We start from the raw sequence: 72,089 nt of genomic DNA on the forward strand, positions 1-72,089 counted from the left end.
GCGACGATCCATTCGGATGTCTGCCCTATCAACTTTCGATGTTATTTTCAGCACAAACCACGGTGATCACGGGTAAGGGGGAATCAGTGTTAGATTCCAGAGAGGGAGCCTGAGAAACGGCTACGGCTACCACATTCAAGCAAGGCAGCATGCGCGTAAATAACCTATTAGGTAAAATTAGGCGAGGGCCTGCAGGTGTGCTGACCCTGTAAAAGATTGTAGGTGAGGGCCTGCTGGTGAGCTGACCCTCTAAAAGATTGTAGGTGAGGTCCTACAGGTGAGCTGACCCTCTAAAACATTATATGCGAGGGCCTGCAGGTGATCTGACCCTCTAAAAAATTATATACGAGGGTCTGCAGCTGAGCTGACCCTCTTAAACATTATGGTTGAGGGCCCGCTGCTGAGCTGTCCATTAAAAAAATTATGGGAGAGTGCCTGCTGCTTAGCTGACCATTGAAAAAATGTACAGTGTTCAAAGCAGGCCGGGTCGCCTGAATACTTCAGCTAGGAATAATGAAATAGGACTCCAGTTCTTGTTTGTTGGTTTTTGGAACTGGGGCCATGATTGAGAGGGACGGCCGGGGGCATCCGTATTGCGCCGCTAGAGGTGAAATTCTTGGACCGGCACAAGACGAACCAAAGCAAAAGCATATGCCAAGAATGTTTTTTTTAATCAAATACAAAAGTCGAAAGCTCGAAGACGATCAGGTACCATCATAGTTCTGACCATAAACGATGGCGACCGGCGATCCGACCAGCGTTATTCCCATGACCCGCCGAGCTGCTTCCGGGAAACCAAAGTCTTTGGATTCCGGGGGGAGTATGGCTTCAAAGATTACAAAGTACACTGTATGTCACAGATACATTTTTGAAGCGCACACGTTACGCTGCAGATGTGGCCCTGGTATGCTCACTGTCAGAAGTGGACACCGTCTACGGAAAAATTACAATGTATGTCACAGAAATTTTTTTGAAGCGCACACGTTACACTGCAGATGTGGCCCTAGTAAGGTCACTGTCAGAAGCGGACATCAACGGAAAAAAGTTCACTGGATGTCACTGATATTTTAGGGATGCGCACACTTTACACTGGGGATGTGGCGCAGCTAATCTCACTGTCCACAGCGGACACCATCTATTGAAAAAGTACACTGGATGTCAGATATTTTTTGGATGCGTACAATTTACACTGTTGATGTGGCACGGATAATTTAACTATCTGCAGAGGACACCGTCTACATGTCACTGATATTTTAGGGATGCGCACACTTTACACAGGAGATGTGGCGCAGCTAATCTCACTGTCGGCAGCGGACACAGTTTATTGAAAAAGTACACTTAATGTCACAGATATTTTTTGAATGCGCACACTTTACACAGTAGATGTGGCACGGATAATTTAACTGTCTGCAGTGGACACCGTCTACGGAAAAAGTACACTGGATGTCACAGATATTTTAGGGATGCGCACACTTTACACTGGAGATGTGGAGTGTTCAGCCGAGCATGCTCCATCATCACTAGTCAATATCCAAAAAGAATGTGTCACGTAGGGGTAGGAAGAGTGCAGCCCTGATCTCCACCCGCACCTCTGTCCCTACCTACTCGCACGGCCCGTCCTAACTGACGCCGTACAACTTGGCGGCGGTCCCTAGCTTAGATACGTGCAGGGTCCTAAAGAGTGCTAGAGTAACATGTAACAGAGTCAGGGAAGCAAAGGTCAAAGCCAGGAGGTCACGCAGGTACACAAGGTAAAACACAATAGCAAGGTCAACACAAACCGAAGTCATAAGCCGAGAGGTCACGTCAATTCCAAGGAGGTAACAAGGTCGAGGTCAGAAACAAAGCCGAGGCCCAAACAATAGCAAGGTAACGATACGAACGCTGGTGAAGGTAGAAAGACCAATCACAGGCAACCTGTGGCCAGCAGGCTGCCTGTTTAAATAGCCCAGACTGGTGAGTCACATGACGTGGCCAGCGTCACATGACTCTCATAACACAGCCCAACATAGCCGAGCGCTGATCATCATTATCGGCGCTCAGCTCTCCTGCTGCTTGTTGTCTAGGGGATGGAGGACGCCAGCCACGCAGAGGAGGCATGCGCGGCCGATTCCTCCCTGCCCCCTGGTCCCCATGGAGACGAGGACTCCGCCCCCGTCCTCGCTCCGCTATGCGCGTGGAATGCTGGTGGCGCTGCGAAGGTAGAGTGCGCTGTCGGCTCCCCGTGACAGCACCCCCCTTCTACGAGGGGCCACCGGACCCATGATCGCTGGAGTGGGTTTCTCCGGGTGAGCCAGATGGAATTTTCTCACCAACCTCTCAGCATGCATATTCTTAACCGGCACCCAAGACCTCTCCTCAGGACCAAAACCTCTCCAATGGACCAAATACTGAAAATAATTCCGGACCCTTCTGACATCAATAATCTTAGAGATCTTAAATTCAGGTTGACCGGCAACCTTCACTGGGGCGGAGATTCCTGTGTAGAGGATACAGGGGAAACATACTTCTTGAGTAAAGACTTGTGAAAAACATTGTGAATATGAAAAGAGTCAGGCAAACGTAACTTAAAAGACACAGAATTAATAATGTCAACAATCTCATAAGGCCCAATAAACCGTGGTGCAAACTTATTGGAAGGTACCTTCAAGGCCAAATTCTTGGTGGATAACCATACTTTATCGCCTAACCCAAAGTCTACTCCTCGAGAGCGTTTTTTATCCGCATTGGTTTCATGAACCTCTTGTTTTTTTTTTTAGATTCGACTGAACCTTGGCCCAAACTGTGCACAGTTCTTTAGCTAACAGATCAGCTTCCGGAATTTGTGAGAAAGACGGCAAAAACGAACTAAAACGCGGATGGAAACCAAGATTACAAAAAAAAGGAGACATACCAATAGATGAGTTCACCTGATGCTTCACCCACAGCTGTTGGTTGTCGGAGAAATAACACCTCAAATACTGCTCCAGAGACTGGTTCAAACTTTCAGTTTGACCATTGGTTTCCGGATGAAAGGCTGAAGAAAAAGACAAAGAGATGCTACATTTGTGACAAAAGGCCCTCCAAAACCTAGAAACAAATTGCACACCTCTATCCGAAACCACATTCTCTGGAATTCCATGTAACCGAATAAGATGATCAACAAACAGAGAAGCTAAAGTCTTGGCATTAGGCAGTTTTGACTAAGGGATGAAGTGCACCATTTTACTATGTCCACAACTACCCATATCACGACTTACCCTCAGACACCGGCAAGTCAGTGATAAAGTCCATGGAGATATGCGACCAAGGTCTACTAGGGACAGGCAGTGATCGTAACTCCGCCACCAGACGAGACCTAGGAGTCTTGGACCTGGCACAAACCTCACATGAAGACACATATGAGTGGACATCTCTAGACAAAGTTGGCCACCAATAAAACCTGGTGGCAATACCCGGATGTCCACTAAACACGGAATTATGGCGACCCAACAGTCGGAGACGTAATTGAACCAGGACAAATAATTTATCAGTAGGAGATTGTACCGGAGCCAAGTGTTGCCCCGCAGTTATTTCAGTCGTCAGATCAGAGGAGATCGAAGCCACAATGATACCTGCCGGTAATATTAGCTCTGGTGGAGTATCGGGAGATTGAAAAGCACAAAAACTGTGGGATAAGGCATCTGCTTTAATACTTTTACTTGCTGGCCTCAAAGTAATACAAAAATTAAAACGTGTTAAGAACAATTCCCACCTAGCCATCTTGGATTCAAACGTTTAGCAGATTCAGAAAATTTTTATTCTTATGATCCGTAATTACTGTAACCTGATGTTTAGCCCCCTCCAGAAAATGGCGTCATTCCTCAAAAGCCCATTTAATAGCAAGTAACTCTCGATTACCAATGTCATAATTTCTCTCGGTTGAAGAGAATTTACAAGAAAAGAAAGCACAAGGTCTCAAGTTAGTGAGAGTTGATGATCCCTGGGAGAGTACTGCCCCAACTCCATCCTCGGAAGCATCAACCTCCACCACAAAAGGCTGCTCTTGGTCAGGTTGAACTAATACTGGGGCGTTAACGAAACACCTCGAGGGTTTCAAAAGCCTTTATGGCCTTTGGTAACCAATTGACTAGATCAGCTCCCTTCTTAGTTAGATCCATGAGATGCTTGGCAATAATAGAAAAATTCTTAATACATTTTCGATAATAATTTGCGAAAACCAAGAAGCGTTGTAACGCTTTAAGAGAGGAAGGTCTTACCCACTCCAAAATAGCCTGTACCTTCCCTGGATCCATCTTGAAGGATTGGGGTTTAAGAATATATCCTAAAAACAAAGTTTCCTGTTCTGCAAACATACACTTCTCACCCTTCATGAACAGTCGGTTCTCCCGAAGAACTTCCAGTACATGTGAATAACGTGAATATCCCAGTCAGGCGAATAAATCATGATGTCATCTAAATACACAATTATGAATTTTCTAATAAATTGTCTAAAGATGTCATTGACAAAATTTTGGAAAGCTGCCGGAGCATTACTTAACGCAAACAGCATCACTAAATATTCATAATGACCCTCTGGGGAATTAAAGACCGTCTTCCACTCATTCCCTTCCTTAATTCGGATCAGATTATAGGCCCCCCTGAGAGCAAGTTTAGTGAACCAGTGAGCTCCAAGAATTTGATTAAACAGGTCTGGAATCAATGGCAAGTGGTACTGATTCTTAACAGTAATCTTATTCAACTCACTATAATCAATACACGGTCTTAATCCACCGTCCTTCTTAGCAACAAAGAAAAACCCTGCCCCCATAGGAGACACTGAGGGCCTAATATGTCCTTTTTGTAGACTCTCCTTCAAGTAGTCCCTCATAGACTTCCGTTCCAGACCTGACAAATTATAAATAGGACCCCCAGGGTACTTAGATCCTGGAACAAGGTCTATGGCACAGTCATAAGGTCTATGAGGGGGAAGGAAATCAGCCTCGGACATAGAAAAAACATCAGCAAAATCACTAATGTATATGGGAAGAGATTTTGACTCCGCAGAGACTCCAGCCTGAATAACAGGTAGACAACATGAATCACATTTCACCCCCCATTTCTCTAAATTCACCCGTGGACCAGTTGATGACTGGATTTTGAACCTGGAGCCAAGGTTTACCCAGAACTACCTCCACGGGTAAATTATTTAGAATAAAAAAAGAAGTACACTCCATATGACAGACCCGCACAGTCAAGGTTACTTCTGGAGTATAATATTCTACTGTCCCGCCCACCAACAACGTGGAATCAATAGCAATGATATGACTAGGGTTAGCAAAGGACAACATGGGCACAACAAGGGAAAGAGCAAAGTTACGGTCAATAAAATTAGCGGCAGACCCAGACTCAACAAATGCCCTCCCAGAGCCCTTACTGGAGCCAAAAGAAACAACCACTGGCAACAACACTTTTTCTTTAACCACCTTGCGAAGTACCTTATCCTTCTGGGTGTCAGGATGTGGAGATCTCCCGGAAGGAGGAACTTTAGGACATTGCTGTACCCAGTGATCCGATTCTCCGCAGTAGAAGCAGAAACCCTTTTGATGTCTCAGATCCCTCCTGGTCATTCCGAGCTGCATGGGCTCTTTTGGAGGATTCTCCAATTGGACTCTTGAGGGTGAGGGATCGGATGTAAGCACCAGCAGTGGAGACGTCAGTTTTTCTCTTTGTCTTTCCCTAATTCGTCGGTCCAGTCTAACAGCTAGAGTCATAGTCTGTTCTAAAGTGTCAGGGAGGGGGTAACTGACCAACATATCTTCCAAGTCTTCTGAGAGCCCCAACCGAAACTGACATCTAAGCGCTGGATCATTCCAACCAGAGGAGACACACTGTTTCCGGAATTTGGTGCAATATTCCTCCACGGGTCTGTCTCCCTGACTAAGAGACCTTATTGACTCTCAGCTACGGCCGACTTATCAGGTTCATCGTACAATATACTTAAGGCCTAAAAAAACGATTCAACATTAGCTAGACAAGGGGAATCCGTGGGGAGAGAGTAAGCCCATTCTTGCGGGTCTCCCTGCAACAAAGAGATAACAATGCCTACCCTTTGTTGTTCAGAGCCCGAAGAATGTGGACGTAAATGAAAATAAAGCTTACAGCTTTCTTTAAATGTCAGGAAATTCTTCTTATCCCCTGAAAAATGGTCAGGCAGTTTTACAATCAGGTTCAAGATTTTGAGCGAAAAAAATGCCGCTATAGGTGGGGTTTGATGCAATTCTGGCTGCTATAGCCTCTCTGCCAAATCCTGCACCATTTGAGCGAGACTATGTACCTGATCCGTAAGGACTCGCATAGGGTCCATGGTTTTAGGTAAGGCCTGTGATTCACATAGGGGTGGGGAGAGTGCAGCCCTGATCTCCACCCGCACCTTTGTCCCTACCTACTTGCTACCATCCTAACTGACGGCGTACAACTTGGCGGCGGTCCCTAGCTTAGATACATGCAGGGGCCTAAAGAGTACTAGAGTAACACGTAAAAGAGTCAGGGAAGCAAAGGTCAAAGCCAGGAGGTCACGCAGGTACACAAGGGAAAACACAATAGCAAGGTCAACACAAACCGAAGTCATAAGCCGAGAGGTCACGTCAATTCCAAGGAGGTAACAAGGTCGAGGTCAGAAACAAAGCCGAGGTCCAAACACAATAGCAAGCTAACGATACAAACGCTGGTGAAGGTAGAAAGACCAATCACAGGCAACCTGTGGCCAGCAGGCTGCCTGTTTAAATAGCCCAGACTGGTGAGTCACATAACGTAGCCAGCATCACGTGACTCGCAAAACACAGCCTAACTCATTATCGGCGCTTAGCTCTCCTGCTTGTTGTCTAGGGGACGGAGGATGCCAGCCACGCAGGGGAGGCATGCGCGGCCGGATCCTCCCCGCCCCCTGGTCCCCATGGAGACGAGGACGCCGCCCGCGTCCTCGCTCCGCTATGCGCGTAATGCTGGCGGCGCTGCAAAGGGAGAGTGCGCCGCCGGCTCCCCGTGACAGAATGATCACATAAAAACATACAGTTAGCAGCAGCAGGTAGACACCCCAAGAGAGGAATTAGAGGCCACTGCAGAGCTAGTCAGCCACAAAGTAAATGCATATAAGAGCATGGACGGTCCCAATAGTAATAACAATAATATAAGGAAGCAAAAAGGCACAGTATTAACAATTATATGATAGAGGACCATACCAGCAATAGGTAAATTGTAACATAAGTGACAAACCGGCCCTACAGCGTCCTCCTCCCAACGCCGTTTCGCCACACCAGGCTTCTTCCGGGGATAAAGAGAACACATAGCCACCTCCTTTATATACCCATATGTGCCACTAATTAAAATACAGCTGTTACCTATTATAGATCATGGAGCTGATGCGAGTGGAGACAGACGAGAGGGGGAGGCGCGAGGCGGGCACATCACAGGCCTCGTTTTGGTTTGGCGCGCCTCGTGCCCCCCCTCGTCCGTCTCCAGAAGCGGCACTGCTCCAAAGTCCACAAAGTACAACTTAAAGGGGTATTCCCATCACAGACAATGGGGGCATATCGCTAGGAGTGAGAATGGAGCAGGGAAATTAACGGAGGGCGCACTGCGCAAGCGCACCACCCCTCCATTCATTTCTCTGGGGCTGCCGAAAATAGCCGAGCTATTTCTGTCTGCCCCATAGAAATGAATGGGAGCAGGGGCTGTGGGGTGCGCTCCCATTCACTTCTATGGGAGCAGCGGGGAGTAGCACTTTTTGGTGGACGCACTCTGGGAAATCCGGGGTCCTCCAGCCACAGCTCCCCCCACTCCGTTCTCGTTGTAGGTGCCAGTGGCGGATTACAATACGGACGTTCGGGTCGGCAGCCCCGGGCCCAGCACCGATGGGGGGCCCAACGCTGACCCGAACGCCCACATACTGCGGCGGGGCACGGGAGCGCATAGCTCCCTGTCCCATCGCTGATCACCGCCATAGGCTTCAGGCCTTGTAGGCCTGAGGCCTATGCGGTAGTGAAATCCCGGCGCAGGCGTGCGTGATGACGTCATTGCGCGCCTGTGCCAAGACGCAGCACTGTGACGCGCCTGACTCATTCCGCCTTCCTCTGCGAGCAAGCGCCTGGCCCTGGACATAGGTGAGTATTTATCTTTTCATTTTTTGTTAATTTTTTATTTTTTTATTTCATGTGCCTACTTTGGAGGGGGGGGGGGGACACACAGGAGGACATATTAGGGAAGATAAATCGAGTACATGGGGGGGGGGGATGTGGGGGCTGTATGGGGGCAAATTATTATGGGAGGGAATACTATGTGGGGGCAAATTACTAGTTGGGGCAGTGTGGGGGCAAATTGCTATGTGGGGGCAGTGTGGGGGCAAATTATTATGGGAGGGACTACTATGTGGGGGCAAATTACTAGTTGGGGCAGTGTGGGGGCAAATTGCTATGTGGGGGCAGTGTGGGGGCAAATTGCTATGTGGGGGCAGTGTGGGGGCAAATTATTATGAGAGGGACTACTATGTGGGGGCAAATTACTATGTGGGCGCAAATTATTATGAGAGGGACTACTATGTGGGGGCAAATTACTAGATGGGGCAGTGTGGGGGCAAATTGCTGTGTGGGGGCAGTGTGGGGGGCAAATTATTATGGGAGGGACTACTATGTGGGGGCAAATTTCTATATGGGGCAGTGTGGGGGAAACTATTGTGTGGGGGTAATTGCTATGTGGGGACAGTGTGGGGAAATTGCTATGTGGGGACAAATTACTATATGGGGCAGTGTGGGGGCAAATTACTATGTGGGAACAGTGTGGGGAAATTGCTATGTGGGGGCAAATTACTATGTGGGGGCAGTGTGGGGCAAATTACTGTGTGGGGGCAAACTACTATATGGGGGCAGTTTGGAGGAAATTACTGTGTGGGGGCAAATTACTATGGGGGATTACTATGTGGGGGCAGTGTGGTGGAAATTACTATATGGGGGTGTTGCTATTGGGGAGGCACTGTAGGGGCAATTCTATTATTTCTGGGGACACTATACAGGGATTATTACCTGGAGCACAATATAGGGTGGTATTATTACTCGGGGCACTCTAGGGGACATTATAGCTGCTGTGGACACTATAGGAACACTTGGGGTAATTTATCAAACTGGTGTAACGCAGAACTGGCTTAGTTGCCCATAGCAGCCAATCAGATTCCACCTTTCATATTTGACAGCTCTTTTGGAAATCCAGTTCTACTTTACACCAGTTTGATAAATTACCCCAATTATGTCTATTAGGGTCACTATTTTTTCAGCAGTATAGTTCCTTGGGCATTGGGGAGCACAACGGGCACAGTATTGGGGGTGGCAGGATGAAGAGGTTGATGGAAAAATTGAGAAATCTAACATGTCTGTGTTACAAAACTGTAGAGACGAGATGCGGCTGAAAGAATTTTCCATGGTGGTCTGGGTCAAATGGAGGAGAAGAGGAAAGAGAAGGTCTACATGACAGGAGATGTCACTGGATGTAAGAGGTATGTGGTGCAGTATTCTCCTCCATGTCTTTTTTATTACAATTATATGTATTTTAAATTTGGCGACCAAATTTTTCAATTTAGAACCCAATTTGGGGTATTTTTTTTTAGTCTGAAGATGTCATATGGCCTAAGAAGAGACTCTGGCGCCCATGAAGCACCGCAGCCTCTTCATACAAAAAAAAAAAACTAAACTAAAATGGAGGGGGAGGGGGCGGGGGCCCAAGTTGGGTAGACAGCCCCGGGCCTATCATGCACTTAATCCGCCCCTGGTAGGTGCTGGTCCCAGAGGTGGGACACGCACCTATCAGACAATGGAGGTATATCCTAGCGATATGCCCCCATTGCCTGTGATGGGAATATCCCTTTAATTACTGAAGCCTGTATTTGAGTCAAGTTGCACACTAGGGGTGCATATGACATTTTTAAAAACTGCAGAATCAGAGTAATAAACATTGATCCTTGTTTTTCTTTTAAAACCTGGTATGTTACACAAAACATGCACTGAAATGAAAAATCTGCAAAAACAAGGGTTAGGCCTCATGCACACGACCGTTGTGTGCATCCGTGGCCGTTGTTCCGTTTTCCGTGATTTTTTGCGGACCTATTGACTTTCAATGGGTCCGTTGAAAACTCGGAAAATGCACCGTTGTTCATCTGCGGCCGTGATCCGTGTTTCCTGTCCGTCCAAAAAATATGACCTGTCCTATTTTTTTGACGGACAATGGTTCGCGGACCCATTCAAGTCAATGGGTCCGTGAAAAAACACGGATGCACACAAGATTGGCATCCGCGTCCGTGATCCGTGGCCGTAGGCTGCTTTCACACAGACGGATCACAGCTTTTTCAGAGCTGAGTTTTCACTTCGTGTATTTGTCACGACCATGGTCATGGTCGTGACTCAGGATCCGCATGCAGTTGCCTGCGGTTTGGTTTTATTGTCAACCACATGGTGAGGGCTGCTGGTATGTTGCCTCATGTGTGGTTGCCGCTGGTAACATGGTTGTACTTGGCAGTATAGCAGCTTGAGCTGTTGCTGGGCAGCTTGCTGTCAAGTGCATGCGGTAACTCCTGGTTGTGTGTGTGTGTGTGTATGTATGCACTTTGTATGTCTGGTGTGCACGAGGTTTATGTAGGTGTGCACCGTGACACTTCCTTTTTTTTTTTTCAGCTGTTACCGCAGGCAACAACATGCGTGGCAACCATGTCCTGGAAGTCAGCCAGAAGGCCGGGACACTGCCACGACATGTACACCATACCAAACGTTGCCACGGGCAGCCACAGTGAAAGGAAGTGTCACAGTGCACACCTACATAAACCTCGTGCACACCAGACATACAAAGTGCATACATACACACACACACAACCAGGAGTTACCGCATGCACTTGACAGCAAGCTGCCCAGCAACAGCTCAAGCTGCTATACTGCCAAGTACAACCATGTTACCAGCGGCAACCACACATGAGGCAACATACCAGCAGCCCTCACCATGTGGTTGACAATAAAACCAAACCGCAGGCAACTGCCTGCGGATCCTGAGTCACGACCATGACCATGGTCGTGACAATATTGTAACACAGAGGCGTTCCCATAGTGATGGGGACGCTTCAAGTTAGAATATCCTACGAACTGTGTACATGACTGCCCCCTGTTGCCTGGCAGCACCCGATCTCTTACAGGGGGCTGTGATCCGCACAATTAACCCCTCAGGTGCCGGACCTGAGGGGTTAATTGTGCGTATCATAGCCCCCTGTAAGAGATCAGGTGCTGCCAGGCAGGAGGGGGCACCCCCCGCCTCCCTCCCCAGTTTTAAATTCATTGGTGGCCAGTGGCCCCCCCCTCACCTGTATTACTGCCCATTCATTGGTGGCCAGTGGGCCCCCCTCCCTCCCCCTCCTAATTAAAATCCCCCCTCCCCCACATCATTGGTGGCAGCGGAGAGTTCCGATTGGAGTCCCTCTGTTAGAATATACTGTCGGATCTGAGTTTCACGATCTAACTCAAATCCGATGGTATATTCTAACATAGAGGCGTTCCCATGGTGATGGGGACGCTTCAAGTTAAAATATACCATCGGATTGGAGAAAACTCCGATCCGATGGTATAATAGGGACTCCTGACTTTACATTGAAAGTCAATGGGGGACGGATCCGTTTGCAATTGCACCATATTGTGTCAACGTCAAACGGATCCGTCCCCATTGACTTGCATTGTAAGTCAGGACGGATCCGTTTGGCTCCGCACAGCCAGGCGGACACCGAAACGACTTTTTTTTCATGTCCGTGGATCCTCCAAAAATCAAGGAAGACCCACGGACGAAAAAACGGTCACGGAACCACGGAAATCCGTTTTGCGGACCGCAAAAAAACGTCTGTGTGCATGAGGCCTAAACAGGATTAATTATACTGTATATGCCTCTAAAATGCCGCTTCATAACTGAATTGGTCCCAAAAAAAATTGCTTTTTTGAAATTTGAAATACTGCTGCATCTAATATGCTAAAAATAATAAAAGTTAGAAAAATGATGTCTACATAATATTTAACATATGTCTAACTTAGGCCTCATGCACACGACCGTTGTTTGGGTCCGCATCCGAGCCGCCGTTTTGAGGGCTCGGATGCGGACCCATTCACTTCAATGGAGCCGCAAAAGATGCAGACAGCACTCAGTGTGCTGTCCGCATCCGTGCCTCCGTTCCCCAGCCCCGCTAAAAAAATATATTGCGGACAAGAATAGGCATTTATATTGCCGGCGCCGGTTCCGTTCTGCAAATTGCGGAAAGCAACACGGGCGGTTTGCGGACCACAAAAAACGGCACGGTCGTAGCCTTTAACTTTTTTTTGTGTGGTAAGACAGACTTAAAAGGGAGTCACATGAAAATCTTTTTTTTTTTTAAAGCATATTGGAATGTAGGGATGGTTCCTCGAAAACTACACTTATCTTTCCTGCACAAACTCAGTCCTCTAAACCAGCAAAAAGCGTATTTAAAAAAATAATAATAATGAGGTTTTAAGTCCACGATGGGAAGGGTCAGCTCAGTTGTGTGCACCATAGCATTTGACAAACCCTGACCCTGTCTCATTACTGGCAGAGCTATGGGGCACCAAACTGAGCAGGACATTTTATATGTGTGTGGACGATTTTTATCCTTGTTATATTCTATAACAATAATATGTATTGATGCTGACTACTGGTGTGTGGCCCTCAGTGTTCATTCTGGCATCCGATAAGCGTATCTGATTGTTAGCTTTTGGCTCAGCAGTGGATGTGCTACACCCAGGGCTGGTCATACTCACTGCTCTGGCACTCAGCCAAAGAAAGGAAGCAGCAGCAAGTTCTGGAAGAAATATTTACAGCAAGTCAAGGGACGGAAGTGTACAGTGCAGAGTATCCTGAGCTAGAAGAACTGCTCTCAGTGTCCTCATAACCAGGGGCTGTGTTATACTTGCTCACTGTCTTCACTTGTTGAGGGGGAAAATCCTTTGGAGAAAAAGAGGATAAACTAGTAAGTAACTTTTTAAGTCATCTGCTGGCATCTGGCTTCTCTCTCTACTGTCTTTCCATCTACTGCTGTGCAATACTTCAGATCTCTTCTCTGTCCACCTCAGACACCTAGGATGATGAGCACTAACTATAAACATTCATGATACTTTCAGTAATTACCAGAAATATCATCTCCATTCATCTGCTCGTATTACATACCCCGCACATACCTTTCAGATTAGATACACCCCACATACCAGAGTACAACTTTCAGCGTTCGCTACATCCCAAAATACCAGACGAGGGCTCTCAAGTTTGATACACCCCTATAACAGAGAAACACCCCATATACCATAGCAGAGCTTTCTGATTAGATACACCCTAAATGCCACAACTGAGCTATCAGGTTATATACACCCCAGATATAGAAGGAAAGATTTTGGATTAGATGCACGTCCCACATCTTAGAGGAGAGCCTTCAGACTGGATACATCCCACATTCCAGAGGAGTTTTTAGATGAAATACACCCTACAGATCCAAGGAGAGCTTTCTGGGTAAATACACCCCAGTTATCAGTTAACTGTGAACAAAAGTTTATCTATCTGAGCTTAGGGTTTGTGTTGACTCCGCTTTAACAAATGTGGGTGTGTGCTTTTAAAGTGACACGTGTATGGCATTTCACAACAGATATACACGAAATAGAAAACCGCCACCCAGTCTTCTAAAACACATCTGAAGCAATTATCAGCGCCATGTTCAGATGTCTATATGTGACCCGATGATTTTGCATTTGTTACCCACTTGAATTCATTTATGTATGTTTGTTTTCTTGAATGCAACCTTAGACAAAATCCATGAGACTCGTAAAGAGGAACAGATGTGCTATGTTTCCAATAAGATTTGTTAGAATCACTGACGTGGTAGTGCAGGGCGTGTGCACATCCCTACCACCATCAAGTCACTCATACCTGTAGGATGAGGGCGTTTGGTACACAGTCAATAGCTAGTTTTATTATCTTTTTTGTTAGTTCACTTTTTTTATACCGTATTTAATATCAAGCTAATAAAAGTTATATTTTAACATAGCCAAATATATCTGGGACAAGCTGGGTAGTTGGCCTATTTAGGCTGTTTTGTGAGTAAAGTTTTTTGTGAGTAAAGTTTTTTGTGAGTAAAGCTTCCAATAATAGGGAATAGCTGCAAAAACTGTGTTCACTTGCCTGATTGAGTTGGGAAGGATTTTTTTCCCCTAAAATGAGGAAAATAGGCTTCGACTTCATGAGTTTATTTTTGCCTTTCTCTGGATCAATTTAGCAGCTTATGGGCTCATTTACACAACCGTATGTATATGTCCACAATTTTGCTGAACGGATGCAGACCCGTTCATTTCAATGGGCCGCAAAAGATGCAGACAGCAACTGCGGACAAGAATAGGCATTTCTATCATAGGGCTGGCCATGTGCGTTCCGCAAAATGCGAAAAGCACACGGCCGGTATCCGTGTTTTGTGGATCCCCAATTTGCGGACTGCAAAACACATACGGTTGTCTGAATGAGCCCTAACAGGCTGAACTGCATGGACTTATGCCTTTTTTCAGCCTTATAAACTATGTTACTGACTTAAATCAAAAGGACTCCTTAAAAGCTCATTTTATTTCATTATCTAAAGGATCTAAAGTTATAATTGTGAACTTAACTCAATACAAGATACAATACACATATACATAAAACGGTGGAATAATTGTCCAGAACGAGTGGATGGGGGTATAGAGGGTACTAAGCAGGGAAAGTTTTCCCTACAAAGGCCCTATCTACCCCTCAGCCCGGGGGTATCCCCTAGTGGTGGGGACCCTCCGTCCTCGTTCTTGGCCTGTATTCCCCTAGTTCACCCTGAACAAATAAAGATACTTATATCTTTATTTGTTCAGGGTGAACTAGGGGAATACAGGCCAAGAACGAGGACGGATAGATAACAGATCTATTATCCTTGTTTTTCATACATACACTTGGTCCCTTGGACATACGTATTTCTCTTTTTGCCCTTTTCAAGCACATTCCAGGACTCCCCCACAGCTCGACACGCCCCGAGAGCTCCACAGGCCAGGAATCCATTTAAAAAAAAGACATACGGCTACGTATTCTTAGTGCATTTTATAGCAAAGTCAAACATTTCCTTGGTTCCCTCACAGTTGTGATTATATGAAGATCCATCTTAGGATCACATTATAAGGACTATGAATGCAATAGAATATAAACCATTATTTTCATAAAACTTTAGCCTTACAATAGGAGGCCAGCGATTACTATGCCGATGAGAAGGTGAAATAGGCAGCAGTCACCACCAGTGGTGTAACTACCAGGGTATTAGATGGGGGCCATCAGCTGAGGGTCCCACCGTCCCTAGTAAAGGATCCTGAAGCTGTGTGAACACTCTGTTTACCTGCCAGGATGGCAAAATAGTCAGGGTGGTTTTATCTTTAACCACTTCCAGACTGGGCCATTTACCCCCTTCCTGACCAGGCCTAATTTTGCAAATTTGACGTGTCACTTTATGTGGTAATAACTTTGGAAGGCTTTTACTTATCCAGGCCATTCAGAGACTGTTTTCTTGTGACACATTGTACTTCATGTTAATGGTAAATTTGAGTCAATATGTTTTACCTTTATTTATAAAAAAATTGAAAAGTTAACAAAAATTTGAAAAAAAAATCAGTTTTCTAAATTTTAATCTCTCTGCTTTTGAAACAGATAGTGATGCCTCATAAAATATTCATTCATTAACATTACCCATATGTTTACTTTATGTTGGCATCATTTTAGTAATGTAGTTTTATTTTTTTAGGACGTTAGAAGGTTTAGAATTTTAGAAGCAATTTTTGAAATTTTTAAGAGAAATTTCAGTCAGCTTTTTTAAGGACCAGTTCAGTTCTGAGGTCACTTTGTGGGGCTTACATAATTGAACCAACCCATAAATGACCCCATTTTAGAAACGACACCCCTCAAACTATTCAAAACTGGTTTTAGAAATGTTGTTAACTCTTTAGGTATTCCATAGGAATTAAAGCAAAATATAGGTGAAATTTCATAATGTAACTTTTTTTGCAGATTTTCCATTTTAATCAACATTTTCCTTGAACACATCAAGGGTTAGCAACAAAACAAACCTCAATATGTATTACCCTGATTTAGCAGTTTACAGAAATACCCCATATGTGGTTGTATACCCCTGCATGGGCACACCACAGGGCACAGAAGGCAAGGAGAGCCATGTGGTTTTTGCAGGGCAGATTTTGCTAGAATGGTCTTTGGGCGCCATGTTGCATTTGAAGAGACCCTGACGTAACCCCACAGTGAAAACCCCCAAAAAGTGACATTTTGTAAACTACACGACCCAAGGAATTTTTAAGGTGTGTAGCGAGCACTTCACTCAACAGGTGTTTTATCGAATTTTTAATACTTGGGTGTGAAAATGAAAAATAATTTATAAATTTTTTTACAGGAAAATTGTGCTTTTTGGGCGATATTTTCTTTTTCACAAAAGATAACAGGAGAATATCCACCCACAATTTGCTACCTAATTTCTCCTGAATACAGTAAGACCCCAATTGTGGACGTAAACTGTTATTTGGGGATACGCAAGGGCTCAGCAGGGAAGGAGCGCCATCTGGATTTTCTAACATGGAATTTTCTGTCATGGTTTTTAAGAGCGATAACTTTTTTTTTTTTGTTCAATGAGATTCGTGAGGGCTTATTTTGTGCAGTACAAGCTGTAGTTTTTATTGGCTCCATTTTGGGGTACATTTGGCTTTCTGATTGCTTTTTATCTGGTGTTATTTTTCAAATTTTTTTTTACACCGAGGTGATATTATAGATCCGGTCATTACGGATGCAACGGCACCAAATATGTCTAATTTTTTTTTTTTTTACGTTTTACACAATAAAAACATTCTTAGAAAAGAAAAAAAATCATATTTTTGTGTTGCCATTTTCTAAGAGCCATATTTTTTTCATTTTTCTGGCTATAGTCTTGTGTCAGGGCTTGTTTTTTTGCGGAACGAGGTGACGTTTTTATTGCTGCCATTTTGTGATACATACGAATTTTTTATTAATTGATATTATGTTTTTTTTTAGGTGAGGTGACTAAAAAAACTTGGCATAATTTTTATTTGTTTTTTTTTACACCGTTCACTCGATGGGGTAGATCATGTGATTTTTTTTGTAGAGCCAATTGTTACGGATGCGGCGATACCAAATATGACTATTTTTTATTTATTTTTTTACATTTTAGAAGAAAAATCATGTATTTTCATAGAGCCATATTTTTTTATTTTTCTGGTTATGGTATTGTGTGGGGGATCATTTTTTGCAGGATGAGGTGACGTTTTTAATGCTACAATTTTGGGATACGTACAACTTTTTGATTGATTAACATTATGTTTTTTGGGAGGTGAGCTAACTAAAAAATCTGTTTTGGTGTAATGTTTATTATTATTTTTTTTAATCTACTGATGTAGTAGATCATATGATATTATTATTATTATTATTTTAGAGCTGGTTGTTGCGGACTTGGTGATACCAAATATGTCTATTTTATCTTTTTTCTTCTATTTTTAACATCTTTTATATAACGGATTTGTAAAATGTCAAAACACTTTATTTTTTTATTTTTTTATACACTACACTTTGTGTCCCCCAAAAGGTCATACAAGACCTCTGGGGGACATTTAACTTCATTTTTTAAAATTTTTTTAAACTATTGATTTCTCCTGTAACTGGGGATGACATTCCCGAGTTACAGGGGAAATACACCCACCAGAGAGGCTGTACAGCAAAATACAGCACTGTACAGCCTCAGTGCAGGGATGATCGAGGTCTGTGGAAGACCTGACAGCTTCTTCACTCCCCCGACCCTGGCTGTCACGTGACCACCGGGACAGGAAGCAGCAGATCGCTTCCTCAGCTGTATACACAGGGCCCCTTGAGCGTTGTGTATACAGCGATCTAGAACGCAGGGACACACAGGAACGGTCCCTGCCTTCTCTCTGCAGTGCCCTGCTGTCACGATTAGCGTTTAACTAGGTTCTGTGAGGAAAAATTGTTGAACTTGATGTACTTGTATTATGTTTATTATCATGGGCCATATTTCTCTAAGATTTTGTTTTATCAAAATAAAATGAAGAAACATCATACACTGGCATGAGAAGACAATATGTGTGTTTTGGCATGTTAGTAGTTGTGATTTACAGAGTGGCCTGGTATTCACCCTTTAACCTTTATACAGGGATCTAAACTTCGCAGCAGGGGAACTACCAGGCCGCTACCTCCTGGAATAGTCTCTGAGTGATGGCTGACCCATGGGGGTCAAGAGAGACTGATGAGGAGCACTTACAGATCAGGCAAAACTGTAGTCAGGGAAAGGCAGAGGTCAGGGCAGGCAGAGTACATAAAATCCAATACATAGTTTGTGGCAGCTCAGGATCAAAATGGAGATCAAGCAGAGGTCTTATCAGGCAGTGAAGGGTCCAATCATGAAAACAAGCAGGAGTCAGTACAAGGGTAGATGAATGTAGATACAGCAGACCTTTGCAGGACATTAGCCAACTAGAACCTATTGCTCAGGCAACCTTCCCACAGGAGAAGATACCTTAAAGGGGTTATCCCACTTTGCATTTTCATACTTACCTGCTGCCTGCGCGCCGTTCACTTCCTGGATTCTTGAAGTCCTCTCCCGGCCGCGCCGCGCGCTGGACTGAACGCGCACGCCGCCGCGCATGCACCATGGTGACTTATTCCTGGCCATGTATAGTACAGAGCCGGCATGCACGTTTGCGGCTCTGTACTATTCTGGCCAGGAAGAAGTCACCATCGCGCATGTGCGGCGGCGTGCGCGTTCAGGACAGCGAGCGGCCCGGCCGGGAGAATAGAAGGAGTCTTCTGCGCAAGCGCGGCCACAGGGATTCCGAAGAAGAGCGGTGGCCGTAACCAGGGGAGACTGAATGACAACAATGAGGTAAGTGGGGATGAATTTTCTCGTAAACGGTCGGAATGGGTTAATCAAATATATTTACAAAAATAATCACTGTCAAATCATTAACAGATTTAACAGTGATCATTATGATGGGATAACCCCTTTAAGTACCCAAAGGTGGCCATCCAAAGGAACATGCATGCAGTAAGCAGACTGCAGCCTCAGCCTGGTGTCCTGGCTTGCTGGAGACTGGAGTGCCGAAGTGGTTGAACAGAATAGTGTCAGCTATGGGCAGCTGTAACACATAACCAGATTCTACCCTCACTGTCTCCTTCCCATCGTGGGCAGGGTCCTTTCATCCTCTGTACCAGTCTGATAAATTCATGCATGTTTTATGCTATGTATCTATACCACTTTTTTGGATGTGCAGGATCTTGGAATTAATGGTGCTTAAAGGGTTTCTGTCACTAGAATTTTCAGTATTAAACTGGCTGACCTTAGCGATGTGCTAATGTCAGCGGCACCTAACTCTGCTATTCGAATGATTACCTGTGCCCCCATTACTGTAGAATTCTTACTTTTATAGTATGTAAATAAGCCTCTAGGAGCAGGGGGGGTGGGTTGCTTGTGTTGATTGACAGGGCCAGGCATCGTTCGGATCCTTTTGCCTGCCCTGTGCCCTGGGGAAATCTCCCGCCGTTCGGAATTCTGCGTAGGTGCGGTGAGGGAAGGACGCTCGCAGGCTGCCAGCTTCCTCACCGCGCCTGCGCAGAATACCGAATTTAGTGATCCATTTATTTCCGTTTTGATTTCACACAACCACATCCTAATGCATCCTGATGTGCAAAATCAAAACAGATGCGTTTAACTCATGTTGCAGGTGGGTCCAGATTGACAGAAGGAGCAGCCACACAAGTAGGCAGGTCCAGCAGAAGTAGACGGGGTCAGCAATACCCTAGTGCAGTGATGGCTAACCTCTGGCACTCCAGCTGTGGTGAAACTACGACTCCCAGCATGCATCATTCATTTATACAGCCAAGCAAGTGTGCATCTTGGGAGTTGTAGTTATACCACAGCTGGAGTTCCGGAGCCATCACAGCCCTAGTGCAGTACATAATACTGTCCCAGCAGAGCCATATTGTTGTAGGGGCCAGCTATTATGATGGGACAACCATTTTAAATGGTGATGGCAGCCTGAGATCATTTACTCATATCACTAGATGTAAGAAACAAACTAAAGGCACTGCATGAAAATCAAGTGTGAACACCCAGCCTCAGGCAGTTCTGCAAATAGTTTATCTATTGGCATACAAATATTAAAATATCGTGAGTCATATTAATAACGTGAACTGAAATGAGCACTTCACACGGTTGTATGTGATGTCTGATATAGAAGCGCCATATCAAGGAATCCCGAGTAAGGGCTCATGCACACCAACGTATTTTCTTTCCGTGTCGGTTCCGTTTTCTTGCGCACCATATACGCAACGATTCATTTCAATGGGTCCGCAAAAAAAAAACGGAAGGTACTCCGTGTGCATTCCGTTTCCGTATGCCCGTATTTCCGTTCCGCAAAAAAATAGAACATGTCCTATTATTGTCTGCATTACGGACAAGGATAGGACTGTTCTATTAGGTGCCAGCTGTTCCGTTCCGGAATGCACACGGACGTCATCCGTATTTTTGCGGATCCATTTTTTTCAGACCGCAAAATACATACGGTAGTGTACATGAGGCCTTAATAGAGCTTTTCCCCCAAATTTCAAAATCTCCAGCAAGAAACAATACAACACTGCCGCAGCAGCCTGCACAGAACAGCACTGACCGTTTTGGTCCCCCCCCCCACTCTTCCTCTTGTGCTGTTTTCCTAAAACAATGTCAGTGTGAACCCGGACTGCACAATCTATACTGATTGGAGACATCTCTGTACAATGTACCATTACATTTTCACATACTATCAGGGAAAGTTATCAAACTGGTATAAAGGAAAACACAGCAACCAATCAGAATCCACCTTTCATTTTTCAAAGGAGCTCTGAAAAATAAAAGGTGGAATCTGGTTGGTTGCTGTGGGCAACTAAGCCAGTTTTTTTTTACACCCCTTTTGATAAATCTCCCCCTATAACTGAACCCGATGGACCCCAGTCAATCGGTTTCGCCCTGTTTTCCGTCACTGCCCTGAATTGTATCTCTCTGATCCTATTACAGAACAGATAGCTGTAATTTTGCTAAACCCTGCTGTATTATATATAGAAGTGATTGTCTGCTATATGTCATTGAAGAGGTGCTTTTTACAATTGTTACTGAACTTCCTTCCCTGTTCCTTGGAAACCTTATCATGTGTTTGCTCCCCAAGGTCACAGAGACCTTAACATTACAAACGTGACCAATCACGGCACCGCCATGGTACAGAAAGTGGTTAGTGCACAGAAAGTCATTCCTTTACATCAGTTACAGCCCCCGAATAAATAGAAATTACACCCTTGTAATGTGAACACTTTGCCTGGGCATGAGGCAGTGTAACATGGCTCCTCAGATTCAGATAAACCGTGGAGCTTTTGCTCCCTTCATTTTCTATAATTGAACCCCATAATTTTTTATTAGGTACTAGCAGAAGGACCCGGCTTCGCACGGGTATATTTCATCTATTTAATTTTATGTTTCCATGTGTCGTAAAAAGATATCAACAAAATTCCCCATAACAGTGACTTCTACGGTACCCGCCCCTTTGACAATGACCGCATCTTTAACAGTGACCTGCACAGTGCCTGCCCCTTTAACAGTGACCTCCACAGTGCACGCCCCTTTAACAATAACCGCATCTTTAACAGTGACCTGCCCCTTTAACAGTAACCTCCACAGTGCCCGCCCCTTTAACTGTGACCTCCACAATGCCCGCCCCTTTAACACTGACCACCCCTTTAACAGTGACCTTTATAGTGCCCGCTCCTTTAACAGTGACTTCCACAGTGCCCAGCCTTTTAACAGTAACCTCCACAATGCCCGCCCCTTTAACACTGACCACTGCTTTAACAGTGACTTCCACAGTGCCCGCCCCTTTAACAGTGACTTCACAGTGCCCGCCTCTAACAGTGACCTCCACAGTGCCCACCCCTTTAACAGTAACCTCCACAGTGCCTGCCCTTTTAACAGTGCCCGCCCCTTTAACAGTGACCTCCACAGTGCCCACCTCTTTAACAGTAACCTCCACAGTGCCTGTCCTTTTACCAGTGCCCGCCCCTTTAACAGTGACCTCCACAGTGCCCACCTCTTTAACAATAACCGCATCTTTAGCAGTGAACTGCACAGTGCCTGCCCCTTTAACAGTGACCTCCACAATGCCCGCCCCTTTAACAGTAACCTCCACAATGCCCGCCCCTTGAACACTGATCTTTATATTGTTTTATATTGTCCACCCCTTTAACAGTGACTTCCACAGTGCCCACCCCTTTAACAGTGACTTCCACAGTACCCGCCTCTTTAACAGTGACCTCCACAATGCCCACCCCTTTAACAGTGACCGCCCCTTTAACAGTGACCTCCAAAGTTCCCGCCCCTTTAACAGTGACCTCCACAGTGCCTGCCCCTTTAACAGTGACCTCCACATTGCCCTCCCCTTTAACAGTGACCTCCGCAGTGCCTGACCCTTTAAAAGTGACCTGCACAGTGCCCACCCCTTTAACAGTGACCTCCACGGTGCTCGCCCCTTTAACAGTGACCTCCACATTGCCCGCCGCTTTAACATTTACCACCCCTTTACCAGTGACCTCCAAAGTGCCCGCCTCTTTAACATTGATCACTCTTTAACAGTGACCTTCATAGTGGCCACCCCTTTAACAGTGACCTCCACAGTGCCCGCCCCTTTAACAATGACCTCCACAGTGCCCGCCCCTTTAACATTGACCACCACAGTATCCGCTCCTTTAATACCAGTGACCTCCACAGTGCCCGCCCATTTAATAACAGTGACCTCCACAGTGCCTGCCCCTTTAATATGACTGACCTCCACTGTGCCCGCCCCTTTAAGCAGTAAAGAAAAATGGCTGGGTTGTTATGGAAACCTGGAGTAAAACTGTGTTTATGGCAGTTGGGATTTGAAGAGAAAGACTTGCAGGCTTTCATTGGCTAATGTGGGTAATTTTTGGGAATATCTCAGGAACGGTACGTCCTAGAGAGCTGAGACCCGGTCTAAAACCTTCCCGGACACCTGATGTACCTGTGTGCTAAATTTGGTAAAGATCGGTCCAGTCGTTTGGACTCGCGTAAAGAACGTCCTTACAGACAGACAGATGTCTAGACAGACAGACAGAAATTCATTTTTATATATATGAGACTAGCATAAGGGGTCGGCTTCGCACGGGTATATTTAATCTATTTCATTTTATGTTACCGTGTGTCGTAAAAAGATATGTTGACAGTTTCCCCCATAACAGTGACCTCTACAGTACCCGCCCCTTTAACAATAACCTCCAAAGTGCCCGCCCTTTAACATTGACCTCCACAGTGGCCGCCCCTTTAACATTGACCTTCAGAGTGGCCGCCCCTTTAACAGTGACCTTTACAGTGCCCGCCCCTTTAATAGTGACTTTCACAGTGTCCGCCCCTTTAACAGAGACCTCCACAGTGCCCGCCCCTTTAACAATAACCTCCAAAGTGCCGGCCCTTTAACATTGACCTCTACAGTGGCTGCCCCTTTAACATTGACCTTCAGAGTGGCCGCCCCTTTAACAGTGACCTTTACAGTGCCCGCCCCTTTAACAGAGACCTCCACAGTGCCCGCCCCTTTAAAAGTGACTTTCACAGTGACTGCCCCTTTAACAGTGACTTTCACAGTGACCGCCCCTTTAACAGTGACTTTCACAGTGACCTCCCCTTTAACAGTGACTCCCCTTATAGTAATGTACTCTTCATTTATGCCAGTTTTCAGAGCTGTCATAGATTTCTGTTTAGGCGCACAGGCTGCCAAAGGAAATGCCTAATTTATAACGACACATGTGCGCCTCGTCAGAAATTAGGTGCATCTTCCGGCGGCACAGGGGATATCGAGATTGGTGCAGAAAGCGCCTGTCTTGATAAATCTCCCCCTAGGTTTCTACATCTCCTTTTTTGGTGTGGTCCCAAGCAACATGTCAACACAAAACAGGGGCTCTGCTGAGGCCAGACAGACCATACAGCGCACAGACCACACGGAGGACACAACATAATGAGCAAAAACTATACTGAGGACAGACCATACTGAGGACAGACCATACTGAGGACAGACCATACTGAGGACAGACCATACTGAGGACAGACCATACTGAGGACAGACCATACTGAGCACAGGCCATACTGATGACAGACCATACTGAGGACAGACCATACTGAGGACAGACCATACTGAGGACAGTCCTTATTGAGGACAGATCATACTGAGGACAGACCATACAGAGCACAGACCATACTGTGGACAGACCATACTGTGGACAGACCATACAGAGCACAGACCATACTGTGGACAGACCATACAGAGCACAGACTACTGTGGAAAGACCATACAGTGGACAGACCATATGGAGCCTAGACCATACAGAACACATACCATACTGATGAAAGACCATACTGTGGGCAGACCATACTGATGACATACCATACAGAGCCCAGACAATACATAGCACAGACCATACTGAGGACAGACCATACTGAGGACAGACCATACTGAGGACATACAATACAGAGCCCAGACCATACATAGCACAGACCATACTGAGGACAGACCATACTGAGGACAGACCATACTGAGGACATACAATACAGAGCCCAGACCATACATAGCACAGACCATACTGAGGACAGACCATACTGATGACAGACCATACTAAGGACAGATCATACAGAGCACAGACCATACTGATGACAGACCATACAGAGCACAGACCATACTGAGGACAGACCATACATAGCACAGACCATACTGATGACAGACCATACATAGCGAACACCATACAGAGCACAGACCATACTGAGGACAGACCATACATAGCGAACACCATACAGAGCACAGACCATACTGAGGACAGACCATACTGTGGACAGACCATACGGAGCCCAGACCATACTGAGGACAGACTATACAGAGCACAGACCATGCAAAGCACAGACCATACAGAGCACAGACCATACAGAGCACAGACCATACTGAGGACAGACCATACAGAGCACAGACCATACAGAGCACAGACCATACAGAGCACAGACCATACAGAGCACAGACCATACTGAGGACAGACCATACAGATCACAGATCATACTGAGCACAGGCCATACTGATGACAGACCATACAGAGCACAGACCATACTGAGGACAGACCATACAAATCACAGACCATACTGAGCACAGGCCATACTGATGACAGATCATACAGAGCACAGACCATACTAAAGACAGACCATACTGAGGACAGACCATACTGAGGACAGATCATACATAGCACAGACCATACATAGCACAGACCATACTGATGACAGACCATACTGAGCACAGATCATACTGATGACAGACCATACAGAGCACAGACCATACAGAGCACAGACCATACAGATCACAGACCATACTGAGCACAGGCCATACTGATGACAGATCATACAGAGCACAGACCATACTAAAGACAGACCATACAGAGCACAGACCATACTGATGACAGACCATACAGAGCACAGGCCATACAGAGCACAGGCCATACAGAGCACAGACCATACTGAGGACAGACCATACAGAGCACACACCATACTGATGACAGATCATACAGAGCACAGACCATACAGAGCACAGACCATACAGAGCACAGACCATACAGAGCACAGACCATACTGAGGACAGACCATACTGAGGACAGACCATACTGAGGACAGATCATACATAGCACAGACCATACAGATGACAGACCATACATAGCACAGACCATACTGATGACAGACCATACTGAGCACAGATCATACTGATGACAGACCATACAGAGCACAGACCATACAGAGCACAGACCATACAGATCACAGACCATACTGAGCACAGACCATACTGATGACAGACCATACAGAGCACAGGCCATACAGAGCACAGGCCATACAGAGCACAGACCATACAGAGGACAGACCATACTGAGGACAGACCATACTGAGGACAGATCATACATAGCACAGACCATACAGATGACAGACCATACATAGCACAGACCATACTGATGACAGACCATACAGAGCACAGATCATACTGATGACAGATCATACAGAGCACAGACCATACTGAGGACAGACCATACAGAGCACACACCATACTGATGACAGACCATACAGAGCACAGACCATACAGAGCACAGACCATACTGAGGACAGACCATACTGAGGACAGACCATACTGAGGACAGATCATACAGAGCACAGACCATACAGATGACAGACCATACATAGCACAGACCATACTGATGACAGACCATACTGAGCACAGATCATACTGATGACAGACCATACAGAGCACAGACCATACAGAGCACAGACCATACAGATCACAGACCATATTGAGCACAGACCATACTGATGACAGACCATACAGAGCACAGACCATACAGAGCACAGGCCATACAGAGCACAGGCCATACAGAGCACAGGCCATACAGAGCACAGGCCATACAGAGCACAGGCCATACAGAGCACAGACCATACTGAGGACAGACCATACTGAGGACAGATCATACATAGCACAGACCATACAGATGACAGACCATACAGAGCACAGATCATACTGATGACAGATCATACAGAGCACAGACCATACTGAGGACAGACCATACAGAGCACAGACCATACTAAAGACAGACCATACAGAGCACAGACCATACAGAGCACAGACCATACAGAGCACAGACCATACAGAGCACAGACCATACTGAGGACAGACCATACTGAGGACAGACCATACTGAAGACAGATCATACTGATGACAGACCATACAGAGCACAGACCATACTGATGACAGACCATACAGAGCACACACCATACTGATGACAGATCATACAGAGCACAGACCATACAGAGCACAGACCATACTGAGGACAGACCATACTGAGGACAGACCATACTGAGGACAGACCATACTGAAGACAGACCATACTGAGGACAGACCATACTGAGGACAGACCATACTGAGGACAGACCATACTGAGGACAGACCATACTGAGGACAGACCATACTGAGCACAGACCATACTGATGACAGACCATACTGAGGACAGACCATACTGAGGACAGACCATACTGAGGACAGTCCTTATTGAGGACAGATCATACTGAGGACAGACCATACAGAGCACAGACCATACTGTGGACAGACCATACTGTGGACAGACCATACAGAGCACAGACCATACTGTGGACAGACCATACAGAGCACAGACTACTGTGGAAAGACCATACAGTGGATAGACCATATGGAGCCTAGACCATACAGAACACATACCATACTGATGAAAGACCATACTGTGGGCAGACCATACTGATGACATACCATACAGAGCCCAGACAATACATAGCACAGACCATACTGAGGACAGACCATACTGAGGACAGACCATACTGAGGACATACAATACAGAGCCCAGACCATACATAGCACAGACCATACTGAGGACAGACCATACTGAGGACAGACCATACTGAGGACATACAATACAGAGCCCAGACCATACATAGCACAGACCATACTGAGGACAGACCATACTGATGACAGACCATACTAAGGACAGATCATACAGAGCACAGACCATACTGATGACAGACCATACAGAGCACAGACCATACTGAGGACAGACCATACATAGCACAGACCATACTGATGACAGACCATACATAGCGAACACCATACAGAGCACAGACCATACTGAGGACAGACCATACATAGCGAACACCATACAGAGCACAGACCATACTGAGGACAGACCATACTGTGGACAGACCATACGGAGCCCAGACCATACTGAGGACAGACTATACAGAGCACAGACCATGCAAAGCACAGACCATACAGAGCACAGACCATACAGAGCACAGACCATACTGAGGACAGACCATACAGAGCACAGACCATACAGAGCACAGACCATACAGAGCACAGACCATACAGAGCACAGACCATACTGAGGACAGACCATACAGATCACAGATCATACTGAGCACAGGCCATACTGATGACAGACCATACAGAGCACAGACCATACTGAGGACAGACCATACAAATCACAGACCATACTGAGCACAGGCCATACTGATGACAGATCATACAGAGCACAGACCATACTAAAGACAGACCATACAGAGCACAGACCATACAGAGCACAGACCATACTGAGGACAGACCATACTGAGGACAGACCATACTGAGGACAGATCATACATAGCACAGACCATACATAGCACAGACCATACTGATGACAGACCATACTGAGCACAGATCATACTGATGACAGACCATACAGAGCACAGACCATACAGAGCACAGACCATACAGATCACAGACCATACTGAGCACAGGCCATACTGATGAAAGATCATACAGAGCACAGACCATACTAAAGACAGACCATACAGAGCACAGACCATACTGATGACAGACCATACAGAGCACAGGCCATACAGAGCACAGGCCATACAGAGCACAGACCATACTGAGGACAGACCATACAGAGCACACACCATACTGATGACAGATCATACAGAGCACAGACCATACAGAGCACAGACCATACAGAGCACAGACCATACAGAGCACAGACCATACAGATCACAGACCATACTGAGCACAGGCCATACTGATGACAGATCATACAGAGCACAGACCATACTAAAGACAGACCATACAGAGCACAGACCATACTGATGACAGACCATACAGAGCACAGGCCATACAGAGCACAGGCCATACAGAGCACAGACCATACTGAGGACAGACCATACAGAGCACACACCATACTGATGACAGATCATACAGAGCACAGACCATACAGAGCACAGACCATACAGAGCACAGACCATACAGAGCACAGACCATACTGAGGACAGACCATACTGAGGACAGACCATACTGAGGACAGATCATACATAGCACAGACCATACAGATGACAGACCATACATAGCACAGACCATACTGATGACAGACCATACTGAGCACAGATCATACTGATGACAGACCATACAGAGCACAGACCATACAGAGCACAGACCATACAGATCACAGACCATACTGAGCACAGACCATACTGATGACAGACCATACAGAGCACAGGCCATACAGAGCACAGGCCATACAGAGCACAGACCATACTGAGGACAGACCATACTGAGGACAGACCATACTGAGGACAGATCATACATAGCACAGACCATACAGATGACAGACCATACATAGCACAGACCATACTGATGACAGACCATACAGAGCACAGATCATACTGATGACAGATCATACAGAGCACAGACCATACTGAGGACAGACCATACAGAGCACACACCATACTGATGACAGACCATACAGAGCACAGACCATACAGAGCACAGACCATACTGAGGACAGACCATACTGAGGACAGACCATACTGAGGACAGATCATACAGAGCACAGACCATACAGATGACAGACCATACATAGCACAGACCATACTGATGACAGACCATACTGAGCACAGATCATACTGATGACAGACCATACAGAGCACAGACCATACAGAGCACAGACCATACAGATCACAGACCATATTGAGCACAGACCATACTGATGACAGACCATACAGAGCACAGACCATACAGAGCACAGGCCATACAGAGCACAGGCCATACAGAGCACAGGCCATACAGAGCACAGGCCATACAGAGCACAGGCCATACAGAGCACAGACCATACTGAGGACAGACCATACTGAGGACAGATCATACATAGCACAGACCATACAGATGACAGACCATACAGAGCACAGATCATACTGATGACAGATCATACAGAGCACAGACCATACTGAGGACAGACCATACAGAGCACAGACCATACTAAAGACAGACCATACAGAGCACAGACCATACAGAGCACAGACCATACAGAGCACAGACCATACAGAGCACAGACCATACTGAGGACAGACCATACTGAGGACAGACCATACTGAGGACAGACCATACTGAAGACAGATCATACTGATGACAGACCATACAGAGCACAGACCATACTGATGACAGACCATACTGAGCACAGATCATACTGATGACAGACCATACAGAGCACAGACCATACTGATGACAGACCATACAGAGCACACACCATACTGATGACAGATCATACAGAGCACAGACCATACAGAGCACAGACCATACTGAGGACAGACCATACTGAGGACAGATCATACAGAGCACAGACCATACTGAAGACAGACCATACAGAGCACAGACCATACTGAGGACAGACCATACAGAGGACAGACCATACTGAGGACAGACCATACTGAGGACAGACCATACTGATGACAGACCATACTGATGACAGACCATACTGATGACAGACCATACTGAGGACAGACCATACTGATGACAGACTAAACTGAGCACAGACCATACTGATGACAGACCAAACTGAGCACAGACTATACTGAGCACCAATATTTTCATGGACACTGTTCTACTCAGCATTTCATACTAAAGTACATGTATGCTTTGAGTCTACTGTGACTATGAACCCAATGGGCAACCAGACATCTCAATCCCCCCTTGCTGGGCATCAAAATTAGTAAAGAAAAGTGATGCTCTCTACTAACAAGATTCTTAATTGCGAGCAGCCAGGAAGCAAAGCAATTCTTAATCAAAATCTGTGATCCATGGCACAGGCCCAACACTGAAAGCAATGTAAATCCAGTACACCAAGCTGACACTGTTGAGGCCCATGTAATGCTATGTGAGGACAATAATGTAGCATACACCATTGTATTCTTGATTGTCTGCACTCCTGTGATGGTAACGGACATCATCCAGCCCTCGCTGTACAGGATCATTATTGGCGGGGTGTAAACCCTTTATGTTACTTATAAACGCCAGTTACAAGGAACTTCTGCTTTCTAGGATCCCAGGAGAATGAATGAATGCAGTGATCTCTAACAGGAAGTGACTTGCAGAACAGCTCGGTCGTATTAACCCAATCTTCCCCGTCTCTGCAGTTTTCTCTGGTTGCACACTATCTTCAGGCGACTGTGCTCTAATCGCATTGTCCAAAAACACTTTTTTTTCCTATAAATTGTTCATAGTTTTCTTTCCTTTGTTTCCCCTCCCCAGAAATTAATATTTCTAAGGTACAGAACAGCTTGGGTCCAGCAGTCTGTATTTTATATGTGTAGGTTTTTCTGCCCAGGGATCCTCCATCTAAAACTTAGCTACAAAAGTGTCTATTGTACTCCTCTATTGGCAACCTTCTTCTCACAAGCAGGAATGACGACTTGCTAGTTTCTGTCTGCTGTATTAGGCTAGGTCTACACGACGACAATAAGCCGCGACTGCAACGTGACAGTCACTGAAAAATCCATCTCAAATGGGTTTTCTTCGACTGTTGCGTCGCAGTTGCAGCATGCGACACCATAGACTATCATTATAAAAATTGCAACAAAATGTTGCACGACAAATGTTGTCGTGTAGACCTAGCTTTAAGCTGGGCACACACATTAGAAAAATGTTGGCTGGATCTACCAACTTCAGTAGAACTGGTCAACCATCTAATGTGTATGGGGTGTCTAAACTTTCTCCCAACACCAGATGTCAGGGAAAGAAGGTTAGGGCCATTTGATTTGAAAATTCTTGATCCTTCTGTTTACAAGGGCAATAAAGGTGCTTGGCAGTGCGGCCTCGCCCCATTCATGCTTAGCCAGGCATGAGTTTGGAAGTTCTGGTATAACGGGGATGCCCAACCTGCGGCCCTCAAACTGTTGCAAAACTACAACTCCCAGCATGCCCAGACAGCCTACAGCAGGGCATGATGGGAGTTGTAGTTTTACAACAGCTGGAGGGCTGCAGGTTGAGCATCCCTGTGGTATAAGATCTGTCAGAAAAGAGTTAAAGTGAATGGCCAACCATAAGGCCCATAGGACAATTGGCACATGTAAAGGGCTTGTTAATCAGGTGATTGCATCTTTCATACAGCACCTAAAGTCCTCGTTTGTCAACAGCACATCACCTAATGTAATAGGGATGTGCTCCTAACAGGAAAACTGTATGGGGCGATCACAGTAATGTTCACCCCATACTTCTCCGATGATTGAGTGGGCAATGATTGGGAGCAAATATTCCTATGAATGTTCGTTCCCGGCCATTGCCCGCTATATTGGCCTGTGTAAAATGGCCCTTAGTTTCTTTGTTCAGGTTACTGTAGGCATCATTACTATGATCTATTACTATGTACATTTTTGTAGTTTTAATGATTTCTATTCTTTCTTCTGCAGGTATACAATGGCCACCTGTTCTTGTATTCTGTGGTGCATATTTTGGATTGTAGTCCTTATTTTCTTGGCCTGGCCACTCAGCATCTTTTTTGGAGCTCTGTATGGGTTTCTGGCACCCCTCACCACCTGTGTGGGACTGGACCAGGTGACAGACTTGTTGCTCCAGGGGGTCAACCTGGGCAGAACCTGTGCAGAGTACGCACGTACAGGAAAATCCCTTTGCTGAGCGGATGACGTGGGCTTTCTACAACTTGATCAATGCTTCATCTCAAGTCACTAAAATTTCTAAGACTTACAAGACCTTTCACCCGTCTGTCTGAACAGTGATATTAACAACTTTGCCGATGAACACCAGCGGCTCTATCTGGGGAGTATATGTTTGGGACTTCTCCAGATGAGGGTTATATGTACCTTTTGTATTACTTGCCTTGTTTTGTATTAAATACATTTCCAATGGTCGTTTGTAGAAGTTCATCATAAAAATTAAGGTAATCGGCATCAGTCTTCATGTTTTATTTCACTTCTCGTTGAGCTAAGCACACTTACCATGATATATAAGTTCATTATGAACCACGGCAGGACCAAATGGCTTATAAAGATAATTCAAGATAAAAGATTTTCAAAGGAAACTCGATCACTTGACTGGAGCAAACAGAAAAGTAAAGGAGCTGACATTGTGACGCCTGCTATCTACAGCAAGTGTCCAGCTAAACAAACTGCCCTCCAGGACCCCAGGTGCCGACAGGTGTAGAAAACAGGTGCTGGGGCCCGAAACAACTGTATGGTTATATATACTCACACACAGATCCTGGGCAGGTCTGAAAATGAACCCTTTGTGACCAAGAAATGAAATAGAAAACACATGAGATAGACACTTAAAGGGGTTGTTCCATATAAGACATGTATGACATATCAATAGGATATGCCATAAATGTCTGATAGGTGTAGGATCAACCTTTGGGACCCAATTAATTCTGAAGAATGGGTCCCAAAGTGAATAGAGAGCACAATACACATGCACAACATCCTGTTTATTCTTTGCTATGGGACTTCGATACATAGCCAAGCGAGCGCACTCATCTACTTTCGAAAGCCCCATCATCATGGGACTTCCAAAAACAGTTGAGCTAGTGCTCTATTTCTTAAAGTCTCTGAAGTGGTGAATGGAACGGTGGTCATGCATGCGCAACTTGCTCTCCATTCCCTTTGTGGCCTCATCCTTGTAATAGGAGCGGGTCCCAGATGGTTATTGCATTTCCTATTAATATGACAATGGATATAAAAAGTCTACACACCCCTGTTAAAATGTCAGGTTTCTGTGATGTAAAAAAAAGAGACCTATGATTTCAGAACTTTTTCCACCTTTAATGTGACCTATAAACTGTACAACTCAATTGAAAAACAAACAGAAATTTTTTAGGTAGAGGGAAGAAAAAATATAAAAATAAAATAATATGGTTGCATAAGTCTGCACACCCTTAAACTAATACTTTGTTGAAGCACCTTTTGATTTTATTACAGCACTCAGACTTTTTGGATATGAGTCTATCAGCATGGCACATTTTGACTTGGCAAGATTTGCCCACTCTACTTTGCAAAAACACTCCAAATCTGTCAGATTGTGAGGGCATCTCCTGGGCACAGCCCTCTTCAGATCACCCCACAGATTTTCAATCGGATTCAGGTCTGGGCTCTGGCTGGGCCATTCCAGAACTTTAATCTTCTTCTGGTGAAGCCATTCCTTTGTCGATTTGGATGTATGCTTTGGGTCGTTGTCATGCTGAAAGATGAAGTTCCTCTTCATGTTCAGCTTTTTAGCAGAAGCCTGAAGGTTTTGTGACAATATTGACTGGTATTTGGAACTGTACATAATTCCCTCTAGCTTAACTAAGGCCCCAGTTCCAGCTGAAGAAAAACAGCCCCTTGGCATGATGCTGCAACCACCAGGCTTCACTGTGGGTATGGTGTTCTTTTGGTGATGTGCAGTGTTGTTTTTGCAACAAACATATCTTTTGGAATTATGGCCAAAAAGTTCAACCTTGGTTTCATCAGACCATAACACCTTTTCCCACATGAGACTTCAGATGTGTTTTTGCAAAATGTAGCCTGGCTTGGATGTTTTTCTTCGTAAGAAAATGCTTTCGTCTTGCCACTCTACCCCATAGCCCAGACATATGAAGAATATGGGAGATTGTTGTCACATGTACCATACAGCGAGTACTTGCCAGATATTCCTGCAGCTCCTTTTATGTTGTAGAGGTTACCAGACCAGTTTTCTTTTCATCAAATTTGGAGGGACCTCCAGTTCTTGGTATGGTCACTGTTGTGCCATATTTTCTCCACTTGATGATGACTGTCTTCACTGTGTTCCATGGTATATCTAATGCCTTGGAAATTCTTTTGTACCCTTCTCCTGACTGATACCTTTTAACAATGAGATCCCTCTGATGCTTCGGAAGCTCTCTGTGGACCATGGCTTTTGCTGTGGGATGCGACTAAGAAAATTTCAGGAAAGACCAACTAGAGCAGCTGAACTTTATTTGGGGTTAATCAGAGGCACTTTAAATGATGGCAGGTGTATGCTGACTCCTATTTAAAAGGATTTTGAATGTGATTGCTTAATTCTGAACACAGCTACATCGCCAGTTATAAGAGGGTGTGCACACTTATGCAACCACATTATTTTAGTTTTTTATGTTTTCTTCCCTCCACCTAAAAGATTTCAGTTTGTTTTTCAATTGAGTTGTACAGTTTATTGGTCACATTAAAGGTGGAAAAAGTTCTGAAAGGATTTATCTTTGTCTCATTTTTTTTACATCACAGAAACCGGACATTTTAACAGGGGTGTGTAGACTTTTTATATCCATTATATATATATATATATATATATATATATATATATATATATATATATATATATATATACACACACACACACACATTCATATAAAAAGTGTAAATCCGTATAAAAAGAAAATAGATAAATAAATGAATATAGTGTAAATACATATACATTCATATGAAAAATGTTAACCCATATAAAAATAAAATAGATAAATAAATATAATGTAAATACATATATATCCATATAAAAAATTATAATCTAATATGGCATGAAAACATAAAAGCAGGTTCATAACAATAAAATTCACTACTAATTGTACCAATGAGGGGATAACCCCCAAGAGCCAATATTAAAATTGTGTGGTCAGAGGAGAGATTATATTATACTTTTTTATATGGATGTATATGTATTTACACTATATTCATTTATTTATCCATTTTCTTTTTATACGGATTTACACTTATATATATATATATATATAGATACATTTATTTTTATTTTTAGACTTGATAAAGGGGTCATGCACCCCAAAACACGTCATCTTTGAATAAATCTGAATTAATTTGACTCCTGGTTGTGGTTCTGCGCCATGTGTTCTCATGCTCGCTTGATTTCTATGGTCCAGCGCTTCTCTAGTACTATTATTCACCCGACCGTCGGCCTGGCTCCCGCCCAAGGTTATTGGACAAGTCGAGTTGCACCAACCAGTAACTCTCTTCATTTGGACTTTATTGTGGTTGCGCCCAATTTGGTGCAACACAAATACGTGAGGGCATTGTGAGGGCATTGTTAATTGACGTACTCACCCTATGAGCGCCTTTCTCTCCCTTTTTGCCATTATTTGCTATAACAATCAGTTGTCAGTGGGTGACCTGTTTTATTTAAACAACAGGAATATAAGTCTGATCTTCACAACATGTTTATGGAAGTGTACATAGCATGAACAAAGGAGATTTCTGAGGACCTCAGAAGAAGAGTTTTTGATGCTCAACAGGCTGGAAAAAGTTACAAAACCATCTCTAAGAGTTTGGACTTCTCCAATACACATTTAAACAAATTGTATAAAAATAGAGGAAATTCAGGACCATTTTTACTTCCCCCGGGAGTGGTCGACCAGCCAAGATCATGCCAAGACCAAGAAGTGTAATAGTCTACAGGGTCACAAAGGAACCCAAGGTAACCACTAAGCAACTGAAGGCCTTTACCACATTAGCTAATGTTAATGTTCATGAGTCCACCATCAGGAGGACACTGAGCAACAATGGTGTGCATGGCATGACTGCAAGGAGAAAGCTGAAGCTCTCCAAAAAGAGTATTGCTGTCCATCTCCAGTTTGCTAAAGATCACCTGGACAAACTGGAGGGCTACTTGAACAGTTTTGTGGACGAATGAGACCAAATAAAAAGTTTTAAGTTTAAACAAGAAGCATTATGTTTGGAGAAAAGAACAAGCTGCATTCCAGCATAAAAACCTAATCCCATCTGACAAACATGGTGGTAGCATCATGGTTTTACATCCTGTTTACAGGGGTTGTCCAGTTTCAGAAGGGAATAAAAAGTCATCACTCATTACCTGCCCTAAAACGGAGTTAGCGTGTGACATTTGTGAGGCCTGGCCTAAGCCTCAATAACATGACTAATGTAGGAAGGCGCAAGGGGTCACCATTGATGGAAGGTATGTGTCACCGAGGCTCCTGGCCTCAGTGATCTAAGAGCCAGTAGTTTTAAGTGTCAGCGGCAGCTAGTGCTGATTGACACTGTTTGTTGTTAGTATGGCTGTAAAGCCGATCTGGGCCGGCTCTTACTGGGAGTAGCCAAAGTGCTGGGTGGGTGGCTTCTCCACACGCTCCAGACCTGGTCTTTATTGGCCTATGTAAAACTCAGCCAGCAGTCTAAGGCTACTTTCACACCTGCGTTAGGTGCGGATCCCTCTGGTATCTGCACAGACGGATCCGCACCTATAATGCACACGATTGTATCCATTCAGAACGGATCCGTTTGCATTACCATGAACAAAAACAAAAAAATAAAAATATAATTTATTTTTTTCCATAATAATGCAAACTGATCCGTTTTGACTTACACTGAAAGTCAATAGGAGGCAGATCCGTTTTCAATTGCACCATATTGTGTCAGTAAAAACAGATCCGTCCCCATTGACTTACATTGTAAGTCAGGACGGATCCGCTTGGCTCCGCATCTTAAGGCTGAACGGAGGCAAACTGATGCATTCTGAACAGATCCTTATCCATTCAGAATGCATTGGGGCTAAACTGATCCGTTTTGGGCCGCTTGTGAGAGCAAACAGACAATATAGATAATGAGGGTGACCACCTGAGTCAAACAGAAGAATTATATGGAAAGTGGTCAAAAATAAAACTTAACGTTTAATAAAGATATTTAGAATAAATGGGTCCCAAGATAAGAGATGAACAATTTATATAAATATACACACGCGGAGCACCACGGCGGTTTACCAGACAGATGTAGATGGTGCCAAAACCAAATAAGCAATAATGTAAAGTGCTCGGCGGCACCAGAAAAAAACCGGTTGGTCCTACCGCACAGATGGGGTACTCCAGAAACAGCAATTGACCGGCCGGTGTTGATAGATATTCACACCGTTGTAGACGGTAATCACGTAGCACAGGGAGGTTTGTAGAACTGGCTGGCCCTAGAATAGCCCTGGAGCCCTACACTCGCCTATGTGACCGGATGACGGAAACCCGCCACCAGTCACCTACAGGAACCTCACCCTGGAATTAATGCGCCCTAGAGAAGCCCTTGCTTACCTAATCCCTACATGCATGTTTCGCTGGGGAGGGATGAGTAACAAGCTCATCAGGGGAAACATGGGAGCTTGGGCTGAATCTGCGCTGGGTGCACTGACAATAGTGTCAAAAGTGCACTCTGCACAGAGACAAAAAACACCACAATCCAGATATGGATCTTAAGTGGGCAAATTAGCTATGAGAGGAAAGGGGAATCAAGATATGGAGCCCCTCTCCTAACAGCTGAGACGCATGGGCTGATGTAGCCTGGGTAGCAGTTGACAGGCGCTACCTTTTAAAGTGAAAGCCAGCCTCAGAATGAGGCTTGGCTAGAGCACGCCCACCTCAGTCCGAGCGAGTGATGAACGCCCGCGCATGCGCGGAGCGATACAACGCACAGAGAGAGGAAGGCAGGGAGGTGGACGTATGACAGAGATGACGTCACCACGTCCCATCTCGCAAATACACGCGAGATGACGCGACGGTTGCCAAGCCAACGGGACGCGTTCACAGGCATCGTCGGGCCGCGCAGCTCCGGGTATGTTGCTGCGCTCAATATGAACCTGGTATTATATGGCAAAATGATAAAGTAATATATGATTCAAGACTATGTTGGCAGTATATGGACACATATAGGAGGGGCAGACACATATAGGAGGGGCAGAGCCTCGATAATTATATTAAGCATGGTATTGTTCCCAGGGGCCTGAGGATTTCAATCACTCCTGTCAGTCGACAGAGAAGCCCTGGCTTTGGTAACCGCTGGGAACAATTAGCCACCGCTAGCTCTCTTCAGTTCATGGGCTTATTATTGGAGGAGGAGAAATTGAATCTTGAGAGTCTGGGAGAGCGACTAAAGGCTCAGATTGAAGTCACCAAAACCTTCACCCAGGACCCTGATTTCATTAATAAAGAGAAATTGTTGCAATCGTCCATAGAAAAATATCAGGTGGTGACGTCATCTCTGTCATACGTCCACCTCCCTGCCTTCCTCTCTCTGTGCGTTGTATCGCTCCGCGCATGCGCGGGCGTTCATCACTCGCTCGGACTGAGGTGGGCGTGCTCTAGCCAAGCCTCATTCTGAGGCTGGCTTTCACTTTAAAAGGTAGCGCCTGTCAACTGCTACCCAGGCTACATCAGCCCATGCGTCTCAGCTGTTAGGAGAGGGGCTCCATATCTTGATTCCCCTTTCCTCTCATAGCTAATTTGCCCACTTAAGATCCATATCTGGATTGTGGTGTTTTTTGTCTCTGTGCAGAGTGCACTTTTGACACTATTGTCAGTGCACCCAGCGCAGATTCAGCCCAAGCTCCCATGTTTCCCCTGATGAGCTTGTTACTCATCCCTCCCCAGCGAAACATGCATGTAGGGATTAGGTAAGCAAGGGCTTCTCTAGGGCGCATTAATTCCAGGGTGAGGTTCCTGTAGGTGACTGGTGGCGGGTTTCCGTCATCCGGTCACATAGGCGAGTGTAGGGCTCCAGTGCTATTCTAGGGCCAGACAGTTCTACAAACCTCCCTGTGCTACGTGATTACCGTCTACAACGGTGTGAATATCTATCAACACCGGCCGGTCAATTGCTGTTTCTGGAGTACCCCGCTTGTGAGAGCCCTGAAACGGATCTCACAAGCGGACCCAGAAACGCCAGTGTGAAAGTAGCCTAAGCTGGGTGTGGTTGATCCTCCATCTGACAGGGAAGCTGTGGAGACTCTGTTTTGGTATATGTGAATTGCTGTGCTAAAGGCTTGAAAGCCACATGCTGGAAAACAGACCCCTAAAGCCTGTTGTGGACGGCTGGGGGAAAGACTGCTAACGAGGTGAAGATTTTGTTCTATGGACATTGCATTGTGTGAACAAACACCAAGACTGTGAACGGTCATTTTGTGTTCCCTTATGTGTGAATAAACACCAAACTGTTTAAGTTAAAGACTTTGTGATTGCCTCTATACTGCGTCCGCTAGCCTGTCTACCAGATCAAAACCCCACACTAACCATGGCCACTTTTCAAATTTGGAGTCAGTGGAGGTCCCCAAATATAAAAACGCTCCTTTTGCGATGTTTTGAATTCAGAATTCTGGATTGCAGGGGTTGGTAAATCCCCCCTTACCATTACTCAACACAGGGTTGTGACTGAGATGCATGTATACTTCCACTCAAGTTTATCACAGATGACAAAACAAAGGAACAACTGCAATGCCTAAAGTTGAGAAGATGCAGTGTGAGGTCTCAGCTGTCAGATTGTCTCCTGTCTCATTTACACTTCATCAAATTTCCTCTTCTACTACACTCACTAAAATGACCTAGCTTGTTTCTGTAATGTCCATTTTCTTGAAGGTGGCAAAACAATCTGTTGATTAAGCAGCCAGATTAATGCCATCTTTCGTTGTAAACTCAATCAAACAAATTTGGTTTGTTTACATATAATGCAAAATGTGAAAAAGAAGCATAAGATATACACAATTTCAATGTTCATTTAGCCAAATTAGTCAATATAGTAAGCAAAAACCAGGGCCCAGGTTGAAAAATGTTTGGTACAAACTGTAGATCTATAGGGACATTGGGGAAGTTTTGATTTTAGTTTTGCTTGAGCTTGTGTTGCAAGTCACACTTGATAAATCTGTCATATACCCACTTGCCGAGCTCACTATGTCCACTTTCCCACCCACTTTTCAAAAATTTTTTAGAAATTCCCCCCATTGATTTGTTGTTTTCTCTATAATATTTTCTTAAAGGGAACCTGTCAGCATCTATTTTATGCCCTCAGCATAGTGTAGTGACAGACCCACTGATTTCAGCAGTCTGTCACTCCTATGATGGCATTACTTTTAGAGTACTGACATGCCAAATCCTACAAAGCATATGCAATACCTCAGAGCAAGCGGTACTTGCAAATTTATTACAAACTCATTAAAAGTACATGACACTATATCCAGGTAAAAAAAAAAATTCATTTTTCACTAGGGTGCTGGAGTATTCTCAAGTCTTACACAAGTGTTCCCATGGCCGAGATGGCATCTCTGGAAGCACCGAATGAGGCTACACATAAAAACTTTGTTTCCTATTATATTGTTGGTCATACATGCACACCACCACTCTATTCTCATGAGGCACTTCAGGACCAAAGCTCTCGTGATCCCAGTGGTTGGTCCCTAGTGATAAGATACTTATACCTTATCCTGTGAATAGGGAATAAGTCATGTTAGTGAGAAAAACCCTTTAAAGTATTAAAGGGGTTTGTCTGGGATTTAAGTATATAAAATTACTGAAAATACTTTAATATTACTTTATTATTACTACATTTCCAAATACTTTCGTTATTTATAATGACTCATTTAGTCTGGGGAGCAATCATCAGGGGAAATAAAATGGCTGCCTTCCTATTAGTACACACAAAACCTGTCCTAATCACACAGCAGGACAAGTTACTTCACAACACTGAGCTAAAGAGCTGCCTCATTCTCCTCTCTATTTGTCAGGGATTATGATTCTGAATACTGTTTAAAACGATCATCAGCTGAATTTTTGTAGGAATGGAGTTCATGAGGAGACATGAAGTGCAGAGGGGAGAGTTGGGTTGTGGTAATGAACAGCAGCACTTGTATGCAGTCTCCATTACCACAGCTCCACATTACCACAGGCTGTCCATCCTCTCTGTACTTCATGTCTCCTCATGAACGCCATTGCTACAGAGATTCAGCTAAAGTTCTTATCAGCTGTTATCAGGATCATAATCCCTGACAAGCAGAGAGGAGGATGAGGCAACTTGTCCTGCTGTGTAATTAGGACAGGTTATGTGCGTACTAATATGAGGGCGGCCATTTTATTTCTTCTAATGATTGTTCCTGAGACAAAACAAGCCATTATAACTAATGAAAGGTATCTGGGAATGTATTTACAATACAGTAATATTTAAGTATTTTCATGTTCTTAATTCGCAGAGAACCCCTTTAAGTATATTTTAAACACACACTACTAAAAGTCAACTAAATGTGAACTGAGCCAATAGATCCCTAAGGTAGCCTTGTTACGTCTGTGTGCTCAGTCATACATAGAAAGCTAGGACCACCTACTGGACTCCTAAGCCTAGAATAAGCCTGGATTTAGATCAATAAAAGAAAAGTTACTCTGAATATTTTCCCGCAAAACTATATATCAGTCTGGTCATTTCACCTTGCTTTATAACATGGTGTCTGCAGGCCAGACAGTTCTATGTGACAGATATGTTTTAATAAACAAACTTAAATTAAAGATGATGTTTTTCGGGACTTTAATATTGATGACCTATCGAATATCAGATTGTTGGGGGTCCGATGCCTGGCACCCCGCTGATCAGCTGTATGAGGAGAAGCTGTGCGGTGGAACCAGGCAGCAGAATAGTTCAGCTATGTTCATTGTGTAGTGGATGTACCTGGTTACCAAGGGCCTGGACTAGCCATAGACTCTACAGGGAAATTTCCCGGTGGGCCGACCAGGCCCTCCTCATGGCTGCTGTCCAGGTACATAACGATCTTATGCTCTCAGCATCAATTAATGCTAGGAGCATCAGGTACTTATACACCTGACCAGCAGCCTTGGGTGTCCTCCTAAATTCAATTGTGCTCGGATCGGCTTATGCTGAGAGGGTACCCTACCTAAGCCTATACTCCACCCCCCCAACCTAGAAGCAGCAGAGTTATGCCGGAACTGCTTATCGAAGGGTAGCCTAAAGGGGGCTACCCCAATGATGAGACCTGAAAGAAGGGAGGGCTCCTGGGTGGGTTGAAATCGTTCGAACCGACAAGTGGGGGGAGGAGGGCCAGGTTTAAAGAGTGAACGCCCCGCCTCCCCTCACACAAATGCGGCACTCTTAATTGCCTACCACTTGTGCTCGGATCGGCTCATGCTGAGAGGGTACCCTACCTAAGCCTATACTCCACCCCCCCAACCTAGAATCAGCAGAGTTATGCCGGAACTGCTTATCGAAGGGTAGCCTAAAGGGGCCAAAAGAACCATGCATAGGAGTTAGAAAACTTGATAACAGAAACTACAGACCAAAACTCGAAAGCCAATGATATTTCGTATAAGGATCCGGGATATTACGCATGGAACACGCGGAACTGCGATGACCCAACCGTTTGATGACATGTACTGGCACCTTATGCATGGACGCCGCCGCTGCCGCGCCCATGCGGAAGGAATGTCCTGTGATCCAGCGAGGACCGACCCCTGAACCTGTCAACTAACCTGAATGTACGTAAGAAAGGCTGCGGTGGTTAGCCGGGCATTGCCTAGTTCGAGTACGGGAGAACATGCCGCTTGGACTAAATACTACGCAGCCAAGCCTCCAAGGCCTGCACCGGACACCATCTGCTGTCCGTGGGAAAGTATCTGACCGCCACTGGTTGCCCCGGCCGTGACGTCTTGGACGAGGCCAAGGTGAGGACATAGATGGACCCGCGCCGGATGAGCTGACCTTTCCGCAGGCACCCAGCCAGCGTATTGGTGCCCATGAGCTCGTCTGACCTGAGGAATCCATGGAAGGCCAGGTACAAGGCTGTTTCTACCAGAGCGCTAACCTGTGGCCCGAACGGTTTGCCCCTGCAGTTTGCCTGTCACGGCCTGAACAAGCTACCAGTAAATGGCTGACGCCCATGTCGTTTCACAACAGACATCTTGCGCAAACCCTTCAACGCCGCTTTGATCGGGTGGGCGGAGAAGAGTGACGGTAGGTCCGGATGTAGCCTGTACCAATGGTGCTGAATACCTGCCATGTATAGTTAACAATGCTATAGGACAGGTTTAATTGAGAGTGGCAAAAACCCTGACAAAGCCCAATAGGTGAGTGATAGGCCCCCGGCCAGCGGCCGGGTAGGTGTTCTCATATCTCTGAAACAGGCGCCAAGCTGTCTTGTAAGCCCTCAGAGTATTACTGGCCAAGGAATTGGCCATCAGTCTCTTAGCTATGGTGAGATGGGAGACTAGTCCCAGCGCAGCTGGGCCTGGTGAGGAAATTATTATTATTTTTTTTAATCTCCATGCGTGAGAGACTCTAATGGCGGAGTCCTGTGTGTAAACCTAAAGCGGAGAAGCCATGCGTGAGCGACTAATGGCGGAGCCATGCGTGAGAGACTAATGGCGGAGTCATATGTGTAAAACTAAAACGGAGAAGCCATGCGTGAGAGACTCAGATGGCGGAGTCATATGTGTAACCTAAAACGGGGAAGCCATGCGTGAGACTCTAATGGCGGAGACATATGTGTGAACCTAAACGGAGAAGCCATGCGTGAGAGACTAATGGCGGAGTCATATGTGTAACCTAAAACGGAGAAGCCATGCGTGAGAGACTCTAATGGCGCAGTCATATGTGTAAACCTAAAACGGAGCAGCCATGCGTGAGAGATTCTAATGGCGGAGTCATATGTGCCAACCTAAAACAGAGAAGCCATGCGTGAGAGACTCTAATGGCGGAGTCATATGTGTAAACCTAAAACGGAGAAGCCATGCGTGAGAGACTCTAATGGCGGAGACATATGTGTGAACCTAAACGGAGAAGCCATGCGTGAGAGACTCTAATGGCAGATCCGTATGTGTAAAACTAACACGGAGAAGCCATGCGTGAGAGACTCAGATGGCGGAGTCATATGTGTAAACCTAAAACGGAGAAGCCATGCGTGAGAGACTCAAAAATGTATTTTTTATTTATATATATATATATTTTTTTTTTTTCCTCTATCAACCACTTAAGCAGCTCTCGTATGGGCACAGCTCTGAGTACGAGCATGAAGAGCATGGTATAACGCAGATCACCTGCACGGACTAACTAACATCCTGTGCCTAAATAACCCCCTTGGAACCTTATGTACGGCCGGCAGCAGGAAGCCAGCCACCGCCTATGATCTGCTCCCCCTGACCGAGCCTAGTACTCCTTCCCCTGATCCCTGCCTACCTAACGGCGCGGCGGCCCGTGCCAGACTTTATTGAAGATGAGGAGCCTTACCCCCCAGCCACGTGGGGAGCTCACGCTGCTCCCTGGCAGAATGCACCAGTGCGGGGGAGCCCCCCTCCTCAGCTAGGGCCGACCCACCGCCGGCTGGACACTCGTACCGCGTGGGGAGCAGCGCCACTCCCTGGCAATGTGCACCGGATCAGAGGGAGCCCTTCCTTTACCGTGGGCCCCGGCCCCCGCTGGTTTGAACCGTGTGCCGCGTGAGGAGCCGCACAGCTCCCTGGCATTGTGCGCCGGTGCGGGAGTGCCCCCCCTCAACTAGGGGCTGGTTATTGTGACTGGAACCCGCTGGGAGACTGAAGCCTAACTGGACCTACCTGTGACCGTGAAGGCTGACCTCCCAGGCCGTGGCTGACCCACGTGCGTAGTCGTGACACAACTACCCGTAGATGCCCACCCAGTGCCTGTAGTTAACAGGAGTGCGACCGAGTCTGTGGATGTGACCGACTAGCCCCTGTAGTCGTGAGGGGACCCTACATCGAGAGTAGCGGTAACGGACCATCGCCTGTAGACGTGGTAGTATTACCTCATGAGTCTGTTGACATGAGACTAATGCCTGCAGTCGTGGCCGGTCTTAATAATGAGTCTGTAGTCGTAACGGATTTGTGCCTGCAGTCGTGGCAGGGCTTTAGAGCAGGTCTGTAGTCGTGACAGACTGATGCCTGCAGTCGTGGCAGGACTTTATAACGAGTCTGTAGTCGTGACAGACTGATGCCTGCAGTCGTGGCAGGGCTTTATAACGGGTCTGTAGTCGTGACAGACTGATGCCTGCAGTCGTGGCAGGACTTTATAACGAGTCTGTAGTCGTGACAGACTGATGCCTGCAGTCGTGGCAGGGCTTTATAACGGGTCTGTAGTCGTGACAGACTGATGCCTGCAGTCGTGGCAGGACTTTATAACGAGTCTGTAGTCGTGACAGACTGATGCCTGCAGTCGTGGCAGGGCTTTATAACGGGTCTGTAGTCGTGACAGACTGTTGCCTGCAGTCGTGGCAGGGCTTTAGAGCGGGTCTGTAGTCGTGACAGACTGATGCCTGCAGTCGTGGCAGGGCTTTATAAGGAGTCTGTAGTCGTGACAGACCTGGCAAAGCAACATTCCTATCTATACCATTATTATTATTTTATTTTATTTTATTTTTTTTCTTTTCCCCCCCACCAAAGGCCACGACTGTAGGCGCCACCCTGTAAGAGATGCGCCAGAGGCCTGGACATAATAGTCCACCATCCCCCGTCCCCCAAGCCTATGCAGGAGAAAAGAGGGGGTTGGCCCCCGCATGCACCACCCCTGACTCACCTGGCGGCCATGACAGCCACGAACCCCACAGTATCGTAAGTTAGCCCACCACCTGTGGACCTGAATAACCAAGGACAGACGTGTGAGTGAGCGCACGCCAGCTGGGCGACACTTCACTCATGCCACCGCTCCCTAGCTAACCACCGGATTATTGTGACTGCGCCCGAACCAACCCCCTGACTGACCGTATGGGCTTACGGGCGGCCCGGCTGCGTGCGCAAAGGGACGTGGCCAGCCCCCCTCCTTGAAGCCCTCTTTATATTTGATCCTTGAACATATTCCAAATTTTATTTAAATTTTTTATTTTTTTTTATACTCCTGCCTTAGTACCTAGCCACTGTGCCTGAGCAGAGGAGCCCTGCACCTGGACTGCAGTACCAGTATGGGCCTGTAGGTGTCGACCATCCCCCGCCCTTTCTCAAGCCAGGACCTGCTGGAGCGCAGCAAGCCAGTGATTCCCTTCTAGGTTAGAATTAACCATTGAAATCATAACTTGTTATACAGTGCACATGTCTGAGTATCTGCTTATCTTGTCTTGCCTGAGTTTGGCGCAGTAAAGAAGACGAGTTTATTCTGCAGCGGATTCCTAGACATGACTGAAAGTCACATAAGCATGTCCACCTTCACTGCCTCGCTAATTGTAATTACCAGGAGAACGTGCATCAGGATCGGCTGTGAGGGATTTGCGCTCCACCATGTGGAACATTGCATCCCGTGCCCACCGCTATCGACTATTTGTACAGGGAAAGCCGCGGCGTATTAATCGCCTATAGGTTTCGGCTCCCGTCCCCTGATCCTGCAGCTGGACCTCGGCTTACTGATTGCAGCTAATGAATAGACCCCTGTGTGAGCGGACGGCGTTTTTCCTCTACGGCGGAACGTTCTGATACGGGAGTGAGATATATAACGCTGCGTCGTGGAGCCGACGGCCGGCGTGACCGATGCTCAGGGTATGCGAGCGGACGTCGTGACCTGTCGCTGCTGAGCCACAGGTGAGGGGTGCCTGCCTGGGGGACGCTGCATGTGGGAGCGGGGGTGCTTAGCGCAGGGCCTGGAGCGGATCGGGGTGCCTGTCTCGGGGTGCCGGAAGCAATCGGGAGTGCGGGCAGTCTCCAGCGCAGCTGGGGACCGGCGGCACGCTCGGCAGCCCCACATGTTATACATAGCGAGACGGGTGTGCAAGCCACCCTGCCTACCTAATCACCGTAGCGACGAGCTCGACGCAGCCGATCCCCCGATCCTCCAGTGACGCATGCCCTTCTCTGGCACCAACCCACAAGCCGATTCGAAATCGTTCGAACCGACAAGTGGGGGGAGGAGGGCCAGGTTTAAAGAGTGAACGCCCCGCCTCCCCTCACACAAATGCGGCACTCTTAATTGCCTACCACTTGTATCACTTTCCTCAGTATGGTGATAGCGCAATATTGTATGCTGCACTGTGGTACTTGGTTTCGTTGGGGTGGTATTTTGTGCTGCACTACGGTATGGCTGGCCCACCTAATTCTGTTGTCCCGTGTTATGTCAGTTTGGACTACAACATGGGGCCACTTTTAGGTTTTTTTGTAGGGCCACTTTAAGTTCCCAGTCTGCCCCTGCTGGTTACTGTAAAGCCCTGCTCCCAGACAAGTGAATTTTTATCACAACAGTGAGAAGGATTTCCCTTACTTGCTTCTTTTTTATTTCTTGTAGGCAATGTAAGGCTAATACTAATATTTTTTATATATTGCAGACATATTGAGGAACATTCAGAAAGAATCAGAAGGTTCAATGGCAAATTCTGCATTTACTGCACAGAATATTCTCAGGGACTGGAATTTGTTTGGTGAACAATATTATATAGACTGCAACACAGTCTCTCCCCTGTCTCCTTTTAAATCCCCTCACTCTTATCTTACTCCCCTCCATGGGAATGCAGTTTGTGACTGGGATGTTTCTAAGTAGGGGGAAAGAATTCTGGTGGCTTGTATAAGAATCCACTCACACCCCCACTGCTGGGACAGCTGCGATAACACAACCAGTCCTCGGCTCCAAAACTCCCTAGAATATTAACACCACCAGCGCCACACAGACCTGTAAACACTGCCCTGGTGTTTACAGGGTTAACAAACCACGTGGTCTGTGCATTATTGCCCTTACTGCCTCCTATGTAACTGCTTATTATATTAATTTCTAAATTGAGCTGTTTCTTCAGCTTGTAATCTACACCTTATTTCTACCATGTGCCATTATCCAGGTTTAATTGCAGCTGGAAGTGTAAACTTTTGATCTTTTGATTATGGTTGCTATGGTTAAGGCCAGAAACATTTATACATCTCTGCTATATTTGCTTTTTAATTATTTTGTTGTGTCTCCAAAATGCTTCAAATAAGGGTATATTGATACGACCGTGACCGCAAACAGCGGATCCGCAAAACATGGAGACCGGCCATGTGCAGCCCCCATTGCAGTGCAGACTCATTGACTTCAACAGGTCTGCTATCCGCATGTCCTATCATTTGTGCCACTGCTGCACGGGCCCGAAAAGAACATGGAGGCTTTTAGCACCAGTTTTAACATTTACCAAAATTGGTGCTAAGAAAAACTGGTTTAGTTGCCCATATCAACCAATCAAATGAATCCTTCACTTACTAAAGGAGTTTTCAAAAAATACAACATAGAATTGCTTGTGGGCAGAAGACCTTTCCTTGAAAGAGCTTTCCCAGAAAGACCTTACATCCATCGCCCAGTTTCGTCAAACCTGTATGGCCAGATGGAACAACTGTAACAGCCAATATGTACTAAAATGTGAATGGCCACGTCTGCAAAATGGTCACTCACCAGATGATTGTCTCTTCAACTGCTGTTCAACTATGAACCAACCTAGTTCTATCTAACGGGTATGGCTACCTTAAAAACACTTCACCAGTCAGACTTGACCAGAAAATCTGAGAGATCCATCTTCACACACATGGACGCATAATTGAACTGGCCAACTACAGTACCAGGGGATGCCCTAATAAAGAACCCCTAATAAAACCAGACCACTAAGGTCTGGAACAGGAATGCACCAAGCCTTTCTGCTGCCTAAGGTGAAAACTGAAACGGCCAATTTCTTGACCTAACCCCTTTGCCACAATAAAAGCACTCATGGCCTTTGGCCCTTCCACTGCCCCCCTCTTGTCCCTACCTGGTGCTGCCTGAGGTGATCGCCTCATCTGGCCATATTGGTGGTTCACCCCTGGTTTGGAAGAGCACAAATTTGGAGCTGACCCTGGAATAAGATCAGAGGTGGATACACAATATGCGCAGCTGCTCAGGGGCCCAGTAGGAAAGGGTGCTTACTAGCATCTTATCAAGACAACCCCCAGTGCATCCTAATGTCTACTTCATTGCATGTAAAGGACTGTTGTCCTAGAACTTCCTAGCAAGGAGCTCTATGATAAGCATCTTACTCTCCACAAACTAGCTGTTACATAAAAGGTATTCACTTCTCTTGCACAGGGGCCCTTTGCAGCCTATAAGAGTGGGCTCTCATGAGCATTTCCTCTGGCGGAACCAAGGAACTTCAGTCTATGAACAATGCAAATTTCATTTATGAAAGTGTCATTCATAGGTCTAAAACTCCTGTAACAAATGTGGTTCTTAAATAACGTATCCTCTAAAACAATGAAAACAACAGCAAATATGAGTCAATGAGCTGGCCACTATTATCGCCCCACATATCTTTGCCACCTCCTAAATTGTTATGCAGTCTTCTTAAAATGGAGAATGTAACAGATTTACTATTCATAATTCTGAGAAACCTGGATGATATTGATAACCCTTGTGGGAGCTGTAATTGTGGACATATTGGTAGCCATTGAGCTTTCTGCATGGGACAAATCTAAGAGTTGCTATGCACTTTCAATAGCTGTCAATCAAAAGATACTTCAGCTGACAGCTATCTCTGTCGAGTCCCTTATATAGATACACGATCAGCTTGGCCGTATGTGTACTCAATGGGCAGATAGCTGCTGCCAGACACTTCTTGGTTAAAAATATTAATTTTGTCTGATCTGATCCGTCTCTCCCATGACATCCTCCGATGAGAGTCGAGAGCTCCCCACATACATTAGAATGTTGGCCGAATCCGCCAGTGGGTTTGGCCAACAGTACACTTATATGTATGGGGAACTTAAAAGGGTTGTGCACCTTTGGGGAGAGGGGGTTAGCTACCCCTCTCCTCTTGGGCAGACCTGCAAAGGGAAATATACTTACTTGTTTCCTGGCACTGGCTCCCCGCTCCTTATCTCTTTTGCCTCGGCTCTCTGCTGGGCTCTTAGTTTTGACATGGATGCAACATTTGCTGGCTGCAGCAATGGCCTGCTCCCCTTGCGTCACGTATGACGAAGGTTACTGCTGCAGCCAGCGATTGGCTGGCAGCTGTGTAAAAAAGGAAGTTTACATCCTGAGAGCTCAGTGGAGAACCCAAAGCCATGGCAAGAAGATGCAGGGAGCCAACGCTGGGAAGCGGGTAAGTATGCTTTCCTTCACGAGGCTGCCCAAGTGGGGGGTTGCTTTGACAAAACCAACCCAAAGGTGCACAACCCCTTTAAGACTATACCAATGACTTTTCTTTAGTCACTTACCATAGCTCTTGCTGCCTTTTTTCCATTTTATAATGTATACCCATCATTATTTGTACACATACAGTTGCAAGAAAAAGTATGTGAACCCTTTGGAATGATATGGATTTCTGCACAAATTGGTCATAAAATGTGATCTGATCTTCATCTAAGTCACAACAATAGACAATCACAGTCTACTTAAACGAATAACACACAAATAATTAAATGTTACCATGTTTTTATTGAACACACCATGTAAACATTCACAGTGCAGGTGGAAAAAGTATGTGAACCCTTGGATTTAAAAACTGGTTGAACCTCCTTTGGCAGCAATAACTTTAACCAGATCAGATGTGCACAACGGTCAGGAGTAATTCTTGACCATTCCTCTTTACAGAACTGTTTCAGTTCAGCAATATTCTTGGGATGTCTGGTGTGAATTGCTTTCTTGAGGTCATGCCACAGCATCTCAATCGGGTTGAGGTCAGGACTCTGACTGGGCCACTCCAGAAGGCGTATTTTCTTCTGTTTAAGCCATTCTGTTGTTGGTTTACTTCTATGCTTTGGGTCCTTGTCCTGTTGCAACATCCATCTTCTGTTGAGCTTCAGCTGGTGGACAGATTGCCTTAAGTTCTCCTGCAAAATGTCTTGATAAACTTGGGAATTCATTTTTCCATCGATGATAGCAATCCGTCCAGGCCCTGACGCAGCAAAGCAGCCCCAAACCATGATGCCCCCACCACCATACTTCACAGTTGGGAGGAGGTTTTGATGTTGGTGTGCTGTGCCTCTTTTTCTCCACACATAGTGTTGTGTTTCTTTCAAACAACTCAACTTTGGTTTCATCTGTCCACAGAATATTTTGCCAGTACTGCTGTGGAACATCCAGGTGCTCTTGTGCAAACTGTAAACGTGCAGCAATGTTTTTTTTGGACAGCAGTGGCTTCCTCTGTGGTATCCTCCCATGAAATCCATTCTTGTTTAGTGTTTTACGTATCGTAGATTCACTAACAGGGATGTTAGCATATGCCAGAGACTTTTGTAAGTCTTTAGCTGACACTGTAGGATTCTTCTTCACCTCATTGAGCAGTCTGCGCTGTGCTCTTGCAGTCATCTTTACAGGACGGCCACTCCTAGGGAGAGTAGCAGCAGTGCTGAACTTTCTCCATTTATAGACAATTTGTCTTACCGTGGACTGATGAACAGCAAGGCTTTTGGAGATACTTTTATAACCCTTTCCAGCTTTATGCAAGTCAACAATTCTTAATCGTAGGTCTTCTGAGAGCTCTTTTGTGCGAGGCATCATTCACATCAGGCAATGCTTCTTGTGGGAAAACCCAGAGCTGGTGTGTGTTTTTTATAGGGCAGCTGTAACCAACACCTCCAATCTCATCTCATTGATTGGACTCCAGTTGGCTGACACCTCACTCCAATTAGCTCTTGGAGATGTCATTAGTCTAGGGGTTCAAATACTTTTTCCACCTGCACTGTGAATGTTTACATGGTGTGTTCAATAAAAACATGGTAACATTTAATTATTTGTGTGTTATTAGTTTAAGCAGACTGTGATTGTCAATTGTTGTGACTTAGATGAAGATCAGATCACATTTTATGACCAATTTGTGCAGAAATCCATATCATTCCAAAGGGTTCACATACTTTTTCTTGCAACTGTATATAAGTGATCATTACGCTGGTGCAGCCATACACATTTTAGTCCAGATTGGTGATTACGGTAATCCAAGCTTCCCATACATATTCAATGGCACTGCAGGATGAACAGTCTTTCACTGGGAGTGTTCTTTCATGGAAATATCGTTTGTGTAATGCACCATACACAGTCAAGGACTAGCTACCACTGGATGACTTCTTTTCAGACATTGATGGTCTGTGATCGGTTAGATCAGGCATGGCCAACCTGCGGCTCTCCAGCTGTTGTAAAACTACAATTCCCACCATGCCCTGCTGTAGGCTGATAGCTGTTGGCAGTCTGGGCATGCTGGGAGTTGTAGTTTTGCAACATCTGGAGAGCCTCAGGTTGGCCATCCCTGGGTTAGATCATTTGGTTGTTTTTAAATTTCACCTGACAATCATTTTTATCTGGTTTCATCAACTTCAGACTAATTTGTGTGTCCTTCAGTCTGAATCTAACATTACTGTACTCACACCTTACCCTGCTACCTCTGGCCAAGGAATTCTCCTTCCTGCAGGGATTAAGTTGACAATCTGTACCTAGATATAGCCAAACATCCTGCAAGGAATGCTGCCCCAGCAAATGCTATTATTAGCAGGAGAAAAAATAACTTCAGATAAATGGAATATTGAAGGCCTCGCAGCACTTGAAGAGTAGGTAATTTGCAGCCTCCCAGAAACATCGCTTGCCACTTTACATGGTTTCCAGCACATCAGGGCTCTACATTACTAAACGCTGAAAGACCCATATAAGTCTAAGTCTTTCTTATTTGTCTAAAATACAGCAAAAACAAGTTAACGAATGGAGAATTTGGGATTATGGGATCATGTGCTGCCTACCGTAAATTATAAGACTATTAAACTGGCCATACACATTAGATAGAAGTAGGTTGATGGTTGAACAATCATCTGGTGAACGATCATTTCAGACACGGCCATACACATTTTACTCCATATTGGCCGTTACAGTTGTTAAAACTTCCCATACACATTCAGCAAAACTGGAAGATGGATGAAAGGTCTTTCTGGGAACATTCTTTCAAAGAAAGATCTTTCATCTGGCTATCAGATAAAATATTAAACACGGCCGACCTCTTTCCAAATAATAATGATCTGTCATCTGTCGGCTAAAACTATTGTTCGTTCTTAAATTTTACCAGACGAATGTTCATTTTGGTTGAAATTGTCCATTTTGATCAACTTTAGACTAATGTGTATGGCCATCTTTAGAGGCCACTGAGGAATTCTGGGCCCATATAAGGCTTAGATCAAAAATACCAAGATGACATCTAATATTGTTAATATTTCTAGTAGAGGTATACTATTTCTTAAAGCATACACTTCAGCTGCAGAAGCTGTTTCTCCTGCAGCTAAGGTGCGTGTGTAAGGTAGGCTTTCTCTGTGGAATGACATAACCCCTTTGTGGTTGGACAAAACTTGTTCATTTTTCCTCAATTACGGTACAGCCGTGTGGTCACTGACCAGGCAGAGTTCATGAAATGCTTCAATGGGTCTGCCAAAATCAGGTTGCAGTAAGGGACTGACTGCTTTTGCCTGTCCTACAGTGCTGTGTGGGTCTCAGGGTGGCAACACTAAGCCGTGAATTTCACCGCCTAGATATTGCCCATGTGGTTGCACCAGCCTTTTGTTTAGGTCTGCTGTGCTTCTCCTGGAATCTCCTGTCCACTACCTTTAATGGACAGCCCAACAAACTAAGGTTGTAAGTGGGTTTTATGCATGTCACTCAATAATAGGTGCAACTGGAGTATGATCCCAAATCAGCCTGTGAGTAACAAGCTAAAAGGGGTACCTGCTCCACTTGGTTTGTATTATCAGTATTAGCATCAGTAGTAACAACATTACACTTGCAAATTTTCACAGGTTAAAGAGGACCTTTCACCACTCCTGACTAGAGATGGCCTTGCGGTTTGACCGGCGGTCGTTTCGCAGCGAACTTTGCGAACATATGGAGATGTTCGCATGCGCCATATTCTTTTGCATTGCGCCAAACTTTGACCCATAACACATCCATCAGGTGGGCCAGGACAGCCAATTGAGACGTTTCAGCACATGGACACACCCCCACCCTATAACAGAACCCGATCTGGCAGCCATTTTACATTCTGTGTTTTGCCAGTGTAGGGAGAGGTTGCTTGGTGGAGCAGGGACAGACTGTTAGGGACACCAAACGCTAGCTAATAGGGCCACAAAAGTCCTTTTAAGGACTGGTATAGGTGTGCTATCGATAGGTTTGATATACTGAGGGGTGTGATATACTTATAATATACTATCTAACATAGAAAGCATATTATAGTGCATTTGTATTGTGCAGCAGTTGTGTGCGGTTCTGCTGCGATACCGCAGCTATATACAGGGACAAACGCTATTAAAATAACTAATTGCAACTGGTGTGATATACCTATTGCCCCCAAAAAAACTGATTGAGGGGTGTGAGTATAGTGCATTTTTATTGTGCAGCAGTTGTGTGCGGTTCTGCTGTGATACTGCAGGTATATAGAGGGACAAGCGCTATTGGAACAACTATTTGCAAACGGTGTGATATAACTGTTGCCCCCCAAAAATTGATTGAGGGGTGCGATATATCTGCTTCCACCAAAAATTGATTGAGGCCTACGATATATCTGCTTCCACAAAATACTGATTAAGGGGTGTGATATACCTGCTTCCACAAAATATTGATTAAGGGGCTCTATATACCTGCTTCCACAAAATACAGATTGAGGGGTATGATATACCTGCTTCCACAAAATACTGATTAAGGGGTTTTTATATACCTGCTTCCACAAAATACTGATTGAGGGTTGCGATACACCTGCTTCCACAAAATATTGATTAAGGGGTTCTATATACCTGTTTCCATAAAATACTGATTGAGGGGTGCGATATACCTGCTTCCACAAAATACTGATTAAGGGATTTGATATACCTGCTTCCACAAAATACTGAATAAGGGGTTTGATATACCTGCTTCCACAAAATACAGATTGAGAGTTGCGATATACCTGCTTTCACCAAATATTGATTAAGGGGTTCTATATACCTGCTTCCAGAAAATACTGATTAAGGGGATTGATATACCTGCTTCTACTAAATATTGATTGAGGCCTGCAATACACCTGCTTCCACAAAATTCTGATTAAGGGGATTGATATCCCTGCTTCCTCCTAATATTGATTGAGGCCTGCGATATACCTGCTTCCGCAAAATACACATTGAGGGGTGCGATATACCTGCTTCCACCAAATACTGATTAAGGGGTGCGATATATCTGATTCCATAAAATACTGATTGAGGGGTGCGATATACCTGCTTCAACCAAATACTGATTAAGGGGTTCTATATACCTGCTTCCACAAAATACTGATTAAGGGGTTTGATATACCTGCTTCCACCAAATACTGATTGAGGCCTGAGATACACCTGCTTCCACAAAATACTGGCTAAGGGGATTGATATACCTTCATCTACTAAATATTGATTGAGGCCTGCGATACACCTGCTTCCACAAAATACTGATTAAGTGGATTGATATACCTGGTTTCACCAAATACTGATGGAGGCCTGCGATACACCTGCTTTCACAAAATACTGATTGAGGGTTGCGATACACCTGCTTCCACAAAATATTGATTAAGGGGTTCTATATACCTGTTTCCATAAAATACTGATTGAGGGGTGCGATATACCTGCTTCCACAAAATACTGATTAAGGGATTTGATATACCTGCTTCCACAAAATACTGAATAAGGGGTTTGATATACCTGCTTCCACAAAATACAGATTGAGAGTTGCGATATACCTGCTTTCACCAAATATTGATTAAGGGGTTCTATATACCTGCTTCCAGAAAATACTGATTAAGGGGATTGATATACCTGCTTCTACTAAATATTGATTGAGGCCTGCAATACACCTGCTTCCACAAAATTCTGATTAAGGGGATTGATATCCCTGCTTCCACCTAATATTGATTGAGGCCTGCGATATACCGGCTTCCGCAAAATACAGATTGAGGGGTGCGATATACCTGCTTCCACCAAATACTGATTAAAGGGTGCGATATATCTGATTCCATAAAATACTGATTGAGGGGTGCGATATACCTGCTTCAACCAAATACCGATTAAGGGGTTCTATATACCTGCTTCCACAAAATACTGATTAAGGGGTTTGATATACCTGCTTCCACCAAATACTGATTGAGGCCTGCGATACACCTGCTTCAACAAAATACAGATTAAGGGGATTGATATACCTGGTTTCACCAAATACTGATGGAGGCCTGCGATACACCTGCTTTCACAAAATACTGATTGAAGGATACGATATACCTGCTTCGACAAAATAATGATTAAGGGGTTTGATATACCTGCTTCGACAAAATACTGATTGAGGGGTGCAATATACCTGCTTCCACTAAATACTGAATAAGAGGTTTGATATACCTGCTTCCACAAAATACAGATTGAGGGTTGCGATATGCCTGCTTCCACCAAATATTGATTAAGGCCTGCGATACACCTGCTTCCACAAAATACTGATTAAGGGGTTTGATATGCAAGCTTCCATGAAAATACTGATTGAGGCCTGCGATACACCTGCTTCCACAAAATACTGATTGAGGGGTGTGATATACCTGCTTCCACCAAATATTGATTAAGACCTGTGATACACCTGCTTCCACAAAATACTGATTAAGGGGATTGATATACCTGCTTCCACCAAATATTAATTGAGGCCTGCGATACACCTGCTTCCACAAAATACTGATTAAGGGGTTTGATATACCAGCTTCCACCAAATACTTATTGAGGCCTGCGATATACCTGCCTCCACAAATACTGCTCTTCTCTAAGGACTTTGGCACGGGGTCATTTTGAAAATGACAGGCAGAGGAAGAGGCAGGCCGTTCTGCAGGGGTGGTAGGGGTCGGGCAGGTGCACAAGGCCGGAGCCTAAGTGTGAAGTTGGAGAAGGTGCATGTGATTACGTCAAAGAACCCACCAGAGTTGGTTGAGTGGCTCACTCAGCCTTCCGCTTTTGCACCCTGCTCATCCTCTGTATCTACACCCTTCTCACTCTCTGCTGTGTGCACCCCCAAAGACACCACCACCACCATAGCCCCTCCACTCGAGTCAGAGGAATATTTCCCCATACATTCCCATACCTTACTGATGCGCTGCCATTCTTGGCATCGGATGAGGATGAGGAGGTAGCAACGGCCGCCACCCAGCGGTCTGATGACAGTACCCAGATCAGCCCAAGGAGGGTGGTCCCCCTGTTGCTGCCTACTCCAAGATCTCTAATGTCAGTGGTGGTGAAGATGACTATGATGACATGTCGATGGACATCACGTGGGTGCCCACAAGAGAGGAAGAGGAGGGGAGTTCAGAGGGAGAGACCGAGCAGCAGATATGAATGAGAAGGAGGAGAAGCAGGCAGAACTTGCAGTGCACAGGAGGCAAAAAGCAGACTGCAAATATATATGGAGCGAGCCATCCACATGCACGGTCACATCTTGCGCTCCCAGGACGCTGGCACATGGCTCCGCAGTGTGGGCTTTTTTTAACGTGTCAGCTGCTGACAATAGTGTTGCCATCTGCAGCCTGTGCTGTCAACGCTCACCTAGGGACGACCGCCCTAAGAAGGCACCTGGCATCCCATCACCGACTACGGTGGGAGCAATGCCGTCAGAACCCACAAAGCCACACTCTCGGTGCTCCATGTCCTGCCTCTTCTCCTTCTCCTCTCTCCTCTCATTTGTCCTCCACTCCACCTTCCACCGTGCCGTCGTCGCGTTCATCTAGCAGAAGGCAGGCTTTCGTGGCCCAAATGTTTGAGCGTAAAAAGTTGATGACGCTGGATAACCCTCTTGCCCAATGGCTGACCGCTGGCTTGTCGGAACTGCTAGACCGCCAATTACTGCCATATAAAATGGTGGACTCTGAGGCCTTTAGAAAATTTGTGGCCATTGGCACACCACAATGGAAAGTCCTCGGAAGGAAATATTTCTCCCAGAAGGGCATCCCAGAGCTATATGGCCATTTTCAGCGGCAAGTAAATATATCTCTGGCACACAGTGTCAGGGCCAAGATGCATCTGACCACAGACACATGGTCTAGCAAACACGGGCAGGGAAGGTACATAACTTTTACTGCCCACTGGGTGAACCTTCTGATGGCCGTCAAGCATGTAACCCGTGGCACAAGTGTGGATTTGGTGTTACCGCCACGGATTGCATGCAGGCCTGCCTCTTCTTCTCCTCCTCCTACTCCATCCTCCGTGTCCTCCTCGGCTGACTCCTCCTTTTCCACTGCTACGGCCTCTTCCGCTGCACCCCTCAAGCTCCCCAAAACCAATTTGACGTGCCATGCTGTGCTGTGGCTGTTGTGCCTGGAAGCCAAGAGCCACACCGATCCTGCACTGCTTTCAGCTCTGCGGTCACAGGCCGATCAGTGGCTAACCCCGCTCAATTTGACAGTTGGCAAAGTGGTGTGCGACAACGGTGCCAATCTGCTGAGCGCGCTGAAACAGGGCAAAATGACACATGTGCTGTGCATGGCACATGTCATGAACTTAGTCGTGCAGCGATTCATTGCCAAATCCCCAAGGGTCCAGGACGTCTTGCGGCAGGCCAAGAAAATCTCTGGCAATTTTAGAAGATCTTACACGGCCATGGCTTGCCTTGGTGACGTTCATTGGGGACTCCACCTGCCCGTCAGATGTCTGATTTGTGATAGCCCAACGCGCTGGAACTCCACCTTGTATATGCTTGATAGGCTGCTCCAGCAGCAACGTGCCGTTAATGACTACCTGTACGAACTCTGCAGCAGGATAGGTTCTGGTGTGCTTGGTTTCCTTTCACCGCGCCAGTGGCTGCTCATGTGCGACGCATGCAGACTTCTGTGGCCATTTGATAAGATCACCCAACTGGTCAGTCACAGCCAGGGCACCATCAGTGACATCGTACCTTACACATTCTTTCTGGAGCGTGCATTGCGTTGTGTCATTGATCAAGCCATCGAGTAGCAGGAGCTGGAAGATGAGGAAGTCGCAATGCTGAATATATTCCCAAGGGGGTCTACTCCATCTGAGACAAGTCAGCAGGAGTCTGAAGAGGAGTCAGAGTAGGATGGTGGCTGGGGGGAGGAGGAAGAGCAGCAAGAAGAGCAGGCTTTGTGGGGAACTTTAAACTTTTCGGGAATCCCTGGTGTTGTCCATTGCTGGGGGGAGGAGACCAATGACGACATTCTCCTGGGTGATGAGCAGAAGCCAGGGCGCTCCACCGCTTCCAATTTAGTGCAAATGGGGGCCTTCATGCACCAGTGTTTGAAGAGGGACCCTCGTATAAAAAGCATAAAGGGCAAGGACCAGTACTAGGTGGCAACGTACTTAGACCCCCGGTAGAAACACAAAATGGCAGACATTTTACCAGCATCACAGAGGGCTGTCAGAATGCAGCATTTCCAGGCCTTGCTGGGAGAGATGCTGCATTCTACTGTTGTGGGCGCTGGCAGAGGAATTTGCACCCACAGCAAAACAGGTGCGGGAACCAATCCCATCGCGCCTGCAAGAAGAGGGCGGTTTGAAGATGTGTTGGTCACTTCGGATATGAGATCATTCTTTCAGCCAACCTATCGACAGCCACCCTCCGGATCCAGCCTCAGGGAACGCCTAGACCGGCAGATGTCCGACTACATCGGGTTAATGGCCGATGTGGACGCTCTGAGAAGCGAGGAACCCCTGGACTACTGGATGTGCAGGCTTAACCTGTGGCCAGAGCTGGCAAAATTTGCCATGGAACTCTTGGCTTGCCCCTCATCGAGTGTCCTGTCCGAAAGGACTTTCAGCGCAGCAGGGGGGATCGTGACCGATAAGCGCACTTGCCTAGCTCACGACAGTGTGGACTACCTCACATTTAAAAAAATGAATGAGGCATGGATCTCTGAGGAATTCAACACCTGTGACGGCCACGTGTAATTGAATTTCCTCATGCCAGCCCACACATATCATCCACCACCCAGAACAAAGAATTTTCCTTGTCTTATGTATATACAGCGGCATAAAAGGCCTTTTCTGTCAGGTGAATGCCTAATTTTTGGGCCTCTACTCCAGTGGCCTACAGTAAAATTGTTATCCAGTGACCGCCTAATGTACCTTCAGCCACAAAATCACTTGTTCTTTTCTGTCAGGTGAATGCCTAATTTTTGGGGCCTGTACTGGCCTACAGTAAAATTGTTATTCACTGACCGTCTAATATACCTTCTGCCACATAATCACTTGTTCTTTTCTGTCAGGTGAATGCCTAATTTTTGGGGCCTGTGCAGCGTACTCAAGTTGTGTGTAGAAATGTGTTCCTGGGTGTAGTAGTGCAATAGACACTAACCTGAGACGGCTGACTCTCTGCATAGGCAGGTGATGGTAGGAAAATGTTCGTGACGCCAGTGCCAATTAAACGGTGGCACGCCGTTTGCTGATAGCAGGAATAAATGAGGAACACCGTGATGTTAAAACAGAACTCCAACTTTAGTAGTTTTCATAGAGACATTAACGGAAGCGCAGTTCCTTTGCATACAGTCGATTTTTCAATACGGTTGATGCAGGCAATACAGATTGAGCAAGGTGACTACAGAGTGTTAAACACACAGGACTTGCAGTACAGGAGCTTGCACTCTATCTCTGACTGATCCTGGAACATAGCAAATCTTCTCCAAGGCCCAATACCTTAATTCTGGCGTATATCCTTGGTTTTAGCTTTATAAAGTACCTCCTCTGTTATCTTGAGTACCTCTTGCTTCTCTGGATTTTGCTTCTGTCTCTCTCCCTCTTTCCTCAGACTCTAGGAGCTTCTGAACAGTGGTCTTCCTGCTTCTGCATATGTATATATTCAGGAAGGGAACCTTCTCCTTGGATTCGGAACCCGGTTACAGGGACTGCAATACCCTCTCCTGGTCCGCAGGCTTCAGGCCTGGACTTGTCTCTGACATAGTCTAAGCTCCAGCTTCAGGCTACAGGCTGCAGCTTTAGACAGACACTTAGACTAGACTCCCTTTCACTTCCCTGACTGGGCCTTATATAAACTAGGGCTCTCTAGCTCCCTCTAGTGACTAGAAGCTGGAATGACACCCCTAGCAGGCCTGTACATGCAAGTGTCACAGTAACAGGGAAATACATAACATTACATTACATGACAATTTATAAAGATGACATATACCAACTTCCCCATAAATAAGGGGGGACGACAGCACACCAAGTGACACTTTTGTAGTGACGGGCATTACAGTCCCCGTACACTACATACCCTACTGCTTTAAGCTGAGTACGCCCTCGTACTCCATCAGGGCTCGCCCAACTGGAATCTCTACCTGAAACAGAAAAAAGAGACATGCAGGCATACATACATGTAATTCATCTGCATTTACATTCATATCAGGTCCAATTGACAAAGATGAAGGGTGGTGACAAGGGGCGTCGTTCTCTTCTCCTCAGGATAGTGAATGGAACTGGGGCGCTGACCTGGCACAGCGTAACATTATAACCAGGATAGTCCATGACAATGAATAAGTCCATAATAGAACAGCACAATAGATAAAACAGTATAAAAGTTCTTGGAGGCTCAAAGAACAAAGGCTCTCATGCGGTGGAGTCCATCTCTGGGCACATTTCCTTTTAAAAGAGCAAAAATCTCAGAGGCTCAGGTCCTTTTGAGTCTGTCTCCGGGCACGGTTCCTTAGTATCAAGTTGCACAATAAAATGACAGCAAAGACAAGTGCTGTAATACCCCTGATCAACCTGAAAAGGGGATGAAGGATAAAAGCAAAAGCAGGCAGGAGGTCCTGGAAACAAACTTGGCTTTGTTGGCTTTATTACTTCAGTGGTCAACACCTACCACTGAGCCGTGGATGAACTGGCAGTCGCCACAAACGACCAGGAACATAGGACTCCTGTCCTGGAAGGGTTAACACCATACTTCTTCGGTGAAATAAAGCAAAGGCCTAGCAGGCTGATTCACAGTGGCATATCATAACCACTTGGCTCTGCTGGCAAGTACGGCCTGTAGTAGTCCTCTACAGGAGGATGGGCCCACATAACGGTGTTAGGGGGCAGCTGCAGAGTAAAGGGGCCCCTAATAGGTATTGGCCCATTGGGCCTAGGGGTAAACCCTTGGGTGGACCGTACCGGTCCCGGCATGATAATGGTGGTATGGATTGGAGCGGTTACCGCCGCCGCAAGCGGTCCGGTGGGCTCTGTGCAGCAATTCACAGCAACAGGGGGTCTTCTTTGGGGCACTGGCGGAGCGGTGGCAGCAGAAGGTAGTCTACGGGTGGTGACAGGCACCCTTACCTCGTCCTTCTTCGGCGGCGTCTGGATCCTGGCGGTCGCGATCTTGCGCAGCTCCCGCAACTTCTCCTCCAGCCGGACAATCTGCTCACCGATGCTCTCTGTGTCAGAGTCGCGGTCATCTGCTTGCGCCGCCGGCGCAGGTACAGTCACCGATGGCACGGACTCGGCCTCTGCAGGTTCTGGTGATGCATCGGGTCTCCGACCCTTCCGGATGTTCTCCAAGGTAGCATGAAGTCCTTGCAAGTTTTCCATATCTTGTATGGTCTTCTCCCGACGAGGCAGCTCGGGGGAAGGATAGGGGCTCACCCATTTCTCCAACACGGTTGGCTGCCAGAAGACGTTAGGCCCAATGAAGGAGCTCCGCTCCTGGAAGGCGTGATGGGCCGGCTCTGGAGAGCGTTCTGGTTCTCGCTCGCAGCCAGAGTAGTCTTCTTCTTCTGCCTCCCAGTCCTCAGGTGCTCGCTTGGGACGGGTCACGGCAGTTGCATAAGGGCCTCTCAGGCTCTCGGCAGGGGTGAACTCCACTTCCTCTCCCTCGCGGAGGCTGTGTTGATAGGAAGGGAGGTAGTCTCTCTTGACAGACCTTCTATTCACATATAGGTCTCTGCCAGTCAGATAGTCTTGGATGAACCCGTAGCCACGGGTTTTGTCAAAGGACACCACCACTCCCTTTCTCCTTTCCAGGCGGGGTTGGGTGTTGGTGTGTCTTTCATGGATAGTCTTAGTCAACTCTTCGTAGTAGATCTTGGTCTTGGTATTCCGCTTTATAGCGGTCTCCCGGTTCTCCGCCATTAGTGAGGACCATTTGAAAGAGGGCTGAAAAAAGTCTCTCCACGAGCCATAGCAGGGCTCTGGTTCTTTCTCCCTTGGGCGGCAGGCGGGTTTCTCCGGTCCCGGAGAGTAGGCCGGTGGAGCCTCATCTGGCTCTACACCAATATCAGACATCTTTGCAATCTCAGATGCGGACGTTGCAGCAGCGCTCTGTTCACTTCCCAACATGCTCGATCCTTCTCTGGAGAGCGATAGGGTCGCGTCAATTAAATCAGCCAGCTCCTCCCCTTGCACTGGGAGGCCGCCCCCCAGGTATTCCAGTATATGGAAGGCGGTGTCCATGCTGGCAGACATGCAAATGTCCAGATAAGCAGTGGCGCCTGACCTTGAACTCCTTCCCGCTATTTCCTCAGAAAGGCGCCAATTTTTCCCGCCTTTTCGGGATGAAGATGACGCAGCAGTAAATTCAGCAAGCTCAGCGGCCATCTTTAGCAAGAAACGCTGTCTATTCACTGACAGCAAGCAGGATGATGAAAAGTCCACAAAACCACACTCCAATGCGGCGATTTTCTTCCTCTTGGTAGCGCAACACTGCACAGCGCTTTTTAGAGGTTTTAGGAACACTTTGGGTATGATTTTCAGTCCACAAAGTCCACTTTAAATAAACAGGCAATTTGTCACTTTGGTCACAGGGCAACTGTATAAGGCACAAAGTTCACGCTCCTTGCACTAGAAAGCGTCCGTATCCTGTTCGTGACGCCAAAAGAGAGGTGCAGCGTACTCAAGTTGTGTGTAGAAATGTGTTCCTGGGTGTAGTAGTGCAATAGACACTAACCTGAGACGGCTGACTCTCTGCATAGGCAGGTGATGGTAGGAAAATGTTCGTGACGCCAGTGCCAATTAAACGGTGGCACGCCGTTTGCTGATAGCAGGAATAAATGAGGAACACCGTGATGTTAAAACAGAACTCCAACTTTAGTAGTTTTCATAGAGACATTAACGGAAGCGCAGTTCCTTTGCATACAGTCGATTTTTCAATACGGTTGATGCAGGCAATACAGATTGAGCAAGGTGACTACAGAGTGTTAAACACACAGGACTTGCAGTACAGGAGCTTGCACTCTATCTCTGACTGATCCTGGAACATAGCAAATCTTCTCCAAGGCCCAATACCTTAATTCTGGCGTATATCCTTGGTTTTAGCTTTATAAAGTACCTCCTCTGTTATCTTGAGTACCTCTTGCTTTTCTGGATTTTGCCTCTGTCTCTCTCCCTCTTTCCTCAGACTCTAGGAGCTTCTGAACAGTGGTCTTCCTGCTTCTGCATATGTATATATTCAGGAGGGGAACCTTCTCCTTGGATTCGGAACCCGGTTACAGGGACTGCAATACCCTCTCCTGGTCCGCAGGCTTCAGGCCTGGACTTGTCTCTGACATAGTCTAAGCTCCAGCTTCAGGCTACAGGCTGCAGCTTTAGACAGACACTTAGACTAGACTCCCTTTCACTTCCCTGACTGGGCCTTATATAAACTAGGGCTCTCTAGCTCCCTCTAGTGACTAGAAGCTGGAATGACACCCCTAGCAGGCCTGTACATGCAAGTGTCATAGTAACAGGGAAATACATAACATTACATTACATGACAATTTATAAAGATGACATATACCAACTTCCCCATAAATAAGGGGGGACGACAGCACACCAAGTGACACTTTTGTAGTGACGGGCAATCCAGTCCCCGTACACTACACCTGTACTCCACTGGCCTATAGTGAAATTGTTATTCAGTGACCACCTAATGTACATCCAGCCACATAATCACTTGTTCTTTTCTGTCAGGTGAATGCCTAATTTTGGGGCCTGTACTTCACTGGCCTACAGTAAAATTGTTATTCAGTGATCGCCTAATGTACCTCTAGCCACATAATCACTTGTTCTTTTCTGTCAGGTGAATGCCTAATTTTTGGGTCCTGTTCTGGCCTACAGTACAATTGTTATCCAGTGACCATCTAATATACCTCCAGCCACATAATTACTTGTTCTTTTCTGTCAGGTGAATGCCTAATTTTTGGGGCCATTTAGGAGAGTTTCCCTTTAAATGGCCCCTGATTAAAATACATATTTTTTGTGGGTATTTTTGCCATTGATCCCCCTCTGGTATGTCACTGTCCATGTTGTGGGACTATTTGTGCACTTCTAGTAAGTATTTGGTGGCTGCAAATATGACCTGAAGGTTTTTCAGGTTCGCCTGCCATTAAAGTCACTGGGGTCTGCCGCGAACGCGTGGTTCGCAAATATTTGATCGCGAACGTGCGTTCACGAATCTTCCCGGCTGATGTTCGTCCATCACTACTCCTGACATGGCTGTTTTATTAGCTTCATGCATTCCCCATGTAATAACAATTCTGGAGCATCTATTCTTATGGCTCTATGTTGTGCCATTCCTTTATTATTTGCATTATAAGTTATGAATGAATTGCTATTAGCCTTCAGTAAGGGTACAGAGGGGAGGTAACCAGTTGGGGGGGGTGTACCTGCACAGACTCACTCTATCCAATCAGTGCTGCCATTTTCAGACTGTGCAGGTACACACCCCCAACTGGTTACCTCCCCTCTGTACCCTTACTGAAGGCTAATAGCAATTCATTCATAACTTATAATGCAAATAATAAATGAATGGCACAACATAGAGCCATAAGAATAGATGCTCCAGAATTGTTATTACATGGGGAATGCAAGAAGCTATTAAAATAGGCATGTCAGGAGTGGTGAAAGGTCCTCTTTAACTTGCAAAATGATTGCAAGATACCATATAACGGTGGAAATTTCGCTTCTTTAAGAGGAGGGATAGCCTCTCTCTCACTGCTCACTGTCTTCTGAGCTCAACCACAACGCTCAACGACATTGAAACCTCTGGTCTCTCTCTCTGGTCAGCCAACCGCTTCATGGCTGCACTTCTTCACTCAGGCTCCTCGTATTACTTTCTCTCTACAGCCCACAGGCACATTTCATGGTATTGGACTCAGACCTGATGCTCTTTCAGGCTTGCTGAGTAGGCTCCTCAGACATCTTACTGACCACTGGCACCAAATCTCTGCTTTTTAATACTTCTTCCGGTCTCACCTAACCAGCATTCTGGCACAATGCTCAATGCCGTAATGCTCACCACTAAGTCAGTGTTAGACACTGTGTAGGCCAATAATGATGTCTAGCACATCATCCAGCAACACTAGCAAGGTCTGGCAGCACTACCATGTATAGAGTCCTACCAGCCCTTTACACGTGAGGGGTAACAGGTGCACAACAAATGCGTAGCATCTAAGATCTCCACATTAACAATAAATTGGTAGACACAATTATGTATGATTACATTGTTGGCAAGTGTAGCAGCACCAGCCTGAATGCGTCAACCAAACTATGTCCCCATACAATACTGTTAATATTTTGTATTATAAATAACCATGTCAAAGACAAAACAAATACCAAAGAGTAATTGTCTTATATCCCTATCAAAGAAACCACCTTGCATCAAAAAGACAATAAACCATAATGTTTGAAAAGGGATTTTGTAAATTCTCATTTTCATTTACATCACTGCACATGGAAATCACAGTGAAAATCCCCGGCAAGCTCAGCCTAAAAGGAGCTGCGAGATCTGCAGGTCATGGAGGTTCTCTCCATGGGGGTAGAAAATGTATGGTAATATATGTAAAGAATCTTGACTTTTTGTCAATAATAAAGAATGATCTTGAAGACTGATACATTCCTTGACATGAATATTTACTTCAGCCGATACCGTGCTTTTCTTGAATAAATTATTGGATGTTTTAGTAAGAAGGCATTTTTCTTCTATTGACTTTCCATTCTATAAGTTACTATGCTGGTGTACGACGGTGGCGATTCAACCCCCCCCCCCCCCCCCGCGCTCCACGACCCCAGGGTTTAGCCATATCCTGTGAAATTAGTAGAAGAAACATCCCTTCCATGTTATATAGATTACTATTAACCAGTAACTTGTTGCATTAAAGTTCACATTGGGGCTGGCACATATTATATACCGCATCTAATTTTTGACAGATGACCACCAGAGACAAAACCCTTGCAAACGTCATCTTCACGCTATGCCATATGTCTTCATATTACACCATGAAGTATCCATCTAAGATATAAATTAGCTTGGCTATATTCTGCACCTCCTGTAGCTTCGCCACTGCCTATGCATCTACCAGAGCCAAGGCTCCAGCAGTAAATGTCTGATAGGTTAATGTTAACTCATGTTCCTGCAAGCCACACAAGCAAATACGAAACCACAACATGATGCTAATCAATAAGAAAACACGTAACATTTACCACATGACATTGAGAAACATCATTGTTGTGAAAAGAAGAGAAGTAACACATGACCTGTCATATGTTGTGCTCAACTTTATGTCTGATCTACCATATGACTTTACTGAGGGCCAAAATAATAAAGTCAACACAAAATATGTCTCTGTTCTTCTATAATCATTTGATCACCAATGGGTCAAATACACAGTTGCTTGTTAAAAAAATGATTCCAGAAAATGTTTCTAGAATTTTTCTATATAAAATGTACCACAGCAGTACCACAGTTTTCCTATTAAATCAGTGGGTGAGAGGACACGCATCTATGAGATCCATATGATCTAACAGGTCCTGTAGATACATAGGGGGTCAATTATTATTGTTTTTAAACCACTTATTGCAGTATTGTTTCTTTACCCAGCTCGCGCCACTTTTCTGAGGTGGTGGAAAAGGGGGAGTGGCATGGGCGGGGAAGAGGGCCGGCCGGCTGGCCCGTCTCATTCATCATTTTCCACAGCAGTTTATAGCGTGGAAAATGGTCTTAAAACTACGCCAGCAAGGTGGCTGGCATAGTTAATAACAAGTTGAACAGCCGGCGGCACCAAGTGCCAATGCTAAGTAGAAGCCTGCACCTTTACATAACATAGGTTCATCCGCTGCCAGCAGGGGGATTAAGACCGGCCTCTAAGTTCCCGTTCTTAATAAATGACCCCCATAGTTTGTAAGGCTGAAAAAAGACATACTTCCATCCAGTTCAGCCTGTTATCATGCAAGTTAATCCAGAGGAAGCCAATTTTCATCATTTTAGGGGGAAAAAATTATTTCCTGACTCCAATCAGGCAATCAGAATATCTTCCTGGATCAACAACCTCTCCAAAAATCTAGTAACTATAACCTGTAATATTATTACACTCCAGGATTTGGGGTGGTAATATCTGTCCTTGGGGAGAGAGCACCTTAATCAGTGTGAGGAGACTTATAGGCCATACATGCTGCTCTGGATTTCTGGGAAGAAAGGGATGTAAATGAGCTCTTAACAAGCTCTGCCTCTAATGTCACCAGATGTAAGGCAGCTATCCTGTGAGTTAATGTTCAACCCTTATCTGAGTCATGTCTCAAGGCTTATTTAAAGGGTCAAACATTGACATTTGGTACAGTATCAAATGCTTTGGAGAAGTCCAGATATACGACATCCATTGATTCGCCGCTGTCAAGTCTAGAACTTACCTCCTCATAGAAACTGATTAAATTAGTTTGACATGACCGAACCCTCATGAAGCCATGCTGATATGGCGTTATTTTCATTGAGGTACTCCAAGATAGCATCTCTAAAAAAAAACTTCAAACTGTTTACCCACTTACCGGCCTATAGTTTCCAGGCTCTATTTTTGGACCCTTTTTAAATATCGGCACCACATTTGCTATGCGCCAATCCTGTGGAACACTCCCTGTCCCCCAACCTGCACGTCTGTTGTTCTGTCAGTTCTATTGGTTAGTGCTAAGTCCAGTACGGCTGTCCCTATAGTCAGATCCTGAACCAGTTGGGAAAGGTAATTATCTTTGGTTATTGACAAGAACCTGTTTCCTTTCTGAGATGTACAGCTTTCAGTTTCCAAGGCCATATCTGGGTAGTTGAGGTCCCCATAATAATGACTTCATTATGATTTACCGCCTCATCTATTTCCCTTAGTAGTAGATTTTCTGTGGACTCTGGTACATTAGGTGGCTTAAAACAAACTTGTTTCAGTATTTTATTATTGTAATGTATTTCTACCCACAGTGACTCCACATGTTCATGTCCCTCACTTATATCTAGTGTGGGCTATAGACAGGACTTAGCATAAAGGCAGACACCTCCCCCTCTCCAGTTTTGATGATACTTTTTAAACAGACTGCAGCCCTGTACGTTAATTGCCTAGTCATAGCTATCATCCAGCCATGTTCCCCAATTTTATTAGTCAGGCTTCTGGCATACGTGTACACAGTGGCGTGCCCAGAAAAAGGGGGGGGGGGAGGGGGGGGCGGTACGCCCCGGGTGCCAACTCTCACAGGGGTGCCACTGCCAGGCCCAGAAGCAATGAGCACTTCCATCAATACAGATGGAAGCGCTCATTGCTAAAGCGCTGACACCCACATACTGCGGTGGGGCACGGGAGCGGAGCGCATAGTACCCTGCCCCACCGCTGATCACCGCCATAGGCTTCAGGCCTAGTAGGCCTGAGGCCTATGCGGTAGTGAATTACCGGCGCAGGCGCGCGCGATGACGTCACCTGTGTTGGGACTCAGCAGCACGGTGTCGGGACTCCGTGAGTATTTAGCTTTAATTATTATTTTTTATTTTATTTTATGTGACAACTTTGGGGGACATGAGGGGGGTGCACACAGGAGGACATGGGAAATATGGTGGGATACTGTATGGGGGCAAATTATTATGGGAGGGATTACTATGTGGGGGGGAAATTACTATATGGGCAATGTGGGGGAAACTACTGCGTGGGGACACTACTGTATGGGGGCCAGAGTGGGAGACACTACTGTATGGGTGCAGTGTGTGGGAAATTACTGTGTGGGGGAAATTACTGTATGGGGGTAGTGTGGGGAAAACTACTGTGTGGGGGCAGTGTGGGGGAAATTACTGTGTGTGGGCCGTGCGGGGTAAATTACTGTATGGGGGCAGTGTGGGGCAAATTACTGCATGGGGGCAGTGTGGGGCAAATTACTGTATGGGGGCAGTCTGGGGGAAATTACTGTATGGGGGCAGCGTGGGGGGCCTTGCTATTGGGGAGGCAGTGTAGGGGCAATTCTATTATTTCTGGGGACACTATACAGGGATTATTACCTGGAGCACAATATAGGGTGTTATTATTACTGGGGGCACTCTAGGGGACATTATAACTGCTGTAAACACTATAGGGACATTTGGGGTAATTTATCAAACTGGTGTAAAGTAGAACTGGCTTAGTTGCCCATAGCAACCAATCAGATTCCACCTTTCATATTTGACAGCTCTTTGGGAAATCCAGTTCTACTTTACACCAAGTTTGATAAATTACCCCAATTATGTCACTATTTTTTCAGCAGTATAGTACTTGGGGAATTGGGGGGCACAACGGGCACAGTATTGGGGGTGGCAGCAGGATGACACTGTGGGGACACCAAGATGGGGAGGTTGATGGAGAAATTGAGAAATCTAACGTGTCTGTGTTCCAAACGCTGCAGAGACGAGATGCGGCTGAAAAAATTTGTCATGGCGGTCTAACGGACGTGAAGAAAAAAGAGAAGGTTTAAATGACAGGAGATGTCCCTGGATGTAAGAGGTATGTGGTAAAGTATTGGGGGGGGGGGGGGGGGGAGGGGGGTGCGAGAGAAAGGACCCGCCCTGGGTGCCCAGACACCCTGGGCACGCCACTGCGTGTACATACAATTAAGAGGTTTTTGTATATTTTTTTACACTATAACTTTCCTTACGAACTGTTGTAGCACCTCTCTCCATTCCACCCCCAGTTCGATTACTTAGCCCCAGGTCTCTATCTGCACTATCTTCCCCTCCTATAATGTATTTAACCTCCCTCCTCCCAGTCCCTAGTTTAAACACCCCATCCAACCTTTTAGTCATCTTCTCCCTCAAAGCAGCCACACCTTCCCCATTGAGGTGCAGCCCATCCCTACAATAGAGCCTGTAGCCAACAGAGAAGTTGGCCCGGTTCTACAGGAACCCAAACCCCTCCTTCCTACACCAGCTTTTGAGCCACTTGTTAACCTCTCTTATCTCCCGCTGCCTTTCTGGTGTGGCTCGTGGTGCAGGTAATATTTCAGAAAATACTACCTTTGAAGTCCTTGCCCTGAGCTTGTGACCTAAGTCCCTAAAATGCTCCACCTACCTCTAACTTTGTCATTGGTTCCGATATGGACCATGACCGCTGGATCTTCTCCAGCCCTCCCCATAATCTATCAACCCGATTCACAATATGTCGAACTTGAGTGCCAGGAAGACAACACACCGTTTG

General features: G+C 45.8%; 1 long non-coding RNA gene across 1 annotated transcript; it reads left to right on the forward strand.

Moving 5' to 3' along the window:
• Window positions 1–12,832: 12,832 nt before the first annotated feature.
• LOC120981875 lies at window positions 12,833–32,950 on the forward strand. The gene is made up of 2 exons (XR_005774803.1): window positions 12,833–13,009; window positions 32,453–32,950. It is a non-coding gene; the product is annotated as an uncharacterized LOC120981875 (long non-coding RNA).
• The last annotated feature ends 39,139 nt before the right edge of the window (window positions 32,951–72,089 follow it).

This window comes from Bufo bufo, chromosome 11 (assembly GCF_905171765.1).
Source record: "Bufo bufo chromosome 11, aBufBuf1.1, whole genome shotgun sequence".
Classification (NCBI taxonomy): Eukaryota; Metazoa; Chordata; class Amphibia; order Anura; family Bufonidae; genus Bufo; species Bufo bufo.